General features: G+C 48.1%; 7 protein-coding genes across 7 annotated transcripts in view; 2 read left to right on the top strand and 5 right to left on the bottom strand.

Moving 5' to 3' along the window:
- The window catches only part of nrd1b (nardilysin b (N-arginine dibasic convertase)), a 22,115-nt gene extending 17,269 nt beyond the window's left edge, over positions 1-4,846 (bottom strand). The window contains exons 1-7 of the mRNA XM_084459188.1: positions 4,650-4,846; positions 3,659-3,923; positions 2,968-3,049; positions 2,161-2,314; positions 1,180-1,253; positions 889-984; positions 340-462 (exon numbers count right to left, since the gene is read on the bottom strand). Of these exons, the coding sequence (XP_084315314.1) occupies positions 340-462; positions 889-984; positions 1,180-1,253; positions 2,161-2,314; positions 2,968-3,049; positions 3,659-3,923; positions 4,650-4,840 (985 nt within the window). The 5' untranslated portion in view covers positions 4,841-4,846. The remainder of the gene's footprint in view (positions 1-339; positions 463-888; positions 985-1,179; positions 1,254-2,160; positions 2,315-2,967; positions 3,050-3,658; positions 3,924-4,649) is intronic.
- A 3,059-nt stretch (positions 4,847-7,905) lies between these two features.
- Positions 7,906-14,392, bottom strand: rab3b (RAB3B, member RAS oncogene family; the record flags this gene model as incomplete). Its single annotated transcript, XM_084459010.1, has 4 exons — positions 7,906-8,090; positions 9,397-9,521; positions 9,787-9,905; positions 14,168-14,392. 4 exons carry the CDS (start codon positions 14,390-14,392, stop codon positions 7,906-7,908), a joined length of 654 nt encoding a protein of 217 aa, XP_084315136.1.
- A 1,465-nt stretch (positions 14,393-15,857) lies between these two features.
- Positions 15,858-19,898, bottom strand: atpaf1 (ATP synthase mitochondrial F1 complex assembly factor 1; the record flags this gene model as incomplete). The annotated part of the gene is made up of 9 exons (XM_084459233.1): positions 15,858-16,566; positions 17,450-17,557; positions 17,885-17,980; positions 18,449-18,496; positions 18,613-18,663; positions 18,942-19,004; positions 19,199-19,252; positions 19,468-19,576; positions 19,678-19,898. 9 exons carry the CDS (start codon positions 19,896-19,898, stop codon positions 16,384-16,386), a joined length of 933 nt encoding a protein of 310 aa, XP_084315359.1. The 3' UTR covers positions 15,858-16,383.
- Positions 19,899-26,430: 6,532 nt separating this feature from the next.
- LOC311326365 (protein FAM78B) lies at positions 26,431-28,954 on the bottom strand (the record flags this gene model as incomplete). The annotated part of the gene is made up of 3 exons (XM_084459254.1): positions 26,431-26,674; positions 27,047-27,325; positions 28,692-28,954. 3 exons carry the CDS (start codon positions 28,952-28,954, stop codon positions 26,431-26,433), a joined length of 786 nt encoding a protein of 261 aa, XP_084315380.1.
- A 2,309-nt stretch (positions 28,955-31,263) lies between these two features.
- Positions 31,264-35,521, top strand: rex1bd (required for excision 1-B domain containing). The gene is made up of 5 exons (XM_084459025.1): positions 31,264-31,348; positions 31,785-31,867; positions 32,208-32,412; positions 34,304-34,392; positions 35,385-35,521. The coding sequence occupies exons 1-5, from the start codon at positions 31,295-31,297 to the stop codon at positions 35,455-35,457; spliced, it is 504 nt and encodes a 167-aa protein (XP_084315151.1). The 5' UTR covers positions 31,264-31,294; the 3' UTR covers positions 35,458-35,521.
- Positions 35,522-37,209: 1,688 nt separating this feature from the next.
- On the bottom strand, positions 37,210-54,535 carry crlf1b (cytokine receptor-like factor 1b; the record flags this gene model as incomplete). Its single annotated transcript, XM_084459130.1, has 8 exons — positions 37,210-37,233; positions 38,529-38,710; positions 41,532-41,700; positions 41,792-41,949; positions 45,034-45,203; positions 45,812-45,941; positions 50,352-50,630; positions 54,523-54,535. The coding sequence occupies 8 exons, from the start codon at positions 54,533-54,535 to the stop codon at positions 37,210-37,212; spliced, it is 1,125 nt and encodes a 374-aa protein (XP_084315256.1).
- Positions 54,536-56,781: 2,246 nt separating this feature from the next.
- tmem59l (transmembrane protein 59-like) overlaps positions 56,782-57,500 on the top strand; it is a gene marked incomplete at its 3' end in the record, with an annotated part of 4,726 nt that continues 4,007 nt past the window's right edge. The window contains exon 1 of the mRNA XM_084459129.1: positions 56,782-56,955. Coding sequence (XP_084315255.1) covers positions 56,788-56,955 — 168 coding nt within the window. The 5' untranslated portion in view covers positions 56,782-56,787. The remainder of the gene's footprint in view (positions 56,956-57,500) is intronic.

Genomic DNA, 57,500 nt, shown 5'->3' with positions numbered 1-57,500 from the left:
TCCTTGATAGAGCGATAAGAGAAGTCATCCTTGATAGAGTGATAAGTCATCCTTGATAGAGTGATAAGTCATCCTTGATAGAGTGATAAGTCATCCTTGATAGAGTGATAAGAGAAGTCATCCTTGATAGAGTGATAAGTCATCCTTGATAGAGTGATAAGTCATCCTTGATAGAGTGATAAGTCATCCTTGATAGAGTGAGTCCATAACTACAATACCCCTCCTTGCCAGTCACCTTGGACTAATCCCATTTCAGGACAAATGCCCCAACCACACCTCTCCTCTAATGACACAAGATACATGTGCTGCCTCTCCCCAGCTGGGAGCCGTGACCCTGACCTTTGGACTGCACGGTGAGGGTCATGTAGTGGGCGGAGTAGTATCTCTTCCAGAAGGCCCGGAGGCGAAGGTAGGTATTGATCTCCTTCTCTCTGGGCTCGTGTTTTAGGGTCTGGGCGTTACCTGGGGAGGGACACACAAGAACACGCGTGATACAGACTCTGCTCTGCTCCTCGGACCGCTGTACGGTCAGTCCTTCAAAACATGAACTCTACTGTAGACCCCTGACAGTCTACTTTCATTACAAGGTCAAGTATTGGTGGATGGACATTAGGGCTGCACGATTATAACAAAAGATAATAATTGCGATTATTTGCTTCAAAATGGTAATTGCGATTAATAATTGTTATTAATATTTAATATATAATATTAATATATAATAACCAAAAATGCTCCCAAATCACGGACGTTGATCCCTTTCATAATCGCGATTGATTAATTCACGATTAATTGTGCAGCCCTAATGGACATTCTGACCATCCCTGTGAGAAGGGGAACGCTGTGTTATAATAAGCAGGTTCTGAATCAGTATTCTGTGGACGTTCTCACCCCAGCAGAACTTGCCCATAGGGTGCTTGGGCTTGGCCAGGCTTCCGAACAGCATCTCCTTACGGTGGGAGTCAGACGGCCTGGCGAGCTGGTACTCTGCTCGTCGAAGGGCCAGGCGTCAGATCAATTACAGGTCCAAAGAGGGGGGTGGAGAGAGAGAGAGGGAGAGACCATCAGTGAGAGAGGGAGAGAGAGAGAGAGGGACAGAGAGGAAGTGTGAGAGAGAGAGAGAGAGAGGAAGTGTGAGAGAGAGAGACAGTAGGAGAGGTTGAATGTAATGGTCAGACTCACCGCTGTCGACCGCCTCCACCTCTCTGTCGATGGCGTCCTCGATCATGAGGGGACAGATGAAGAACTGCGCCCACCTGAGAGAAGAGGCAGTCACACCAGAGTTAGTTACGTCTCAGATTAGGGCTGCACAATTAATCGTGAATTAATCGAAATCGCAATTATGACCTCCACGATTAACTAATTGCAAAAGGCCGCAATTAATGTGATTAATAATTTTGCTTTGAATTGAGTGTGCTAGGACTACACGGACGAATCACAGGCGCTTATGCTGTCTGACCAATCACATGCGTTCCCGCTGAGTGTTTACGAAAAAGATGATGTCGCTCAAGCCCAGCAGGTCATATGCAAACTATGCAGAGCTAAAGCTATTACTTTGAAATATTAATCGCAATTATTAATCACAATTACCATTTTGAAGCAAATAATCACAATTATTATCTTTTGTCATAATCGTGCAGCCCTATCTCAGATGAATCTCATGACGTCCACTTATTGACATTATCGATTTTACCGACCTCTAGTTCGACCAGAAGACATTTTCATGCAAATGTTAATAGAATATTAACAGAGTAGAAAATTAGCATCACAGCTAAGTCCCGTCTGAATGATAGCTTGGTTTGACTAGTGTTAGCAAGCTAGCAAGATACTACTACAGGCTGGACAATAGAACGCACTCATTTGGGGCAAATCTGAGCAGGCCAAATAATTCTGGAGAAGCCAGCTGGAACGTTGGGGGCGGGGTTTTATTCGGAGTAGTTCTATTGGCTGGCTTGACTTGGGCGGTTTAGATATTTTTTGTGTGTAAATTATGTAAATTCTAAAAATAAAAAAGTAAATTAATTAATAATCCGGCCCTGTCATGGTCTGTCTGGGACCCCCTGCGGAAATCTGTGTCAAATATGAACTCTGTCATGCCGACGGTGTCGGAGGACAGCAGACGGACAGAGAGCAGCTGATTTCCGTGTTGGGCGTCCGCCTCACCTGTCCAGGGCCTCGCGGAAGAACTTCCTCTGGACGTCGAACTGGAAGATGGTCCTCTCGCAGTCCGTGGAGGCGTTGTCGCTGCCGCCGTGCTTCTTCAAGAAGGCGTCAAAGCCGTTTTCTGCCGGATACTTTTCACTACCCATGAACACCACTGAGAGAGGGGGGGGGGAGAGAGATAGAGAGGACAGAAGGAGGTGAGCGATGGGGGGGGAGAGAGAGAGAGACGGAGAGAGAAAGAGAGAGAGAAGGGACAGAACGTAGAAAGGAGGGGGGGGGGTGGAAGAGAGAGATAGAGAGGACAGAAGGAGGTGAGCGATGGGGGGAGAGAGAGAGAGAGAGAGACGGAGAGAGAAAGAGAGAGAGAAGGGACAGAACGTAGAAAGGAGGGGGGGGGGAGAGAGAGATAGAGAGGACAGAAGGAGGTGAGCGATGGGGGGGGAGAGAGAGAGAGAGACGGAGAGAGAGGGAGAGAGAGAAGGGACAGAACGTAGAAAGGAGGGGGGGGGGAGAGAGAGATAGAGAGGACAGAAGGAGGTGAGCGATGGGGGGGGAGGGAGAGAGAGACGGAGAGAGACGGAGAGAGAAAGAGAGAGAGAAGGGACAGAACGTAGAAAGGGGGGGGGGGTGGAAGAGAGATAGAGAGGACAGAAGGAGGTGAGCGATGGGGGGGAGAGAGAGAGACGGAGAGAGAGGGAGAGAGAAAGAGAGAGAGAGAAGGGACAGAACGTAGAAAGGATGGACAGACAGAAAGACCCAGTTTGGACACTGTGGACGGGTCTGCTGTGTCCTGGTGAAACCACTCACTGTGCTCCAGGAAGTGGGCGAGGCCAGGCAGGTCCTCTGGGTCGCTGAAGCTCCCAACGCTGATACACAGAGCAGCTGCAGACTGGGAGACACAGAAGGGAGAGAACCAGGATGTAATATTGATACACAGGCCGACACAGCAGTGGGACCCACACCTCCACACACTCCACACACAGAGCTGCATGTCACACACACACACACACACACACACACACACACACACACGAGACACACACGAGACACACACGAGACACACACGAGACACACACTAGACACACACTAGAGACACACTAGACACACTAGAGACACACTAGAGACACACGAGACACACACTAGATACACACTAGACACAAAGGAGACACACACAAGAGACACACTAGACACACACGAGACACACACTAGATACACACTAGACACAAAGGAGACACACACAAGAGACACTAGACACACACGAGACACACTAGACACACACTAGACACACACTAGACACACACTAGACACACTAGACACACACTAGACACACACTAGACACACACTAGACACACACACACGAGACACACACGAGACACACACGAGAGACACACGAGAGACACACGAGACACACACGAGACACACACGAGACACACACGAGACACACACGAGACACACACATCAGGTGTTGGGTATTCTGGGGCGTGACGACCTGCAGTACCTGCTTCTCAGAGCTGCACTTCTTCCTCCCTCCTTCCTGTTCCTCGTCCAGCTCCTCAAAGTCACTGTCGTGCTCCTGCTCCTCATCCTCCTCTTCCTCCTCGGTGCCCTCACCAGAGTCTCCCTCTTCTTCCCCGCACCCCCCGGCCTCCTCTTCCTCCTCATCCTCGTCATCATCCTCTTCCTCTCTAGGGCCTCCCTTGCCGTCCGCACCGCTGAAGTCAGAGATGAGCAGCGCTCGCAGGCCGTTGCTCAGCTCAATGTATCTGCAGAGTACAATGGAAAACTGTGTTAGATGGATATTGTTTACTTTAGATAAATACAGTTGGATTATTATTATTATTATTATTGAAGCAGAAACCTAACGGCACGGCTCCACCGCAGCTATCAGCGTCAACCGTCAGCCATTTGTCGTCATTCTGACATTCTTCCATCAACGATCAAGAAATGAACCTTGGTTCTTGGATGCTGGCATGGAACTTGATGCTATGGCTACAGTGGAGCCGCTGTTATTAATTACATTGGATTCGTTCCCTCAGTGTCCGATGGCTGATGGTTGACGCCGACGGCTAGAGTGGAGCCAAAGGCTAATGTGGAATATGCAAGCCGTCCTACTGAAGGATGACAGACTGCAGTAGCGTTCTTGTTGTGGCCTGCTGGAGGCCTAGGCTCTCTCCAAGCTAAATTCCATCACAAGCAAATCTAACAGATGTCAATGCAACGGTCGTCAGTATTGCCTTCAACTGTGAGATCCAACCCGGGTCCTCTGATTTACGAACGCACACGACCACCTCTCAAAAACACCGCTACCAGTTACGCCTCAGAAAAGTTGTCTCTGGAGTGAGTTTTCACCAATCCAACTTGGTTACACAGTCCTAAACACAACTAAAGTAGCACACCGACAATGATGCAGTGATAGGCTACGTGTGAGGAGTTGGAACAAACTTCAAAGCAACACTCAAGGTTGTGACCTTATTGCGTTTCAATTGTACCTGTACTTCTTGGGGTCACTGGGAGATTTGATGATATGAGGGTCTCCCTGGTCCTCCCCCGTCTCTCCCCCGCCGTCCCCCCCGGCCAGCTGGTCTCTCAGGTCACCTTGAGGTGGCGGCTCACCCTGATCGGGGGCAGACACCTGTCCGGGACCGCTAGCAGAAATGTTTGCCTTATTCGTCTGAGGCATTCTTGCAGGAGCTTTCGCACTGGAATGGAAAATGGTGAATTCCTCAGGGCGTGAGTCAAGCTAACCCAGCAAACACGCAACGTCAGGGAGACGTTCAGATCATGTCTTAATAACGTCCGTCGGTCCTGAACCCCGTTTGTACGTCTGCCGGACCCCTCAATATTCAAACGTCTGGCTTGGACCCCTCTAAGACGTCTGTGGACGTGCAGAACGGGTTCAATATCTGAACGTTAAAAAAAAACTTTCATTCTGGCTCCTAATTGGATGTCTTTGGACGTCCGAAAAAGACGAAAAAGACATCTCTTAGACGTGTCTTTGCTCAGTGGGAAGCTATAGCAGCATAATGTTGTTGGCATACTGTATCAAGGTGCACAAACAAGAAGATACACCTAATGTGCCAGTGGTGAAGTGTCTGGATGACTGTATGGATGACTGTATGGATGACTGTATGGATGACTGTAGCAAGAGTAAAGAGCTTCTTTCATGTATCATTATGGTTATTTGTTTATTTTTATTGTTGTTATTGTTACACATAGTCCTGTATGTTTGATTGTAATTCTGTCCTCTTGTTTGTAACTTAGTGTAACTGAATGATTGTGAACAGGTCACACTTGAAAATGAGTCCTCTGAACTCAACGTGTTTTTTTTTTTACCTGTATAAATAAAGGTTAAATAAAATAAATAAATAAAAATGATCATTTAGTAGTTACCTGGCCAGTTTAGTCACATTTTAGTTAGTAAACCCAGTGAAGGGCTGGATTAACTAACCTTAGTTGATTATCTAGCCAGCTGTTATATCCAATTACATGAATGCTGTCAACATAATTAATAATGATATTAATAATAATAGTGGTTAACGTTAGTTAGCTGATTTACTTAAGATATTTAGCTAAGTGACATCAGCGGGTAGATCATTATTAGACTATCTTGAGAGTAACTAGCATCACTGCTACAGTGTTAGCTTAGCATGCTAGGCTAGCTAACATTAGAATCCAATACTAGCTAGTGCTAGCTAGGCTAGCATGCTAAGGTTAGTTCTAACGCACTTGTTCCACTATCAAAATTGTGTGCAGCTAAATAATTAATACCAATTATTGCCAATTTTGAGCTTCTTGAACTCACCCTTTGTTCCTAGAATGATGAAAGTTAGCTTGTGGTTGCTTTCGGATTTGCTAGATAAACGACCCTACAAGACGAGGTGTGATTGGCAGAGAGTAATTGACAGGCCTAGAACGGAGCGTCTGATTGGCCCAAACGGACCAGTGAGGGATTGATTGGCCGGCGAATTACAATCCCGGATAAAAGACTAGCGAATGGGATTAACGTGCGTATTTTTATTATACCTGCATGGTTTTTTTACAGATTACGATTGGTTTACTGTCCATAGTGGGATTATCTGAACCATGAGGTTGATGAACATGAACATGAGGTTGATTAATGGGTCGCATTCATTTTTCATACTTACCATATATGTCCACAGCAACAGAAATACATTATTATTTGATAATTATGATTTTCAGAGGCGAAATGTCACTTCAAACCCTTTGTTTGACTGCACATTGATGTTGTAGTTAGGATACATTTTTGTTGACAGTTGCCTGGCAGGAAACCTCATTGTTTCATCATAAGTGACTGATGACGAATCACTGATCATCAGTGACACTAAACTGGCACTAGGGTGTCACTGGCCTACTGTTCATCTTTAACATAAAACATCCATTCAAGTAAAGATTGTGCTTTTATTATACTAAATTGATTCTATAATATACAAACATTCACAATATTTTGTACAATCACTTTGTGCTTCTCAAGTGATTTATAAATGACAACAAGTTTACATAATTTGTAGCTACATATATTTTCCATACAGCATAAAAATAAAGCAATACACAGCTAACACCATCATAAATTCTACCTATAATTTACAAATTCACTTAGCCTATAAAATAATCGATGTGAGGACATATTGACAATATTTTATATAATTCTTAATATAAACAGAAAATACACATGGTGGGAAGTTACTGTCAAAATGTTCTATCTGATACAATTTGGCAGAATATTCTCACTTTTTCTCATCATTACAGTCAATATTAAATAGTTTTTTTTGTTTTTACAATTTTCCAAACCTTTCTATCGCCTCCCATTATGTCTCCTGGCTCATGGCACGATCAACAGATAACACATCTGTTAAAGATTCTGCACATAATGTAACCATTGTACTCTAGTCTGCGTTGTGTTCAGTTCGACCCATGTTAAGGGCTTGCCCAGGGCGGCATTCGAACCCACGTTCAGTTGTGTCAATAAGGGACGTCCCTCTCGGAAGGACTGTCAGTGCTCTTTTGAGGACACTTTCACCAGCTACTCCACGTTTCACTCGGTTACACACACAAATATAAAACCCACAACACATTCAATGTCACACATAACAATAACGTCTTTGCTCTCTAGACACATCTTTGTGAAATAAACACTGTAACCATGACAACTACACAACCACATCACTGAACTCATTAGTCAGCCATGAGGGTCAAAACACCATGAACGTCAATTTCTTATTTTTTTTCAAGGGCAAACTTATGGGCCCCCGACATAAAAACATATTAGTTAGACTTTACATCACTACTCAAGAGGCAGCTGTTCCCTCAATACACACTGGACACAAGGCGTAAACAGCTCTGCGCTTCACAGATTACAGAATGCAGCTAACAAAGCTATCCTTCACCCCTGTAAACTTGCGATGTGAACAGTTGTTGCGTTGCGTGTCTTCTGTGCTTGTCAACAAACACTTTTTCATGTAGAGAGGCAGTGCTGTGCTTATCTGTATACCCTGCTGAACGCGCCCTGTCCCCTCAACCCCGAGCTGAAAGGACAGATACTAGGAGTGAAACGGATATATAGAAGTTAAATACTAGTAGTAGTCTTAGTTATAATAGTGTTAAGTGCTATCTTCCTTAAAGGCTGACTCAGAAGCATGTTTGTGTGGAATTACAAAAGCGTAAGACAGAGCGAAGGAAGAGAATGAGGGGACGGTCGAGGACTGAGAGAAGTATAGCGAGGGCCGATCAGCAGCACTTCTGAGGTAGCTGGGGGGGCTTGTCGGTGAGTCTGGTGGTCTTGGTGCCGGAGGCCATGGGTGTTTCCACGTCCACGCGCTCGGACATCTTCACGCAGATGATGTCGACCAGCCGCTCGAACACCTGCCGCACGTTAATGTTCTCCTTGGCGCTGGCCTCGAAGTACTCGAACCCTGCCGCCCGCACGCAGGGGAACACACACAGGAACACACAATGTTACACACAGGAACACACAGGGTTTGCAGTGCAAACACACACTTCATCCTACATGCGTTATCGTTACATCATCCAGCCCCAGGGGTCGAGTCCTCACAGCCGAGACCTGTCTAGCCGAGAGGTTATCACACGCAAGACGACTTGAGGTTTGCTCACCACCGTGACTCACTGTGTGACATCCATTACCTACAGTTCGCAGCAATGTACTGTAGCCATTCCAACTCGCTATGAGTCCCAAATGAGATAGAGAACCTTGTCCCAATCTAACAGGAAGCAGAACATGGCTGGTTCGGCCATCTTTAGTTGTTTGAAGTTAAATAAATTAATGTCACAATACAGCTCGGACCTGCGGGCTCTGGGATAGCCTTTTCCCCCGGGCTCTGGAACAATGTACACCTATGGCCTGTTGCCTGCCTGCCTGTGACACACACACACACACACACACACACTCAGACTGTGTTGTCTCAGACTGCGCACACACAAACCGCTCTGCGCCCCGCCCTCCCTCCAGGCCCTGCACGACTCCAGGGCGCTGAAACGGGCCAGGAAGATCATGGCCGACCCCTCCCACCCGGGCTATGGCCTCTCCACACCGCCCCCCTCTGGCAGGAGGCTGCCGTTGTGAGACTACAATGGCAATAAACATTCTGATTCTGAAACACACTGTTAGATGCAAACAATCCACACCTACACGTTACACACACCATACTCCACCATACTCTGTCCATACGTAGGTAGATGGAGGGAGGCTCCGCCCCCCCTGTCTCTATGCACTAACAAGCTCCCAGGCTCCGCCCCCCCTGTCTCTATTCACTAACGATCTCCCAGGCTCCGCCCCCCTGTCTCTATGCACTAACGAGCTCCCAGGCTCCGCCCCCCCTGTCTCTATGCACTAACGAGCTCCCAGGCTCCGCCCCCCCTGTCTCTATGCACTAACGAGCTCCCATGCTCCGCCCCCCCATCTCTATGCACTAACGAGCTCCAAGGCTCCGCCCCCCCTGTCTCTATGCACTAACGAGCTCCCATGCTCCGCCCCCCCGTCTCTATGCACTAACGATCTCCCAGGCTCCGCCCCCCCCCGTCTCTATGCACTAACGATCTCCCATGCTCCACCCCCCCTGTCTCTATGCCCTAACGAGCTCCCATGCTCCGCCCCCCTGTCTCTATGCACTAACGAGCTCCTAGGCTCCGCCCCCCCTGTCTCTATGCACTAACGAGCTCCCAGGCTCCGCCCCCCCCGTCTCTATGCACTAACGAGCTCACCTAGCTGCTCGGCCAGGTGTCTGCCCTTCTCCGGCGGCACCACCCGCTCCTCGTCCATGTCACACTTGTTCCCCACCATGATCACCTGGGCGTTGTCCCAGGAGTAGGTTTTAATCTGAGTGGCCCTGGAGACACACACACACACACACACACAGAAATAAATGATTATAATCATATCTATGCAGAAACGGAACTCACAGCAGTTCAAGTGAGGCATGAGTAAAATGAAACATCATCTGAACACGAGTCTAAATCCAGCGGGGGTGTCACGGTCTTCCTCCCCCCTCCTTCACTTCCACTGATCTGACAGGACATGACAGGCCAAAGACAAAAGGACGACCCCCATCTGGTCCTGGTTCAGTCTCCAGGCAGCCATGTCGGAGACCGTACCAGTCCTGCACGGCGTTGAAGGACTCCTCGTTAGTGATGTCGTACATGAGGATGAAGCCCATGGCTCCTCGGTAGTAGGCTGTGGTGATCGTCCTGTACCTCTCCTGCCCTGCTGTATCCTAGAGACATGAACACACACACACACACACACACACACACACACACACACACACAGTGTTAAAGTGAAGTGTGTTAGTGTTAGCGTGTGTACAATATATGTAGTTTAGAAAATGATGTTGCTATGTGGAAATGTCTACGAGAAGAGGTCTGATATGAGCTCTGCTAGCAGTGGTACAGGACAGGACAGTACTAGTACAGTATCACCTTGTCAATACAGTAACACATGGTGCATTGTACTGTACCTGTTATGCTCTTACTGAAATGTGAGAATACAACATATGACATTAGGACATTCAAAACCATTATTGACAAAGTAATACGTTCCCTCATAAACACATTCATAGAAACTATACAAAACCATCCTCCTTCTGGGTAGTGGGATGACAGGAAGAGTGTTTACTGGCAATGTGTGTGTGTGTGTGTGTGTGTGTGTGTAGGTATGGCAGTGAGTATTGTTTTTAGAGGATGATCAAGGAAATCCTGTAATTTGTATAATGACAATAACGCTTTTGAACTTGAACTTGAAGTTGAATGACATCACATTGCAGTCATGCGGGGCCAGGACAGAGAAGAGCCGTGACCGTGTCGATCGACCGCAGGGGCCTCGGAGTGACGGGGCAATCAATCACCCGTGGTATCAGAGCGTAGTGGTCGGGAGGGGGTGTAGGGTTTGACCATGGCCTGGAGGTAGGAGGGGGCTGTTCCTTTCACTGCCCTGGTAGGCTAGAACCAGAGTTTTAAACTGGATGCGAGCCGCTACAGGGAGCCAGTGTAGAGAACGGAGAAGGGAGGTTGTGTGGAAGAACCTTGGCAAAACGATCTGCAAAGTACCAGGAGAAACACATCATCAAGATCCACACCTCTCTCACCTCGCCCGACGGCATGTGTTGACGGCGCGACTTCACACCGACATTCAAAACGGGAACGTCTGCGGCTCCATTTCAACACATCAGTTTCCCTCCTATCTGTACCAGCCATCTAAACCGCAACTGGACTTTCAACCATCAGCATTTTATTGTGGGTTTCCCCATGGTAGCTTAGCATCATTCTAATGTAACCGTTACCTCAGACTGAGGCTGGCTGAGGGTGTTGTACTGTATTTCTATATTTAGAAGTGCAATATTCATATTAGCACTGATGATGATGTGTTGCTGTTCAGCTGCTTCTGTGTTCATTCATTTGGAAAATGCTCCCAGGCAGAGAACAGGACGGTGAAGCACTTTGTCTTTGCCCAATTACCAACAGGCGAAGGATTTTACATCCGACCCACCGCTAACCCTAACCCCACCCCTAACCCTAATCCCACCCCTAATCCTAACCCTAACCCCACCCCTAACCCTAACCCCACCCCTAACCCTAATCCCACCCCTAATCCTAACCCCAACCCCACCCCTAATCCTAACCCCACCTCCAAACCTAACCCCACCCCTAACCACAACCCCACTCCTAATCCTAACCCCACCCCTAGCCCCACCCCCACCCCTAATCCTAACCCCACCCCTAACCTCACCCCCACCTCTAATCCTAACCCCACCCCCAACCCTAACCCCACCCCTAATCCTAACCCCACCCCTAATCCTAACCCCACCTCCAAACCTTACCCCACCACCACCCCTAATCTTAACCCCACCCCTAACCCCAGCCCCACCCCTAATCCTAACCCCACCTCCAAACCTTACCCCACCACCACCCCTAATCCTAACCCCACCCCTAACCCCACCCCTAACCCCACCCCTAACCCCAGCCCCACCCCTAATCCTAACCCCACCCCCAACCCTAACCCCAACCCCACCCCTAATCCTAACCCCACCCCCAACCCTAACCCCAACCCCACCCCTAATCCTAACCCCACCCCTAACCCCAGCCCCACCCCTAATCCTAACCCCACCCCTAACCCCACCCCCACCCCTAATCCTAACCCCACCCCTAACCCCAACCCCACCCCTAATCCTAAAAAGAGATGAACTTGTGAGTTCTGGAAGTAGTAGTACACTCACTTTTCTTATGCTGAATGCAATTATTGTAAGTCTCTTTGGATAAAAGCGTCAGGCCGTCAGCTGAATGACTGTAATGTAAGGAGGCATTAGGTTGGTCGCCATTAAACCACAGTTAGAACGTCACCTCAAAGCTTCCTTAATGATCAGCAATTTGGGATCCGGAATAATCTCGGCTATTACCAGCCTCATTGTTATTGCTTCCAACAGCCATCAAAAGCTCCACAGCTGTTTTTGAGTGCGGGTCTGTGTGTGTGTGTGTGTGTGTGTGTGTGTGTGTGTGTGTGTGTGTGACTCCGTGTGTTTGTGTTGTGTATATTTATACCTCCATCATGTATTCAGACAGGATCAATAGGCCCTGATTGCCAGTCTCTAATATCACAAATTGCAATTATCTCTGGCAGTTCTGCCTCCTCCACCTTCTCGCCCCCGGGGGGCGCTCTCTGCCTCCTCTACCCCCTCTACCTCGTCCTCCCGGGGGGGTCGCGCTCTGACACCTCTGCCTCCTCGCCCCAGGGGGCCTCTTTAATTGCCCCTGAGGACATCGCAGTTTGGGAGTGTGGCGTGGAGAACTGCTGCCATGACAACCATCACTGCTGAAGAGGCTCGCCAGAAGCTTCTGTCCCCCCCCCCCCGCCCCCCCCCCGCCGCCCCCCCCCCGACTGAAGAAGCTCTTGGAATCTGAGATTACTGAGATTCAAAAGAGAGGAGGATATCAGTTTAATTTTGCTTCGGTTTCTGTATGTGTGTGAGCTGCATGCATCTGTGTGTGTGTGTGTGTGTGTGTATGCGTGTGTACAGTACATTGGTGTGAGTGTGTGTGAGCTGCATGCATCTGTGTGTGTGTGTGTGTATATGTGTATGCGTGTGTACAGTACATTGGTGTGAGTGTGTGTGTGCATACTTATGCATGTGTGTGTGTGTGTGTGTGTGTGTGTGTGTGTGTGTGTGTGCATGCATGCGTGTGTACAGTACATAAGTGTGAGCGTGTGTGCTTATGCATGTGTGTGTGCGCTTGTTTATGCATGTGTGTGTGTGCGCTTGTTTATGCATGTGTGTGTGTGCGCTTGTTTATGCATGTGTGTGTGTGTGTGTGTGTGTGTGTGTGTGTGTGTGTGTGTGTGCGCGCGTGTGAAATATGGTTGTCTGACCAAACAGATCTCAGATCAGGCCTGAATGTGCATGATTCTAATGCATGCTCATACTGTATATGATGGCTCATACTGTACGGTGAGAACACACTCCCAGTGCTTGCATGGCCATATACAGTACAGTGTGATCATGACGACGCAGCTGCTGCACTCGCTGAGCACACACACATGCATAAGCACACACGCTCACACTTATGTACTGTACACACACATGCATGCATGCACACACACACACACACACACACACACACACACACACACACACAAACATGCATAAGTAAGCCAGGGTCAACTGAAAACAGTTGAACAACAAGCATCATAGATTAGATAGATAGAGAGATAGATAGAGAGATAGATAGATAGATAGATAGATAGATAGATAGATAGATAGATAGATAGATAGATAGATAGATAGATAGATAGATAGATAGATAGATAGATAGATAGATAGATAGATAGATAGATAGATAGATAAAGGATTCACATCATCTGTGACTGTAAATGGTGGAAGAGTGAGACCAGTCCTAACTTACATGTAGTCAGGGTGGATGAATCACATGTAGTCAGGGTGGATGAATCACATGTAGTCAGGGTGGTTGAATCACATGTAGTCAGGGTGGATGAATCACATGTAGTCAGGGTGGATGAATCACATGTAGTCAGGGTGGATGAATCACATGTAGTCAGGGTGGATGAATCACATGTAGTCAGGGTGGATGAATCACATGTGATTCATGTGATGGGCCCCCTGGTGTGATGGGCCCCCTGGTGTGATGGGCCCCCTGGTGTGATGGGCCCCTGGTGTGATGGGCCCCCTGGTGTGATGGGGCCCCAGGTGTGATGGGCCCCCTGGTGTGATGGGCCCCTGGTGTGATGGGCCCCCTGGTGTGATGGGCCCCCTGGTGTGATGGGCCCCCTGGTGTGATGGGCCCCCAGGTGTGATGGGCCCCTGGTGTGATGGGGCCCCTGGTGTGATGGGCCCCCTGGTGTGATGGCCCCCTGGTGTGATGGCCCCCTGGTGTGATGGCCCCCTGGTGTGATGGGGCCCCTGGTGTGATGGCCCCCTGGTGTGATGCACACACTCGACCATGACAGAGGAAGGGGGGCAGCACTCACCCAGATCTGCAGCTTGACCCTCTTGTCGTTCCTGTAGATGGTCTTGACCTTGAAGTCGATGCCCACCGTGCTCACGAACGAATTGCTGAAGGAGTCGTCGGCGTAGCGGAACAGGAAGCTGGTCTTTCCCACGCTGCTGTTGCCGATGATGAGGAGCTTGAACATGTAGTCGAAGTTCTGGTCGGAGCCGTCTCTCTGTCCGAAGCGCTGGTCAGCTTTCGCCATCTGGGGACCGGGTGTAGAGAGGTGGTGGAGAGATGAGTCAGAGGGCTTGAGAGAATATGAACATTCATCTCGTGTTCATCGCAATACTGGTCCGGGCTCTGGCAACGTACCCTAACCCGGGTAGAGATGTGGTAGAAAGGCAGATAACCAGATTAATTAAGATGTTTCTAATGTCTGTAATGTGTTGATGCTATTTATGGGTTTGGGGGGCGTCTCCTAATCAAAATGACTGTTGGTTCATAGACTGCAAAACCCAGTCAGAGTACAACCATGTCTAAGCATTAGGAAAACTACTGATATGCTGTAGGCTATTCAACTCACGAATAACTGGTTGCTTTCGTTGTCTAGTCCTAGAATACACATTTGACACATATCTAAGTCAACAGATATGGGTTTAACTGATGCGATGTAGGCTGGTCGTGAAATTAATTGATGCAAAGCTATTTTTCAATATGAAATGGGTTTGCGTCGATGCAAATGATCAAAGCAAACAGGTTTGCAACCCTTCCCCTTATTATCATAGCAAACATTGCAAGTGTGCTTCATCAAAATGCGTTTTCAAGGCTGGTTGTTCAGAATAGGTACTGCGGCCACGCAAGAACACCATGATAATGGTTTATTACCGTGGTTATGCGGAGATACAGGTGTAATAATTTAATTGCGCAACACAGGCGCGTCTCGTTACCGTGCGTATTGATGGATAGTCAATGTAAACCGCTTATTACAAAGGGAATACAAGACGTAAATGTGACGCTTACCTCTGTCCTGTCTTGTACACTTCGCCGGTTTAGCAGATGGAATATATATATATATATATATATATATATACTGTCTACCTGGTGAAGAACTCGCTACGAGGTTTCTGGATATGCGCCCGTCTGTTCTCCGGTCATAAACGTTGCTATTATAGCCTATACTATTAAGTTGCCTATCCAAATAGAACACAAATGTTAATCGTAAATTAATCGAGTTAAAAATGAAAAGGAGATTAATTGCTGTTCTCAGTGCACAGCTCACGGCATCCGACTGACACCCCGCAGTCAGGGAGGAGCGTACCGAGGTGTCTGCTACCTCCTCCCACCGAGAAAGCACCTAAAAATAACAACTACGCTATGAATGAACCCATTTGGTAACCAGACGATGTTCCTGCAGAGACGGGGCCTGGATACCCGGGGCCACAGCGGAATCATCCTTTTATCATCCATGACTCATGAGAGTCAGTCAGCTAATCCCCTTCTCAAATTAATGCAATATGTATATATGCATTATAATATATATATACAGCCTATGTTATAAACACATTGACAGTATTGCTGTAGTCTCCAGGGGTGAATTACATCTTTTGATCACAATGATTGAGCAGAGAACACTGCACCAGCAAACCATGAAAATGTGCATAAATTCAGTTATTCTAGAACATTTCGCCAAACTGAACGTTACATTTAATCTCGTTTTTACACAGGTCTACATGTCACACGAAACGGGTTAAGTCTTATCAGACTCACTCTCATAATAAACTAGGTTACAAAATGCAAATGACACATGACCTTCCATCAACTCTGTATTACATATCCATAGTCACCAACATGTATACAATCTCCTTGTACAGCCAGCCAATTTGAATATGGTACAATTATTTTACAGAGAATAATTATGGGATGTAGCCAGTCTGAGACCACCGCTGGTTCAGAGTTCTGACCGCACCAAGTCCTCAGAGTGACCAGTGGCAAAGTTCATGATGAACATAAAAACAAGAAAGCACACCCTCAATAAAACTAAATACATGTTGTAGTTCATTCATTCATTATTTGTGCCAAATCATTTAGCTGAAGTACAGTATGATGACGTTGAGCGCGGGATGACATGCTTCCCAACACACACGTGGTTTCCACGGGGATGGTAACAGCATTCCTGAGCGATTCCTTATGCCGCGGTACATCTTGAGTACAACACGGTATATCTGTGTAGAATGTCACAGTCCAGCCTCTGTTCTAGGTTTGACCCGGCGTGACCCTGTGACCGATGCCGCTCTGCTCCAACTCAGCGATCACCATCATGTGTTTAAAGTCTGCCGGCTTGTGGTTGAAGGTCTCCACCAATCGGAAGGTCTCCTGTCGCTGGGTTCCGTAGAACAGTTGGACCTGATTGGCCAGACACTGGGCTTGATGTACAGTCTGGAGAAAAGAGGGGGGACACTTTTTTTTTTTTTACTGGATTAAATTAGAAGACAGGACAACTTTTATTACAAATAAAGACAAATATAAACACCACAGTAAACAATAAGCAGTGACATGAGCGGCTTCACTCATCTAGCATCACACAACCATCCACTAACTACCCCAACCATCCACTAACTACCCCAGCTAGCCTATCACACACCCATCCACTAACTACCCCAGCTAGCCTATCACAACCATCCACTAACTACCCCAGCTAGCCTATCACACACCCATCCACTAACTACCCCAGCTAGCCTATCACACACCCATCCACTAACTACCCCAGCTAGCCTATCACACAACCATCCACTAACTACCCCAGCTAGCCTATCACACACCCATCCACTAACTACCCCAGCTAGCCTATCACAACCATCCACTAACTACCCCAGCTAGCCTATCACAACCATCCACTAACTACCCCAGCTAGCCTATCACACAACCATCCACTAACTACCCCAGCTAGCCTATCACACAACCATCCACTAACTACCCCAGCTAGCCTATCACAACCATCCACTAACTACCCCAACCATCCACTAACTACCCCAGCTAGCCTATCACAACCATCCACTAACTACCCCAGCCATCCACTAACTACCCCAGCTAGCCTATCACACACAACCATCCACTAACTACCCCAGCTAGCCTATCACACACAACCATCCACTAACTACCCCAGCTAGCCTATCACACACAACCATCCACTAACTACCCCAGCTAGCCTCACTAACTACCCCAGCTAGCCTATCACACAACCATCCACTAACTACCCCAGCATGAGAGCAGATGTAGAGAAAGACAGAATGGAAGAGAGAGAAAGACAGAACTGACTTACCATGAACTTGGGGTCCATCTCAGCGGTCATGAGCACCACACCCTTGTCTTCCTGAAGGTCGGAGTAGTGATAGAGGATCAGCTGACTGGGAGCATCTTGTCCCCTGGTCTGAGGAGGGGGAACCCACAGTTACCCTCAACACCAACCATCACAACAGAGGTGACACATTAACACCCACAGCATTAATAACACCCATTAACACTCGATGTATTACGACTGGGAACATGGAGGGGTCAGGGAAGAATTTTTTACAGCTCACTTATCTGACCCCCGGGTGATTACTGTTTTTTTGCTTCCCTCTGGAATATGTAGGGGTGGGACGTCTGCCCTCCTCCCTTGTTCTCTGTGAAGCGCATTGTGTTGCCTCTGGGTATGAAATGCGCCATACAAATAAAGCTTTGATTGATTGATTGATTGATTGAATATAAGGACTACCTGGATGTTGATGAGTGAGGTGAAGTGGAGCTGCTGTCCAGCCCACTGACCCATGAAGAACTCGTAGCCTTCCTGCTGGGGCAGAGCGTACAGGAACTGGCAAGAGGGGATCTTAGTTACACACTTCATCTGAACAACAATCCCCTTCATCCAGATAGCAAGTGGATGTGTAATGATTCTGGGCCATATATGGGCCGGAACTAAGCCACAAGGGCCAGATCTGGCCTGTATATGGCCCAGATCTGCTTGCTATCCGGGGATCCGTTTAATGATTCATTTTATAAGGTTGTTGCTTACAAATATGTCGTGAAAACTGATGAAAATATTTAGCTACAGAATTCACTACGAACCTCAGCTAACCTCGGGAGGAAAACATTATTTCACTGCTAGAAACTAAAAGGTGGGGTTCTGTCATATCTATAGACTTATTCTGACAGTCATCATTAGCTCTGGGTAAGGAGGCATCGTGGTACAACAGCGCCACCCAATGGCCATTTCTGATATAAATGAATGTCCTTGGCAAGCAAATAAAAAGGGATTTTCATACTGAAGATCGAAGCTTACCATGGGGCACGACTTGGCTCTGTTCAACATCACCTCAAAAATCGGTCCCTAAAGTCACGTAAAGACACATTTTTGATCTGAATTGTTGTTTGGTTAAATTCATTGGCATACACAGCTTTGATATCAAAATCATTCTCGGGGCGCTTTTCACTGATCATACTTACAGGAATGACAGCGCTAACCGTGTCCTGGGTGGCATGGAACGTCATCCAGAGCTGAGGACAACGAGACAGTGCTTTGACCCACTTGTGTCATATGTCACAGAAAATAATGCAACTCTTTCATCTCAAATCTGCTGTAAACACGATGCACACTTAGATTCAGATTTTGAGATTGAGGTTTTAGTGTCTCATGTATAAGGTATATTATAAGGTATATTATAAGGTACAGTATAAGGTACAGTATAAGGTACAATATACAATACACAGTGAAAAGCTGCTGTCGGCTCTGTGATGTGCTCTAAAAGATTAGAAATAATTACAACTACACTCACCTCGCCAATCTCTTTTCCTGATTTCTCCTGGATCAGATCCAGATTGAGGATGGATCCGAGGGTCTGAAAACAAACACATGGGAACCATAACGTCTTGAAGTAAATTCAGTTGGTGCGCTGTGTGCAATTCCCCCTCCAGTGATCAATCAAGCACCTACTGCTAGTACCATCCCTGTACTGGCTTGTTCACGGAGCTAAGATTGATGGCTTGGTTGGACCACTTTGGAAAGTTGATGTGGTAGAAGGTGAAACTTTACCTTGTCTTTAGTGAATCCACCAGAGCCAGTTTCTTGCTTGTCACGATTTTCAAACTGCAAATAAAATAATCATGCCAAGGCTCATTTCACTTCAAAGTCATACTATAGCAAGAAGGCTCTCAAAATACATGTTTGCAATCACAGGGGGGCACGCCAACACTGCTGCCCCAGACAATCACTGCTGGAGATGTAGGTTGTGAAAGTGATGCACTGCTCAAAGTGCAGACTGAAGTCTAGCCTTAATAAACAACATCCAAATAACTCTCTACCTGCTGCTCCATGACCTTAATGAACTCTGCCTGTCTGGAGTGTCCCAGCGGTTCCCTTCCGACTTCATCTCGTTTTTCTAGTCGTGCGTAAAACTCCTGCGGTTTCGCACTGAAAATGAAAAGGCAAATGTCACCATTATAAATCACACCAAATGACAGTATGCTATTAACATGGAGCCTATATTTGATGATTTGATTTTCTTTGCTCACCTACGCAGCTTCCGGATCTTTTCCTGATATTTATTGTAATATGGATTCTCCTCCAGATCTGGTTCTGGTTCTTTCTTAACTGAGAATACTCTAAACTGGGACGGAACCAGGCCTGGGATGAACGGCCTGATCCCCGTTGCCCTGATCGCTAACCTCCCACGGTACCACCATGACATCTGGACCAAGGCCGCAGACATCTTTCCATCGCTCTTGTCGCACATTTATAATGTTCCGGGTAGAAAAAGAAACGCGTTAAAGGTTCCGAGCACATCCTTTGACGCGAGTAGCCTGCCTCATGGAGATGTAGGCATAGACATAATTATGTCTATGGGTATAGGTATACCTCCGTTGAGTTTGAGTGCGTTTTCACCAGCAGGGGTGCCCAATACGTCGATGTTATGTTATGTTATTTTTATTTATAATGCGCCCCCCAACCAACTGTTACATCAGCCCGGGGCGCAGCCCGGGTACAAAAAGAGACAAACAAAAACAAAGGACTGCAGAGACACAAAATGAAACTACATTTAAGACACAAGACAAGGACATAAATTATAGATCGTCTGTGACAAAGAGGTGAGTTTTAAGCTGTGCTCTAAAAGAGTCCAGGGTGGTGGCGGACTGGGGCTTGAACCCCTAACCTTCCACATGGGAATCAGACATTTTATCCACTACACTACCGAGGAACTTGAAAGTGCATGATGTCACAGTGTATTTATTTTGGTGTGCTGAGACCACTGCCTCTTGTGGTGGCAACATAGAAATGCAGGTCAACAACGGGATGGAGGGAGGGAGGGAGGGAGGGAGGGAGGGAGGGAGGGAGGGAGGGAGGGAGGGAGGGAGGGAGGGAGGGAGGGAGGGACAACCAGACAAATGCTATCTACTGTACAGTATGGTGCGCTGGCTTACAGCCACGCAGAAAAAAGCAATGGAAGAGGGTTACAGTTAAAGGATTTATTGAATACATACACATTGAAAAGTACACTATTCATTAAAATATGACATTGAAAAAGTACCCTTGAGGTGACTTTTTAAAAATAACTTCAATTATATATTTTCAAGGGCACCAAATTATAAAGTCAATTTGTAACAAACAAACTGTTAATCCCATGAATGTTCATAAATCATTGGTTTCGCCTCCTTTCTCATGAGAAGGCTTGATCATTGGTTGAAGTTGTGTCTATAGTCTGTGTGAATGTCTCCAAACCCCAGGGCCTCGGGTCCAGGCCTGGTCGGCTGGTCCCCTGGGGGCAGGAGGGCTGACCATCCCCCAGGGGCAGAAAAAAATCTTCACGGCACAGCTGGAGGCGTGAGGAAGAAGACACACACTACGCACGTCCGTCTCGAGGCTGAAGAACCAGAGAAGGAGGTCGCGGAAGAAGCCCGGAGGAGGAAGATGAGGAAGGCGAGGAGCTCCTCGAAGGAGAGGATGGTCTGGTTCTCTGTTGAAAGGGGGGGTTAGGTTAGGGTTTAGGGATTCTCTTAAGCATGGATTCAGTATTAGATCACTTGTCTCTGGATGTCTTTTTTGTTGTGGTGTTTTGTTGTCTGGGAGTCAAGCTGCTATATTTTGATGAACCTGGTTTTATCGGGTTTGTTTTTTTCTCTGTTGGCTCTTGTAGCTTCGGGGTCCCTCTTCAAAATACAGTGCCTGATGATATCCCTCCAGCATTTTCAGATATATTAACCACTTTATGCCCAAAATCTCCGAAAAATTGAGATTTAAGAGATTCCGTGCAAAATGAATGAAATTTGCAATGTTTACTCGACCGACAACGACCAAAACAAACGACGTTACCTTCACGCTATCAACCGTCCACATAGCAGAGCCCACCCACGGCTACCCGAGTGTCTTGGAGACATTTCCACGGCCGGTCTCTCTCAGCGGGAGTGGTGAGGGTTATTTCTCGCGAGCGCTGGTGCTACTGTTAAGTGGACACCTGCTGGGGGTCGGGGGGACCGAGGATGAAGAGGGGTCCGTGTCCGGAGATCTTCAGAACCTGCTCACCGGTCCAGCCGGGGTGAGGGGGAGGGTCAGGGATGAACACGACCCGCGAGCCCTGGACACACTGGGACACACACACGCACATGCGCACACACACACACACAAACACACACACACACACACGTGCACACACACACACACACACACACACACACACGCGCATACACCCACACACACACGCGCACACACACACACGAGATATGAGAGGGCCCGGAGGGGTCTGGGAGCATGGAAAATAAGCAGTCATTAATTTACACGCATTCACACACACACACACACACACACACACACACACGCACACGCACACTAACAGAGTGACAGTGAACGCTCAAGCTACCTTTCCCAGTCTTGCGGTGGCCTGTATCTATACCTACCTTGAGGTACGTGATGGTGAACCTCTGACCTGGTCGTCTGTGGAGCCGTCCACTGAACACACAGGCCAGCCGACTCTCCATCTCCTGGGCCCCCCAGGAGGGGCTGATGGTCAGCCTGGCGGTGAGGCCCTGCTCCCTCCCCAGGAGCACGCCGGCCCCCTGGCCCCGGAGGTGACCGCTGGGCAGGCAGACCACGTCCTTCACCACCAGACCCCCCCGCTCGGCCGTCGGCCTCCTCCACACCAGCCCGGAGTCTCTAATCCGGGGGGGCACTGGCACGTCTTTACCCCGGGGGGGGACTGGCACGTCCCTACCCTGGGGGGCCACTGGCACATCTCTACCCCGGGGGGCCACTGGCAGGGCCGGTTCGGGGGTCTGGATAGAGAGAGGGAGACAACGACATGCCAGGTGATATGGTTTCTGCTTTAAGACAAGGTAACGGTTCACTGTCCTGCCCAGACTCTCGGCCGCACCAGAGAATGTTAAAACAACGCTCCACCAACGCCGTTAAAACAACGCTCCACCAACGTTCCCACTCTCACCCGTGACCGCAAAGAAATAGAACAACATTTTATTCTTCGTGAGGGGAGAGTGAACACTTGCGCGCGTTCTGGAAGACGGACGCCGATGAGCGAGGATGAGGTTCTTACGGAGGACGTGGAGACCGAGGTGTCATCCGGAGGCGGAAACATCTCCATCTCTATGACCTCCGTCGTCGTCATCACCACAGGGGGTCTGGGCACGGCTCTCTTCGTTAGGGGAGGGGGAGGAGCTTCAGCGGTCGTTGTCGGCTGCTTCCGCGGCTGATGGACAGGCTCCGCCTCCGACTCCTCCTCCGTCAGAGGGACCAGAGGGTGTTCAAGAGGGCTCTGTGGTTGAGCACACACACACACACACACACACACACACACACACACACACACACACACACACACTAACTGAAATGAAATAATGTTCTTTTGACCCACTATGGGCCACACAAACCCTGCCCACACGAAGGACAAACTTAAAAATGTCACCTCTCCATGCAACTAACACAACGCAAGTTCGAATGCTGTTCGTTACCTGTTGTTCAGGGACTGGTTCGTCTAACTGAGACTCCTGAAATTGGACCAATGGGGACGAGGCCACAGAGACGAACACCTCCATCTCAATGTGCTCCTTGAAGACCATGACAGCTGCGCTCTTCTCTGGCCTCTGTGTTTCACTTCTAAAACCCAGTCAATCCACCGCTGGATTCGAGGTATCTCTCTCCACAACTTGAACTGTATGGGTCTCTCTCGTCTGCGAACTGTTATCTCTAGATCCCCTCTCTCTCTCTCCTCTGCGTCCAGGGTGTGGTCTCGGGATCCGCTGCCCAAGGGCCACGGATTTCTTCTGGATGGATCCCTCCAGATCACTCTCCTATTTGAGTGGCCCTCTTCCAGGTCGGTGATTGGCCCAGGCAGTGAGGTGAGTCACATGACTGGAACAGACAATGGATAGAGCTTTCTGATTAGTCTCACTGCAATATCCCACTTTGCAGGATTATTTGTCCGTCTTGGTCCGTCTGATTGATCACTGATTACATTTCTCTTCAGGCAGGTATGGAAGCAGGGAATAGACGGAAGGGAGACGCACGTCAAAACAGGGCAGCGATCCGATTGACGAGTTAAATACAAGCTTCAGTTCAATCAGAAAAGATAGCGCCCTGTTCAAAGCCTACCGGATTGGACAGAAGAGACAAACGACTGAGTTACTAGATTTAAAAAAACTGCATGCACACACGCGTTGATAGAATTAAAAAGCTCGGTAGAATTAAAATCTACGTTGAATACCTTCCTAAAGTAATCCTAAAGGAGTTTCACTGCGCGCGCACTACGTTAATCTACAACAGGTGCGTAATCGTCTGTGCGTAAAGTCTGGATGCGTGGGCGTGGCCACTCCGCGGGGGTCACTGAGATGATGGAGCATTACGCGCTACCTGACAGTGGGATTTAGTTGGATAACTGCACCAATTTTCTAATTAATTTGCAGTTTCTCAGGTTAGCCAATAGCCATGACTGTGAGTATAACCCTCCACACCGGCACGGTTTAGTTGCAGGCAATGTGACTTTGGAAGGGCTCAGGTCGAAGGTGTCCGTCCAGGATGTCCGGGCGGGCTTGCCGTCGCAGTGAATGAATGAATGAATTCTTTATTTTTAAGACAGGGAAAGTCAAATAACATTAACGTTGTAAAACAAGCAACCATATAGACATTATAGACACATTAAAATGTCCTAAAAATACTATGGTTGCAAAACAACAAATGAATAACACTAAAAGAGTACATCCATCATACATTACACTGTGCATCAATAATCATCAATTGAAGACATGGACCTGTGCCGATTCACATAGAAAATATTGTTTATTAAGAGGATTTACCGAGCTGTACCGTTGGTGTAATTCCCGCCAGCACCCCTGGGTGGACCAACTACCTCCAGTCCAGGGACCTGAGCTGTGTGCATAACCCTGCCCCCGCTCGCTGAAACCTCAACCGTCTCAGATCGAGTGTATTCTGTAAACTTAGTGTAACGGGAGGGACAGAATCCACATAGCCTCTCGGGTTTTGATAATAGTTCACTTTTAGTACTGAGTTTCTCTCAGTACTGGAAATAAACCCTTTAACGGCGCCGCGCCCCGACACGCGTGGGGTGCGAGGGCCCGCTCACTGCTGCTCGCAGCCCTAGTTTAGTTTATACTTTAACGTCACTTTGTGAGTTAGGAACATTCCAGAGTTCCGGACAACCCTCATTCCTCATGTGTTGGGTTCTCCGAGGTTCTACTGTATATAGAGCATGGTTCTACTGTATAGAGCATGGTTCTACTGTATAGATCATGTCAGAGCAACAAATATTCAGAGATATCCATAGAAACCAGATATGGTTTATTTGATTTGTTGTATTGGATTAAAAACACTGCTTGCATGCAAACCTGGTGGAGTCAGCCTGCAGCTGTCCATCAATGTGTCCAGTCTGCTGGACCAGCTGTACCAGCACCCCCCCAGACCTGGTTCTGATGAACCAGCTGTACCACCACCACCCCACACCTGGTTCTGATGGACCAGCTGTACCACCACCACCCCACACCTGGTTCTGATGGACCAGCTGTACCAGCACCACCCCACACCTGGTTCTGATGAACCAGCTGTACCACCACCCCAGTCCTGGGTCAGCTGGTCCACCCAGACCTTAGTCCAAACACTATATGAAGTTTTTTCCAATGATTTCAGTTTGCTTCAGGCTGCCGTGTGTATGTGTGTGTGTGTGTGTGTGTGTGTGTGTGTGTGTGTGTGCGTGTGTGTGTGTGTGTGTAAAAGGCTGGTATGGTGTACACCTCAGTGATGAGCAGCATGGGGAGATACCACATGGTTACATTCACAGTTCCACCTTTACCATCCCAGCACCGTCATTGGTCCTCCTGCTCAGTCCCTCTATATATGGCTGGATTTGATTGGCTGATGTCCGCAGAGTCACCCTCCCTCCTGACTCCCAACACCACCTCTACATCTCCGTCTGAAATACATACATTCAGTACCGCGTTCTGAACAGAAAGGCTCATTGTGTGTTTTTACAGATTAATAACAGTCACACCTGTACATAACACCAACTCAGACACACAGTTCTGCGTTCTCTGGATCCACACACCCATACAGTGTTTGTGAGACGCTGTAGTCCCTGCATCTCTGATTACAGCACAAGATGGCCGCCTCGGGTCAGCAGGCAAGATGGCCGCCCGGGTGAATCAACCGGCCAGCGCAAGACGGCAGGTTCGGCTTCTCGGCCTGAGAACCGACCCGGAACAAGGTGGGGTAGAACAGTCAGTGTCCTGAACATGTCTAGCTCCACGCTGCAGGCGTCCCTCTGGGGGCGTGGCCTGAGTGAGCCCACGGTTCTGTGGGTGTGGTCTGTGACACTGAGCCCAAAGAAACGCCCTCTCTTCCCGTGAAGGCAGTGGTGGGGATTTAAGGCAACTGTCTGTCCCCCAAGTTTCTTTCTTTCTTTCTTTCTTTCTTTCTTTCTTTCTTTCTTTCTTTCTTTCTTTCTTTCTTTCTTTCCTGCTGTCTATCTTTCCATCTCGCTGACCCTCCCTGACTCCTCCTCCTCCTCCTCGTTTCCCAGAATCCCCTCCTCCTCCTGTTTCCTCCTCTTCCTCTCCTCACTCCTCCATATCCACCTTCTCCTCACCCTCCTGTCTCCTCTTCCTCTCCTAGGGTCTATTATCACCAGGGACACTCCTCCTCCTCCTCTCCTCAATGCCCTACTTAGGGGGTATTAACACAAGGGGTAGTCCTCTCCAGAGCCTGTTATCTGCCACCAGCCCTCCTCCTCTCCTCCTCCTCCTCCTCCTCCTCCTCTACTTGGGCGGTATGACCACCAGGGGCGGTCCTCGGCGCGGCCGCCACATCAGGACCTGCGCGTCGTTGGCGTTGGGCCGGCCCAGGGCGTTGGGCGGTATGGGCTCCATGCGGGTCAGGACCCGCGGCTGGTCCTGGTGAGACCGGCCCGCCAGCCTGGCTCGGGAGCCCAGCGACTGGGAAGGGTCCACCACGATGTCCACCCTCATCCGCCACTTCACCGTCTGCAGCAGAATCTTCTCCCTGGAGCCAGGGGGAGGGGAGGGAGGGGGGGACACAGACAGACCATGGATGCGTTGGAAAGAACTGGACACGGCATTTAAAGATGGCAGCCCAATTTTTTTTATTCCGGCCCGAGCACTGGTGGTGTAAGGCCCTATTGAAATTGTAAGGATTATTATTCTCCTACCTTCTCCTACCTTCTTCTTCTACCCAAACAAACCTTTTTGGTGTACCTGGAGGAGGTGCTAGTGTGGAGGTGTGTAGTGTACCTGGAGTGGGTGCTAGTGTGGAGGGGTGTGCAGGAGGTGCTAGTGTGGAGGTGTGTGGAGGAGGTGCTAGTGTGGAGGGGTGTAGTGTACCTGGAGGAGGTGCTAGTGTGGACCTGTAGTGTACCTGGAGTGGGTGTTCAGAGCCACCAGCCATGTCGTGAAGCTCTGGTCCCTGTGGATGGAGGTGAGGAGCGGCAGGTTGCTGTCGCTGACGGGCACCGCCCAGGTGACGCTGGGGTAGAAGTTGTCATTCATGCTGACGGTGAAGCGCGAGGGTTTGGCGGTGGGTCCGGCGAGGGTCACCGTCTCCATGGTGTTCCCGTACCACGGGTAGCTCACGCCGTCCGAGTCGCTGATGGCTCTGACCAGACACTCCCGGAGCTCCGGTAGCTCCCAACTCGACCTGCAGGGGGCGGCGAAGGGTGAAGACTAATTTGTGATTGGTGAGACGAGGGCTGCGTTCCGAATCGCATACTACCCTACTATATAGTATGCCAAAACAGGATGTAGTATGTCCCAATACATAGTATGCCACATGCGGTATGGCAAAAATACCAGGATGTCCTACTACATCCGGTCGTATTTTGCAGTATGTACAGGAAGTAGAGCGGGTCGTACTGTATGATCGCAGGGTCATCGGTTCGAATCCCGGCTCCTCCTGTCCACATGTCGAAGTGTCTTTCGGCGAGACACTGAACCCCAAATAGCTCCCAATGAGCAAGCTAGCACCTTGCATGGCAGCTGCCGCCACTGTTTTGTGTGAATGTGTGTGAATGGGTGAACGAGAGGCCATTGTAATGTGCTTTGGATAAAAGCGCTATATAAGTGCAGTTCATTCACCATTTACATTCACAAGAGTGGCTTTGATTCCTCTGATGGCCTAGTCCTCATAGAGTGTTAGCTGGCTGGCAGAGACATAGAGAGAGGGGGGGGGGGGGGGGGGCAGAGAGAGAGAGAGAGGGAGAGAGAGAGAGAGAGAGAGAGACAGAGAGAGATAGAGAGAGAGAGAGACAGAGAGAGAGAGACAGAGAGAGATAGAGATAGAGAGGGGGGGCAGAGAAAGAGAGAGAGAGATAGAGAGGGGGGGGGCAGAGAGAGAGAGAGAGAGAGAGAGAGAGAACAAGCTTGATAATTAGCAGTCAGGAACGACACTCGTTTCCTCAGACAGGCAGGATCAGGCAGACTGGGTGTGATAGATGTGGTTCAGTGTGCCAGTGGATAGCATCTCTGTGTCTGTCTACTGTCATGACCCGCATGGCGTCTCCCCTCTCTCTCCCTCCCCTCTCTCCTTCCTCCCTCCCTCCCTCCTTCCCTCCGCCCTCCCCTCACCCCCACCTCTGTCTGAGCTGTGTTTGTCTTCCCCTCCAGACCCACCAGACAGTATCTCTTATCCCTCTCATATATGCCTCCACCTACAAACCACTCCCAGGAGTGTATCAGTATCAATACATCCCTCTTTAACCTCCTGTCTTTCTCCACCTCTTCACCGGTCTCTCTCTTCCTCTCTCTCTCTCTCTCTCTCTCCACCCCTCCTCGTCTTCCTCCCTCCTGTGAAAGCAGTGGTTTTCCAGCAGCTCTGATGCCGCCCTTAATGGTCTTACACACACACACACACACACACACACACACACACACACACACACACACACGCACACACACACACTGATCTGTCTCCAGCTCCCAGGATATGACAACATCAGATCAGAGGAGGAAACGGTCATCAGTCGGCTCGGTCCGGCTCAGCTGCCCTCTGATAGGTGGAGACTCACATTCCGACGTCGCCGTACGTGTTGTAGAACTCCATGCGCGTGCAGGCCTGGATCCAGCCCACCACCCAGGTCTCGTGGCGCGGGATCGGCGGCATCACCACGCGCGCCGACGCTTTGAAGTAGGGCGTCTTGTAGCGCAGCACTATAGGCGAGGTCTCCTCGATGACCGTCGGGCAGTGGTCGATGGTGGCGGACATGTCGTAGACCACGATGTTCTCGCGTTTGACGCGCGACTTGCAGGTGATGCTCTGGAGACAGCCCATGGCGCCGGGGCTTATGGGGCAGCGGTGGTTCTACTTTAAGTGTCAGACTGTGAACAGCAGCCTGTCAATCACGTCGGTTCCATGTATCGAGATAGTGTGAAATCCCACGCTTGAATCAGTGTCTTTGGTCTGTTTATAAACTGGTCAGCTCCTGAAATACCGTGGGCTGCAAGTGATTAGTAAGATATTATCGGGAAATGGGGGATATTTGCGTTTCCGTTACGCCGGTCAGATAACGGGCAGCCTCGCCGCGTCTGCGCGCCACTGCCCTTTTGCGCAACCCGCGGTTCCCTCGTCTCCAACCTCCCCGCCGCTGACCGCGCGTCCGGTCGATTCCACGTGTCCGTTTGGGCCCTTTGATCCGCTTCTTTCTCCCCCGTGATGCTGTCATGTCACTTACCGGGTGGCGCGGGAGAGAGCGGTGGAGTCACGGGCGACGCGCCGCCGCTCCTGCTCCCGCGCCGGGCGATGCGGTACTGACCTGAAGCGCGCTCTCACGGAACCACAAACCGGTCCGTCGCCGGTCATCCTTCCTTCACCGCGAGAGAGACACTTGATCGCAACGGATGGAGCGATAAGGCGGCATTTGGTTCTTATTTTTTATATATATATTTTTTTGCAGTTAAGGGCGGATGCCAAATGTCTTACGATGCACATTGAACAGAGAGGGAGAGAATTTAGACAAGCCTACAAAGAGCCCCGCATCGGAACACACCCGCCCCAGCAAACACGCAACGTCAGGGAAACGTTCAGATCAAGTCTTAATAACGTCCGTCGGTCCTGAACCCCGTGTGTTCGTCTGCTGGACCCCTCAATAACACGTCTGGCTTGGACCCCTCTAAGACGACTGTGGACGTGCAGAACGGGTTCAATATCTGAACGTTAAAAAAAACATTCATTCTGGCTCCTAATTGGATGTCTTTGGACGTCCGAAAAATACAAAAAAGACGTCTAAAAGACGTCTTTTAGACGTGTCTTTGCTCAGTGGGGCGTGTCTGCAATTCCATGTGGAAAACCATCACTGCATAGTTTTCCAGTTTAAGAGAAGACAGTCTGTTGCAGCCGGAAAAGGATGCTTTTTCTCTCCTCCTCCCTGCTGTATCCCACGGCCGGAAAAGGATGCTTTTTTCTCTCCTCCTCCCTGTATCCCACGGCCAGGCATCCTCCTCTCTCTCCGCTGATGCTCCGTTTCCCCGGTGCTCGAGATGCTGGCTGAGCCAATCACCGGCGGGGGAGGCTGAGCGCGTGGGAGTACCGGAGGTCCGTTAATTGCCCCAATCTGGAGCGACGGTAACGTTTCTGTCCATGGCAGCCGGACAGTGCGGGTCTCCCTGGTAACACGCATGTGAGCAGGGAGGTCTGGACCAGTGCAGATATGAATAGACCGGCCCAGATCCTAGATCAGTTTCAGACAGTTTATGAGGAACGAATCATATGAGCTGCCTGAGAAATAAACTCGATTCAGCACCGTGGAAACGGACAGCGCCGGACTTCAACACCCTGGAGAGTGACCGGTGTCCATCATCCATCCACAAGTAGCCTAATGACCATTGACGCCTTACTCATTGAATAGGCCTGCCTGCAGACAGACACGCCTTTTCTGCAAATACGGATAGAGGGGAGGGTCATAAAGCCGGTTCTGTGTTTCAGTTCAACGGTGATTGGCTAGCGTCTTTCTGTCCCTGCGTTCGACATGCAGCAAGCGCATCTACAGACATGTTTTTCTCTCTGTCTCCTGCTCCTCCCTGTCTCCTGCTCCTCCCTGTCTCCTGCTCCTCTCTGTCTCCTGCTCCTCCCTGTCTCCTGCTCCTCCCTGTCTCCTGCTCCTCTCTGTCTCCTGCTCCTCCCTGTCTCCTGCTCCTCCCTGTCTCCTGCTCCTCCCTGTCTCCTGCTCTCCCTGTCTCCTGCTCCTCCCTGTCTCCTGCTCCTCCCTGTCTCCTGCTCTCCCTGTCTCCTGCTCCTCCCTGTCTCCTGCTCCTCCCTGTCTCCTGCTCTCCCTGTCTCCTGCTCCTCTCTGTCTCCTGCTCCTTTGTCTCCTGCTCCTCCCTGTCTCCTGCTCCTCCCTGTCTCCTGCTCCTCTCTGTCTCCTGTCTCCTGCTCCTCACTAATAACGATAATAATAATCATAATCATAATCATAATATATAAATTGGTCAGCGGTTCTTGAAAGACTCTCACTATGTCAAAAATAATTACAATATACAGAAATATGTCTGATAGTGTGGTGCACGAAGGACTTTTATTTTGGTAAAACAATCTACCGGCTGCTTGTGCTTCCGGGTGAGAGTGCGTCTGAATCATGATGACAAGCTACTGCTGCTCCTGCTAGCCTTGGGAAGGATGCCAGAGCTGCGAGGTCCAAACAAAGCAGGTATTTGCGGAGAAATGGCCATGGTAAGATAATATTTATCATAACATAAATAGACAGACTATATTTTTGAGGCATAACGATTAGCTGCTCATACTGGCTAGCCAGCTAAGTGACAGATAGCTTGTGTTACAGTGGCTGCCAGTCATAGACATTATATACGAATATAACATTCAGTATTCAGTCTGTCCGTCTCTCTCCTACGGAAGAGCATTAGGGTCAATAACTGAGTTTATTACTTTTTTAAGATTCTGAGATTAAAGTCAGAATTTCTGAGATTAAAGTCAGAATTTCTGAGATTAAAGTCAGAATTTCTGAGAAAAAAAGTCTGAATTTCTGAGAAAAAAAGTCAGAAATAACTTCTGAGAAAAATGTCAGAATTTCTGACTTTTTTAAACAGAAGTTAAAAAAAAAAAAAAAAAACCTCTGCTGTTGTCCCTAATGCTCTTCCGTACTCTCCAGGTCCCAACAGATTTCAAAGCGTTGGTCCAGAGATTTTACGCCTTGCAGGGTGAACGCGTGGAGGCTTACAGACTCTTCGAGGAGTAAGTTGAGCCCAAATCAACTGGTACTGTAACGTTTATCTCTCAACTGTTTAGCAACATTATCACCTCCTTGTTTACTTGGACCCCTCTCTGTGTTTACTATGCACTGTTGTTGTTGTCCTATGGTGAAAGAACAACATGACTTTTACAAGCAACATCTGGTGAGATGCGTGTTCAGCCTTAACATTGAGTTGTTGTTGTTGTTGTTGATTGATTGATTGATTGATTGATTGATTTATTGGGTAAAAGTACAAAGAAACAGTACATCCCAGAGGATAGCATGATAAAAGCATACTTAGACACTTGTTTCCAACATGTTGTTGTTGTTGTTTACCCTCAGAGGCCACGAGGCGTATCTACGGACGGGGCCTCACTATGACTTCGATCACTACCGCCAGCTGGTGCACGAGATCACGCAGGCGTTCAGCGGGATGTCCCGGGAGGTTCTGCAGATCAAGGAGAACCTGAACCAGGACCACGACCGACCGGACCTGTCGGAACACATCGACAAGCTGCAGGAACAGGAGAGACACAAGCTGACACTGGTGGGCGGCGTCTCTCTCTTTCTCCCTCTCTCTCTCTGCCTGTGTGAGTGTGGGTGTAGAGTCTCTTTCTTCACCTGTCTGTCTGTCTGTCTGTCTGTCTGTTTGTTTGTGTGTGGATGTAGTGTCTCTCTCTCTGCCTGTCTGTCTGTGGGCACAATATCTCTCTCTGCCTGTCAGTGCGTGTAGTGTCTCTCTGCCTGTCTGTCCGTAGATACGTCTCTCTCTTCGCCTGTCTGTCTGTGGGCACAACGACTCTCTCTCTCTCTCTCTCTCTCTCTCTCTCTCTCTGTCTGTCTGTCTGTCTGTGGGCACAGCGTCTCTCTCTCTCTCTCTCTCTGTCTCTGGGCACAGCGTCTCTCTCTCTCTCTCTCTCTCTCTCTCTGTCTGTGGGCACAACGTCTCTCTCTCTCTCTGTCTCTCTCTGTCTCTGGACACAACGTCTCTCTCTCTCTCTCTCTCTGTCTGTCTGTCTGTCTATGGGGCAGTCTCTCTATCTGTCTGTCTGTCTGTGGGCACAACCACTCTCTCTCTCTCTCTGCCTGTATCTCTTTGTGCGTTCCAGTTATCTGGGAAGTATGAATTTCCAGCTGGGAAAGACGTCCCTCCTGAGGTCACGGCGTTCCAGAAACAACAAGGCGGGAAAAATCCCTTTAGCCTGATGTGTGTTAGTGAAGCTCCAGCCACGTTAGCCATGGTTAGCATTAGCATTACCAGTTTATAACAACGCTCCAGCCACGTTAGCCATGGTTAGCATTAGCATTACCAGTTTATAACAACGCACTACGCGGTATTTTGCGCATACGAACCCCGTAGCAGTAGGTCCACAGATATCAGTTGGACAGTACTGTGTGTGTGACTGATTTCATGAGACACAAACAAGAGAAGAGCTCATAGACAGTCTTACTACAGCTTCTTATTGTTGATGTGCGGAGTAGCCATCTTGTTTTTGAGGTCAGGGTAGTGAGGTTCCCCAGAGTTTCCAAGGTGGAAATCCCAGATGCACACACTGTCTTTCAGTCAGCTGGTCTCTTCCTCTCTCCTCTCTCTCTCTCTCTCTCTCAGCGTATGCAACCTCTGAAGTTGATATTCTGGATGTACTTGCACTATTCAGCCACAAGGTGGCAGGGTTCGTTTCTAGTTGTTTTTTTTGTTTTCTTATACTGTATTAATCCTCTGTGGAAATGGCTCTTCTGTCTTCTAGCGCCGGTTGAGTCGAGCACAGGGTCAGACAGCGTGACCTGGGCGCCCGGGGTGATGGGAGCTAGCGTTGGGGTTAACCCTTCGTTCACTGCTCTGAAGCCTCACTAGGCTACCTAAACGTCTTTAATGTTCAAGTGATCATAAACGATCATTTCCATTACACTACTATGAAAGAGTTAAAAAATTGGCCTATTGTGTTTGTTTCTTCTTCTTCACACAGTAATGTGAAGCTGAGAATGTCAGACAACCGGCTGAAGAATTTCATAGTTCAAACGATAAGCTTTCATAGTCTGTCAGTTTAAGTGGAGTTGATGCCTGCAGGTCAGATATCTGGCCACACATCCCCTTCTGCTAGCCCGCCTGGCTGGCTGGTGCTAAAATGTTATTGCTGTAGCTCTCTAGGTGATGGATGGCTTTCATATGTGTGTGTGTGTGCGTGTGTGTGTGTGCGTGTGTGTGTGGAGAGGGGCGGGGGGCGTTGTTGTAGTAATACACGTTTCATTATAACCTAATAAATACACATTTCTTCTTTAAGTTATGTGTTTAAGGTAGTGATCGTGTCCTGTGTGATACCCACCCGGAGTGAGACCACAACCGGACCGATCTGGCTCAAACGCCGTTACCAAAAATACAGACCCAAAAAAACAACACAAGGTGTGCATTTGATTTAGTGCCCTTGTCGTCCCCACAGACGGCCAGGCTGCAGCTGGCCAAGCAGCGGGCGCGGGATCAGCCGGAGGACGAGGGCTGCGAGGAGCAGATCCGGGAGATCAAGCAGGAGTAAGAATGCTCTTTCTCTCCTCGTTCTCTCCTCTGTCTGGTTTAAACTACTGATGCTCTGAACGGCCACACACACATGCCCTCAGCCTTGCCCAGCTGCCCCCCTGACCTGGCCGGACAGCGGATGTGATTATAGAAAGAAGTGGACATCCAGGCACGCATGTAGGATATTATTATTATTATTATTATTTATTTTTTTTAAGATATTTTTTTAGGGCTTTTCAGCTTTAATGGGACAGGACAGTTTGAGAGAGACAGGAAACGTGGGAGAGAGAGAGGGGAGGACATGCGGCACAGGACCCGAGCCGGGAATCGAACCCAGGTCCGCCACGCGAAGGACTAGCCTTCATATGAGGGCGCGCCTTACCCGAGCTACCGGGGCGCCCCATGTAGAATTTTTAAATATTAAATTGGCCTTCATGGATGGTGCTGAATCATGTTTAAAAACCACCGACGTATATTGTCCTCCAATAGGCGTTGATCAGGGTGGCGAACTAATGCGTTTTTTAGGTCGACGCCCTGATGAAGGCCTGTCGGAAGCCGACGCGTTGGTGTTTAAAAAAAAAAAAGATGTGATTCATTTTAAACTTCAAAAAGTCCTGCATGCGTGCCTGGAAAGTCACTTCTTTCGACAAGATTTATCCCCCTTCCGGAGATTTATCCCCCTTCCCGAGCACCTGTGGATTTTTTATTCTACCCACTTGAACTCCAGCTTCTCTCTTGTCTAAAGAATTGCCTTTGTACTCTGAGTACCCTGGTGTTGGTGTTCTGGGGTAGGAGCGCTTGCAGAAGCCCATCTGATCACAGTATTATCAGCAGAAGCTACTAACTTTACACTAGCGCCCACTGCTTCACTGACACAAAAGGGTGACGCATCATTGTACAGTTCTTGCATACTAATGTGTCGACAAATGTCAGATGTGAATCTTTTACCCCCCCCCCCCCCCGTCTGCTGTCCGTTCCCTGCCCTGTACCCCCCCCCCCCCCCACAGCATCATCAGGAACACGCAGGTGCTGAGTGAGATCATGCAGGACTTCAAATACGACTCGGAGGAGACAGAGTGATGGGAGCTCCAGAGACACCTGTCCTCTCCTCTCCTCTCCTCTCCTCTCCTCTCCTCTCCTCTCCTCTCCTCTCCTCTCCTCTCCTCTCCTCTCCTCTCCTCTCCTCTCCTCTCCTCTCCTCTCCTCTCCCCTCCTCTCCTCTCCTCTCCCCTCCTCACCTCTCCTCTCCTCTCCCCTCCAGCCCGACTCCCTCCTCCTCCTGCACCTCCTACCACTGTTAATGATCTTTATCTGGCTCACCCTGAAAACTGCATCTTTATGTGTGTGTGCGTGTGTTCGTGTGTGTGTGTGTGTGTGTGTGTGTGTTCACATAGCACTGTGAGCACATTTGTGCTGCCTAAGCGAAAAGCCTTTTTTGTGATGTTGAGATGAAATGTGTAAATATTTCTACATTTGTAATACAAAATAATAACATTGCAAGCCGATATATAATTTTTGTCATTTGTTGTTTGCGTTTAAAATAATAATAAAAAAAAACATTCCAAGGCAGGTGTTCCTTTACAGTTTTTTATAGATAATTATTGACAAGTGTTAAACATTCTCAGATTTATTCATAATTGAACATAACTTAAGAGGGAAAAATATTTCAGACTTCTTAAATATACCAATACAAAAATATATAAGCAATATACAAATGTCTTCATCTGCACAGTCAAATCTGACGGTTTATCAAACAAACTATATACAGTTAGACATGGAAATGGAGACATGGAGACCTTCTGGATACAGTAGAGACTGCAGGTCTCCTCCATACCACCACAAACTCATCATCAGGACTGCTTCTATCACACACACACACACACACACACACACACTAACATACACACACACACACACACTAACATGCACACACACACACACACACTAACATACACACACACACGCACACACACACTAACATGCATACACACACACTAACATGCATACACACACGCACACACACACTAACATGCATACACACACACAGACACACACACACACACACACACACACACTAGCATGCACACACACACACACTAACATGCAGAATGTTATAATAGCTATGAGGAAATCCTCTGCTAATGTTTCTGATGCACAGACGTTTTCATCGTGGTGGTAAATTAAAATGGCCTCATCGTGGTGGTAAATTAAAATGGCCTCATTGTTGTAGTAAATTCAGGATCTCATGTGAGTGTGTTTATTGGTTTGTTTGTAAGCAAAGTCTGGAAAGACAGTTATTGGTCTCTGAGTAAAGAAGCATTTCACTCTAACTCTCCCTCCTCTCCTCTCTTCTTCTCTCCCCTCCTCTCCTCTCCTCTCTCCTCTCCCCTCCTCTTCCCTCCTCTCCCCTCCTCTCCCCTCCTCTCTTCCTCTCTCATCCCATCTTCCTCTCCCCTCCTCTCCTCCTCTCTCATCCCGTCTTCCTCTCCCCTCCTCTCCTCTCTGCCCGTCCTCTTTTCTTTTCTCCTTGTCCCCCTCCTCTCCTCTCTCTCCTCCTCTCCCTGTCATCTCTCCTCTACCTCTCCTCTCCCCCTCTCCTCTCTCTCCTCTCCCCCTCTCCTCTCTCTCCTCCTCTCCCTGTCATCTCTCCTCCTCTCCCTGTCCTCTCTCCTCCACCTCCCTCTCTTCTTGTCCACCAGTTGGTCCCACAGCGTCATGGTCATAGGTCACCACAAACTCACGATCCCGTCCCACTCACTGCACCAGTCCCACAGCTGTTGTTGTTTGTTGTTGTTGATGTTGATAATTAACTCTGGCGATGACTAGGATGTGCTATGAATTATCTCCTTGGAGAATCTGAAAGGAGAGAAGCAGATGTTAGTTGTTGTGATGATTGAGTCAACAAAGGCGTGTCGTAGCCATTCATTAGCCGCCATGACACTAATTGCGCCGGGTTCGAGGCTGGTCGGGGGCCGTCTCCTCCGCTTTAGGCTGATCAATAGGAGGCTGCCAGAGCCGATGAGGTCACACGTCACTCAGAGAGCCCGACCAATCAGGGGTCCGGGCCTCAGGAGCAGAACAAAGATACGGTTCAGGGGCCGAGCAGAGGATGTGGCTTTAAGAGTTCTGAGCTCTGCTCTCACGCGCACGCACACACACATGCACACACGCACACACATACACGCACACACACACACACACACACAACTGCCATTTGGCCTGAGTTACGCTGTGAAAGGCCCTCTTCTCATCACAGTCTAACCAGACACAACAGGAACACATTAGCCTGCTTGTTAATTGCATATATTCGCTCTCCAGGCTTTTGTTGTGGTCATCGGCCGAGCATCGGAAGTCTGCGCTATTAAAATACGCAATAAAAACGAGGAGACGCGGCTCGGGGAAGTACGCGCATATCGAGTTGATGGCGTTCCAGGGGCCAGTAAAAATGGAAACCACATACCTGATCATAAAACTGCCTTCGGAGTCAGAGCAGATACACAGCCAGGGTTCTGAGAACCGAGGCGGAACTTTCTAGAACATAGACCGTATCTCAAATGCAGGAACCGCCGGCCGCGGCGCAAAGACGTCTGTTTGAGGGTCGGAGTGTGCGCAGAGGTCAGGGTACTGGACACTAGGGCTGCACAATTAATCGTGAATTAATCGAAATCGCGATTATGACCTCCGTGATTAACTAATCGCAAAAGGCCGCAATTAATGTGATGAATAATGATCTAAGCGACAGGAAATCCAAGAAAAAGGCAGTTCACAGGACCGATCATGATTGTGGGAGGCGACTGGATGTGTTAAGAGGCTATGTTTGGATGGATGAGTGAGTGAGTGAGTGAGTGAGTGAGTGAGTGAGTGAGTGAGTGAGTGAGTGAGTGAGTGAGTGAGTGAGTGAGTGAATGGGTGAGTGAGTGAGTGAGTGAGTGAGTGTCTGAGTGAGTGAGTGAGTGAATGAGTGAGTAGTGAGTAGTGAGTAGTGAGTGAGTGAGTGAGTGGGTGAGTGAGTGAATGAGTGAGTAGTGAGTGAGTGAGTGAGTGAGTGAGTGAGTGAGTGAGTGAGTGAGTGGGTGAATGAGTGAGTAGTGAGTGAATAACTGTGTGTCGGATGCAGAGGATGGGAATAGTAGGCGGGTCTCCTTACCTACCTGGTTGCGCGTTTTATGCGACTTCTGAAGCCACACCCTCCACTGGTCGTAGAGTTTGATGGACATGCCGCTGCAGCCGTACGCGTGTTTACGGACCCAGCCGAAGAACTGCTTGAGCTCGCGGCGCAGGGTGGAGTTCTGCTCGCTGGACTTGGGTTCGCAGGAGCCACTCTGCAGACGCTCTGAGGGGGGGGGGGGGTGAGGACATGTGTGTGTCGGGATGGGGGTGGGGGGGGGGGGGAGCATTGTCAAGGTTAGTCAGGACTAAGTGCAGCTGTGCGGAGCCGTACTGTATGTACACATGGTAGCTAGCATGGGATCCTGAGAGCTGTGTGTGTGTGTGTGTGTGTGTGTGTGTGTGTGTGTGTGTGAGGGCATTAGGCAACCGAATGACCGCTGGCTATGGTCATAATATAGTCCATATTCTGTAGGCTACATGATGATTACAATCACATGAAATCTCTCACACACGCACGCACACTGTACTGGCAGCGTGTGCGTTTAGTTACAAATAGACATATTCCATTTGGTCATTACAGGGACCGATTCACAGAACGGATCGGTATTCGTCAGTGTAGCAGCCAACCCGCTGCTCCCTGCCACAACCAATCCCAGGTCCCGTTCCATTCAGCAGACCCAGATAACGACCCCCCCCATCGGGCCCTTCAGGAAGCCCCGAGTCAGCCATTATCTGCTGCTGCGTGCCTGTCGGACCTCCGGACCTGGATCCACTCAAGCCCCGCGGTCCCCTAGGGCGCTGACAGACGACCCGGCGGAGGGTAAACACGATCAACCTCCCAAAACGACAAGACTTAAACGACGACTTAAAAGTCGCAGAGAAACGGGACGTTTGAGATCGTCTGACTTCCGTAGTTTGATGTATTTCCGAGGCGAACGAGCTATGAGGGTGGGACATATGTTTAGAGGAATTTGATTGACAAGTGGACGGGTTTTAAGAACTTAAGACAGATTCGATAGAAGGATAGCGTTGATTGACGGGTGAATGTCGTGAGATTAATGGCCTAAAATCTAAGGTACCTGTTGTCGTCATTGCACGTGACCTACCGTTTTCCAGGAAGTAAGAAATGATATACTTTGATATAAGATTACAACAAAAGTAGAATTTTGTAATTTTTTTGGCATACATCGTTGAATAGGTGAACACTATGACCAATTATGTGAATTATGTGAACCAAAATGGGACAGAATGCTTTTTTCATTTCTGTGCGACTTTAAGAGTCGCATGTCACTCCGGCTCTTTCATCGTCCAATGAGAGATCTCTATCTAGCCCTTTGATGTTTGGGTCTCTGCGGCCACATGCGGTTTGAATCTCTCTCTCCCTCTCTCTCTCTCCCTCTCATTCTCTTGCTCTCTCTCTCACTCTCCCTCTCTCTCTCCCTCTCTCTCTCCCTCTCTTGCTCTCTCTCCCTCTCATTCTCTTGCTCTCTCTCTCACTCTCCCTCTCTCACTCTCTCTCTCTCTCCCTCTCTCACTTTCTCTCTCTCTCTCTCTCCCTCTCACTCTCTCGCTCTCACTCTCTCTCTCCCTCTCTCTCTCACTCTCTCCCTCTCTCTCTCTTGCTCTCTCTCTCACTCTCCCTCTTTCTCTCCCTCTCTCTCTCACTCTCTCTCTCCCTCTCTCTCCCTCTCACTCTCTCTCTCACTCTCTCTCCCTCTCTCTCTCACTCTCTCTCGCTCTCTCTTTCTCTCTCTCTCTTTCGTCCAGGCTACGCAGGTCTAATCTACTAAAAGGCCATCTTTGCAGTATTGTTTTAATAGCCAATGAAAGGTGGATTAGGGCGGGAGAGAGAAATGTCTCATGTCTGCAGCGCTATTATAAACCCTTTGATCTTGTGTGGAACCATGAGAGGTATTAAGGTCAAGAAAACATGACATTGTCCTTAATGACTCCTTCAGCCGGTCATACCCACAGGAACATGACATTCAGAAATGGATACAGCGAGTGCTGGGGAAAGTCCCGAACGCTCTGCCTTCTAGTGGAGGATGGGAGGCTAGGAGACTAGGAGGCTAGGAGACTAGGGGGCAAGGAGACTAGGGGGCAGGGAGACTAGGGGGCAGGGAGACTAGGGGGCAGGGAGACTAGGTGATACGAGACTAGGGGGTAGGAGACTAGGAGCTAGGAGACTAGGGGGCTAGGAGACTAGGTGATATGAGGCTAGGGGCTAGGAGCCTAGGGGGCTAGGAGACTAGGGGGCAAGGAGACTAGGGGGCAAGGAGACTAGGGGGCAGGGAGACTAGGTGATACGAGACTAGGGGCTAGGAGACTAGGAGCTAGGAGACTAGTGGGCAAGGAGAGTAGGGGGCAGGGAGACTAGGAGCTAGGAGACTAGGGGTCAAGGAGAGTAGGGGGCAAGGAGACTAGGGGGCAAGGAGACTAGGGGGCTAGGAGACTAGGGGCTAGGAGACTAGGTGATATGAGACTAGGGGCTAGGAGACTAGGAGCTAGGAGACTAGGGGGCAAGGAGACTAGGGGGCAGGGAGACTAGGTGATACGAGACTAGGGGCTAAGAGACTAGGAGCTAGGAGAATACGGGGCAAGGAGACTAGGGGGCAGGGAGACTAGGTTATACGAGACTAGGGGCTAGGAGACTAGGAGCTAGGAGACTAGGGGGCAAGGAGACTGGGGACAGGGAGACTAGGTGATAAGAGACTAGGGGCTAGGAGACTAGGGGGCTAGGAAATTAGGGGCTAGGAGACTAGGGGGCAACGAGACTAGGGGGCTAGGAGCCTAGGGGGCTAGGAGACTACGAGGCTAGGAGATGAGGTGCCTAGGGGGCTAGGAGACTACGAGGCTAGGAGATGAGGCGCCTAGGGGGCTAGGAGACTACGAGGCTAGGAGATGAGGTGTCTAGGGGGCTAGGAGATGAGGTGCCTAGGGGGCTAGGAGTGGAAGAGGTTTTCGGGGCTTGCTCACCGCTGTGTGGCGTGGAGGCGGCGGTGGGGGTTAGGGTTAGGGTCAGGGTTAGGGTTAGGGTTGCTCACCGCTGTGTGGCGTGGAGGCGGCGGTGGGATGACTCCAGTCGCTCCAGATCCCCGGCTTCCTGGATCCGTAGATGCCCACGGGGTTACAGCGCACCTGGACGAAGTACACGGTCCCCGGCCTCAGCCCGGCCAGACGACACGACGTCTGGTTCCCCACGTCGTCCACCACCTGGGGAGGGAGGGAGGGAGGGGTGGGTGTGTGGCCGTGCGTGTGTGTGTGTGTGTACTGTATGTGTGTGTGTACAGTAATGTGTGTGTACCTTCCAGTCCTGGCTGTCCTCCAGTCTGTAGCGTATCTGGTACTTGGCCTGGAACAGGAAGTCCTTGAGTGCGGGGGGGCTGCCCCAGCGCACGGTCAGCTGGTCATCCAGATCCCCCACCCTGCTGACCTGCACCTGACTGGGGGGGTCGGTGGTCACTGGGGGGGTCAAAACAACAACAGAGACACACAGAGAGAGAGAGACAGGACATGAGCCTTTTATTATGTTTTATTATAAGGAGCAGATGACAGGTAAGTCAACCACCTGGAGGAGGAGGATGAGAGGAGCAGGAGGAGGATGAGAGGAGGAGGAGGAGGATGAGAGGAGGAGGATGAGAGGAGCAGGAGGAGGATGAGAGGAGGAGGATGAGAGGAGCAGGAGGAGGATGAGAGGAGCAGGAGGAGGATGAGAGGGGCAGGAGGAGGATGAGAGGAGCAGGAGGAGGATGAGAGGAGCAGGAGGAGGATGAGAGGAGCAGGAGGAGGATGAGATCAGCAGGAGGAGGATGAGAGGAGCAGGAGGAGGGTGAGAGGAGGAGGATGAGAGGAGCAGGAGGAGGATGAGAGGAGCAGGAGGAGGATGAGAGGAGGATGAGAGGAGCAGGAGGAGGATGAGAGGAGCAGGAGGAGGATGAGAGGAGCAGGAGGAGGATGAGAGGAGCAGGAGGAGGATGAGAGGGGCAGGAGGAGGATGAGAGGAGGAGGAGGATGAGAGGAGCAGGAGGAGGATGAGAGGAGCAGGAGGAGGATGAGAGGAGCAGGAGGAGGATGAGAGGAGCAGGAGGAGGATGAGAGGAGCAGGAGGAGGATGAGAGGAGGAGGATGAGAGGAGCAGGAGGAGGATGAGAGGAGCAGGAGGGGGATGAGAGGAGCAGGAGGGGGATGAGAGGAGCAGGAGGAGGATGAGAGGAGCAGGAGGGGGATGAGAGGAGCAGGAGGGGGATGAGAGGAGCAGGAGGAGGATGAGAGGAGGATGAGAGGAGCAGGAGGAGGATGAGAGGAGCAGGATGGGAGGAGCAGTCAATCACTGGATCACTGGTCACTATTCTACTGTATACAACGGGTAGTTCCGGCCTCGCAATCTGATTGGTTGAGCTGTTGTATGTTCACGATATACCACGGGAAAAGCCTCTTTACCGTTCTCTGTGAAATATTACTGCGCCAATTATTACTGCCTGTAAAAACGTTAGTTCCAGTGCGTTAAGGTCTGTTAGTTGCATTACTGTTTCTCCTCAAGAAAAAAGGAAACATTCAATGTCAATTTTGAGTTGTTCTATCCGTCCTGTAGCCGACCGCTCTGGTTTATCATCACCACTTTTGCAACTCGCAGTTTTGTTTTGAATTCGTTCATGGCTAGCTAGTTTGGTCGGGGGTATTAGTTTTGGTTGCTAGGGCTCATTGTTCATCGCTTTGAAACTCCATAGCAACGTGATAGTTTTAGCAACTACCTTTCTTGGCGGAGTTCAGTAAAATGTATATTAAGATACTGGAATAGACGGTATTTATCCCATGAATGTTTCCTGATGATGTAACTGTTGTATAAAAGCGCTAAGTCACTGGAGGGTTGTGGTATGTGGCCTATATGCCGATGACCGCAGCACAACCCATGGTATATTGGCCATATATCACACTCTCTCATGAGTTACTGCTTCAATGATGCCCAGACAGACAGACAGACAGACAGACAGACAGTCAGACAGACAGACAGACAGACAGACAGACAGACAAACAGACAGTCAGACAGACAGTCAGACAGACAGACAGACAGACAGACAGACAGTCAGTCAGACAGACAGACAGACAGACAGACAGTCAGTCAGTCAGTCAGTCAGTCAGTCAGTCAGTCAGTCAGTCAAACAAACCACCCCCTCCCCTCCTCCTCTCTCTCCTTCCCTCCCTCCATCTGTTCTTCTTCCTCTCCTTTTCTCTCCTCCTCCTCTCCCTCACTTCTCCCCTTCCAGTCACTTGATTTATCCCTTCAACAAACATGTTTTCCAACTGCCATAAGCCCCTCAAAGACATCGAGCTCGACCGAGAGAGAGAGAGAGAGGGGAGAAACCCAAACGCTCTAGTAAAACTGTCATGGCCGTCCCCTGTGTGATGTTGTGCCCGTGTCTCTGCTGCCTGGTGTGAGTGAGTGTGTGCTGATGCTCTGGCCTCGACAGGCCTGCCCCAGGAACCAAACATTCCTCCTGTTATTGTTTCCACCGAGGAGAGGGGGAAGGAATTAGGAGGGATGCATCATGTGCCAGACATCACATCTACCGTCCCAGGAGAGAGGAGACAGGAGGGGACCCGGGAGGGGGAGGAGAGGTGAAGGGAGTCACGCTATATCGGGCGCAACACACATTACACCATTAGATCTGAAGTCTAATGTTTTTTGGGGGGGAAATACAAAATAATTTCGTATAAAATAAAAAGTCCCGGTTTTATATTCCCGTTCTGTAAATCCCGTCTCTAACACGATCACCTACGCTGCGGCAGAGAGAGCTTTAGCTGGGCGTCTGAAGTGGGGTGAGGATTTTACAACGACTCGCTAGATATTTGAGAGCCACAGCCAGAACTCATTACATAGTTATAGGCATGGATGGAGAACACATAAAGCCTCTCTCTCATGGCCGTATGTTAGCCATATGCAAGAGATGAGACTGTGAAAACACCAGAGAGAGAGAGGAGGGGAGAGGAGAGAGGGGAGGAGTGGAGAGAGGAGAGGAGAGGAGGGGAGAAAGGAGAGGAGAGAGGAGATGAGAGGAGGGGAGAGAGGAGAGGAGAGAGAGGATAGGCGATGAGACAGGAGAGGAAGGGAGAGAGGAGAGGAGAGAGGAGATGAGAGGAAGGGGAGAGAGGAGATGAGAGAGGAGAGGAGGGGAGAGAGGAGATGAGAGAGGAGAGGAGGGGAGAGAGGAGATGAGAGAGGAGAGGAGAGAGGAGATGAGAGGGGGGGGGAGAGGAGTTGAGAGATGAGAGGAGGGGAGAGAGGAGAGGAGAGGAGAGGAGAGGAGAGGAGAGGAGAGGAGAGGAGAGGAGAGGAGAGGAGAGGAGAGGAGAGGAGAGGAGAGAGGAGATGAGAGAGGAGAGGAGGGGAGAGAGTAGAGGAGGGGAGAGGAGTTGAGTGGAGAGGAGAGGAAAGGAGAAGAGAGGAAAGGAGAGAAGGTCGAGCGTTGAGGAGATGAGAAGAGGAGGAGCGGGGGAGAAAAAGACAGGAGGAGGAGAGGAGGAGAGGAGGAGAGCGGTCTAACTCACCCACGTCTAGGATGTCTAGGGTGATGACATCAGAGGCCGCTGAGCCCAGCTGATTGGACGCCTCCACCCAGATCTCGTAGGGGGTGAAGAGCGCCAGGTCTCGGGGGATGTAGCAGGTGTAGTGCTGGTCTGTGGTGTAGTCCTCACACTCCCTCTCCCTGCCATACCACCTACACACACACACACACACACACACACACACGCACACACACATATACACACACACACACACATATACACACACACACACACACACACACATACACGCACGCACACACACACACACACACACACACACATACACGCACGCACACACACATAAACACATGCACACACACACGCACACACACATACACACACACACACACACACACATATACACACACACACACACACACACATATACACACACACACATATACACACACACACACACGCACACACACATAAACACACACGCACACACACACGCACGCACACACACACACACACACACACACACATATATATACACACACACACACACACACACGCATATACACACACACACACACACACACACGCATACACGCACGCACACACACATAAACACACACACACACATACACGCACGCACGCACGCACGCACACACACACACACACACACATACACACACGCACACACACACACAAACACACTCAGTCACAGCTCACAGAAAAGTGTTTAACATTATGCTGACAGGCAGATGGTGTTGGTGATCACCTGTCTGGAGGTTGCAGGCCTGCAGGGGGCGCTCACCTCAATTTATACTTGAGGGTGTATTTGGTTCGGATGTAGTTCTCGCCCCGGCCACCGGGGGCCCACTTGCAGCTCAGGTCCTTGGTGTTCCGGGACCAGCAGGTCAGGTTGACCGGCTTCTCTGGAGGCACTGCGGAGGTCGGAGGAGACCAGGGCTGAGTTTCCCAGAGGCGTCGTAGCGCTACGATGAACGCCGTAGCTTACGATGAACGTAGCGCTACGATGCCTCTGGGAAACTCAGCCCAGACCTGGTTATATTCTACCCTGGGTCAGACTATTCTGGTGTGTTGTAGGGGATGCTAACGGATGCTAACGGAGTGGGCAGAAGAGGATGGGCGATGGTCAGTTGAACTGGGAGGGGTGAACTCTGACAAGGACTGACTGGTTCGGACCGTGGGAGAGCTTTTTAACAGCGCCTTCAGGATGGCTGGATAAACCCAGAAGCCATGTGAGGTGAAACATTACTGATCAAGCAGCTGCTGCCTCATTAGTGGAAGAGAGAGGGAGAGAGAGAGAGGGGGGGCAGAGAGAGAGAGGGAGAGCGACAGAGAGAGAGAGGGAGAGCGACAGAGAGAGAGGGAGAGCGACAGAGAGAGTGAGAGAGAGAGAGAGAGAGACGCCTACACTGTATCTGGAACATTGGACGACTCAAACCAAAGCACAAAACAAACTTAATTGCTATTGGATGACTCAAATCAAAGCACAAAACATTATGATATTTAGTTTTTGCGCAATTCTAGGTGAAATGGAAACGTGACTAGAGATGCACTTCCTCCTACACTGTAATAAATTCAATGAAATAAGGAGCATCTACTTTAAAAAGTTCAACTCTGTAATTCCAGACTTCAAAGAGATTAATGACCTCTCAAAACTAAAAAAAAAATACAGACAGAGTGAGAGAGAGAGAGAGAGAGAGAGAGAGACAGAGAGACAGATATATATATCATGTACTGTACATACAGTAAGTATTCACTCCCTTTGCTATGACACTCAAACTTGACTACTGTAATGGTGTGTTTACAGGTCTCTCTAAAAAAGAGATCAGACAGCTGCAGCTTCTGCACGAGTCCTCACTAAGACTAAGAAAGTGGATCGCATCACTCCAGTTCTGAGGTCTTTACACTGGCTTCCTGTCTGTCAAAGAACTGACTTTAAAATACCGCTGTTGGTTTATAAAGCACTGAATGGTTCATGGCCAACATACTGATCTGCTCTGATCTGAAAAACCGATCTGCTGCTACGTTATGAACCATCGCGACCTCTCAGGTCATCTGGCACAGGCCTGCTTCCGTTCCCCAGAGTTAAAACAAAACATGGAGAAGCAGCGTTCGGTTTTTACGCTCCACCTATCTGGAACAAACTTCCAGAAAAATGCACGTCTGCTGCAACTCTCAGTTCTTTGAAAATCTGTCTGATGAAACCAAGGTTGAACTATTTTGGCCTGAATGCCAAGCGTCACGTCTGGAGGAAACCAGTCAAAGCTCATCACCTGGCCACCATCCCTACGGTGAAGCATGGAGGTGGCAGCATCACGCTGTGGGGATGTTTTTCAGCAGGAGGAACTAGGCGACTAGCCCTGATAAAGGGAAAGATGAATGCAGCGACGTGCAGAGAGATCCTTGATGAAAACCTGCTCCAGAGCGCTCTGGAACTCAGACTGGGGTGAAGGTTGAACACCTTCTATGGCTGGCTATGACTGCTCTACGAAGCCTTATAAAAAGTAGAACCAGGGCTAGCGTCTCTCATTGGCTGCTACGACCTGTCACTCTCTCAATTATGACCCGTCGACACGCCCTCAGAACACCAGCATGGGTGGGGAAGTGGCACAGACTCTATTATGTAGTATACAGACTCTATTATGTAGTATACAGACTCTATTATGTAGTATATAGACTCTATTATGTAGTATACAGACTCTATTATGTAGTATAATATACAGACTCTATTATGTAGTATAGTATACAGACTCTATTATGTAGTATAGTATACAGACTCTATTATGTAGTATACAGACTCTATTATGTAGTATACAGACTCTATTATGTAGTATACAACTCTATTATGTAGTATACAGACTCTATTATGTAGTATACAGACTCTATTATGTAGTATACAGACTCTATTATGTAGTATACAGACTCTATTATGTAGTATACACACTCTATTATGTAGTATACAGACTCTATTATGTAGTATACAGACTCTATTATGTAGTATACAGACTCTATTATGTAGTATACAGACTCTATTATGTAGTATATAGACTCTATTATGTAGTATACAGACTCTATTATGTAGTATACAGACTCTATTATGTAGTATACAGACTCTATTATGTAGTATACAGACTCTATTATGTAGTATACAGACTCTATTATGAAGTATACAGACTCTATTATGTAGTATACAGACTCTATTATGTAGTCTACACACTCTATTATGTAGTCTACACACTCTATTATGTTGTATACAGACTCTATTATGTAGTATACAGACTCTATTATGTAGTATACAGACTATATTATGTAGTATACAGACTCTATTATGTAGTATACAGACTCTATTATGTAGTATACACTCTATTATGTAGTATACAGACTCTATTATGTAGTATACAGACTCTATTATGTAGTATACAGACTCTATTATGTAGTATACAGACTCTATTATGTAGTATACAGACTCTATTATATAGTATACAGACTCTATTATGTAGTATACAGACTATATTATGTAGTATACAGACTCTACTATGTAGTATACAGACTCTATTATGTAGTATACAGACTCTATTATGTAGTATACACTCTATTATGTAGTATACAGACTCTATTATGTAATATACAGACTCTTTTATGTAGTATACAGACTCTATTATGTAGTATACAGACTCTATTCTGTAGTATACAGACTCTATTCTGTAGTATACAGACTCTATTATGTAGTATACAGACTCTTTTATGTAGTATACAGACTCTATTATGTAGTATACAGACTCTATTATGTAGTATACAGACTCTATTATGTAGTATATAGACTCTATTATGTAGTATACAGACTCTATTATGTGGTATACAGACTCTATTATGTAGTATACAGACTCTATTATGTAGTATACAGACTCTATTATGTGGTATACAGACTCTATTATGTAGTATACAGACTCTATTATGTAGTATACAGACTCTACTATGTAGTATACAGACTCTATTATGTAGTATACAGACTCTATTATGTACAGACTCTATTATGTAGTAAACAGACTCTATTATGTAGTATTCAGACTCTATTATGTAGTATACAGACTCTATTATGTAGTATACAGACTCTATTATGTAGTATATAGACTCTATTATGTAGTATACAGACTCTATTATGTAGTATACAGACTCTATTATGTAGTATACAGACTCTATTATGTAGTATACAGACTCTATTATGTAGTATACAGACTCTATTATGAAGTATACAGACTCTATTATGTAGTATACAGACTCTATTATGTAGTCTACACACTCTATTATGTAGTCTACACACTCTATTATGTTGTATACAGACTCTATTATGTAGTATACAGACTCTATTATGTAGTATACAGACTATATTATGTAGTATACAGACTCTATTATGTAGTATACAGACTCTATTATGTAGTATACACTCTATTATGTAGTATACAGACTCTATTATGTAGTATACAGACTCTATTATGTAGTATACAGACTCTATTATGTAGTATACAGACTCTATTATGTAGTATACAGACTCTATTATATAGTATACAGACTCTATTATGTAGTATACAGACTATATTATGTAGTATACAGACTCTACTATGTAGTATACAGACTCTATTATGTAGTATACAGACTCTATTATGTAGTATACACTCTATTATGTAGTATACAGACTCTATTATGTAATATACAGACTCTTTTATGTAGTATACAGACTCTATTATGTAGTATACAGACTCTATTCTGTAGTATACAGACTCTATTCTGTAGTATACAGACTCTATTATGTAGTATACAGACTCTTTTATGTAGTATACAGACTCTATTATGTAGTATACAGACTCTATTATGTAGTATACAGACTCTATTATGTAGTATATAGACTCTATTATGTAGTATACAGACTCTATTATGTGGTATACAGACTCTATTATGTAGTATACAGACTCTATTATGTAGTATACAGACTCTATTATGTGGTATACAGACTCTATTATGTAGTATACAGACTCTATTATGTAGTATACAGACTCTACTATGTAGTATACAGACTCTATTATGTAGTATACAGACTCTATTATGTACAGACTCTATTATGTAGTAAACAGACTCTATTATGTAGTATTCAGACTCTATTATGTAGTATACAGACTCTATTATGTAGTATACAGACTCTATTATGTGGTATACAGACTCTATTATGTAGTATACACTCTATTATGTAGTATACGGACTCTATTATGTAGTATGTGGAGTGCGGCGATTCAACGTGATATCTGAGCGTGGAGAGACGTGCTACTCACTGCCCACGTAGAGACAGGAGCCGGCGAGGACGCGTCCGTCCCCGGCGTGGCAGACCAGGTTGTCCCCGGACTGCTGCTGGGACCCGTTGAGGCGGTGCAGGGTGAGGCTGAGGGCGTTGGGGCCCAGGACGCCGTAGGCGCTACCGGGGAGACGGCGCCCGTTGAGGGTCCAGTAGAGGGAGGCGGCCGGGAGCCCGGCGTCGGGGCCCAATGTGCATGTGGCTGTTAGACTGGAGCCCACGAGCAGGGCGGGGTCCTGGGGCAAGATGGCCGCCACCTCTGGAGCACACACACACACAAACACAGAAACACACACACACACACACACAGAGGACACTCACACACACAGAAACACACACACACACAGAAACACACACACACAGAAACACACACACACACACACACACACACACAGAAACACACACACACACACAGAAACACACACACACACAGAAACACACACACACACACACACAGAAACACACACACACACAGAAAGAAACACACACACACACACACAGAAACACACCCACACACAGAGGACACTCACACACATACATACAAAGGACACACACAGAGGACACACTCACAAACACACACACACACACACAGAGAACACACACATATGTAGACACACAAACACACACACAGAAACACACACACACACACACACACACACAGAGGACACTCACAGAGGACACACTCACAAACACACAAACCCACACACAGAGAACACACACATATGTAGACACACAAACACACACACAGGCGTAGACAAACACAAACATGCAGAAGTAAACACACACACACACGCACCCACACACATACACACATTTCACTTTCAACACACAGTACAGTCCAGACAGAAAGTCTGCACACACGTTCACCTTCTCCACGTTTTATAATGTTACAGACTTATTCTACTATAGATTTAGTTTATTGTTTTATTATGTTACAGACTTATTCTACTATAGATTTAGTTTATTGTTTTAATATGTTACAGACTTATTCTACTATAGATTTAGTTTATTGTTTTATTATGTTACAGACTTATTCTACTATAGATTGAGTTTATTGTTTTATCATGTTACAGACTTATTCTACTATAGATTTTGTTTATTGTTTTATTATGTTACAGACTTATTCTACAATAGATTTAGTTTATTGTTGTCTCAGATTTCTACATCAAATAGCTCTTAATGCCAAAGTGAAAACAGGTTACCAGGCTATTCTATTAGTTTCTATTATATGATGTTTTGCTATTCTATGTTATTATTATCATTATAATAATTATAATAATAATTGTTTATTATTATTATTATTATTATTATTATTATATGACTGTTATTCTAATCTCTTTTCTATATGCAGTAGGTCTCTATGCCTGCAGTCAACAGGCTAGTCCTAGGTCTCGTTCTGAATGTTATTTATTTATGTTATACCCAGATTATGGACAGCAATCCTTGTGCCCAGTGAGTTAAACTGTCTGGCGAGGGACTAAAATGCTTTAGGGGATCCAGATGTGGTTCCGGGCTTTTTAAACGGGTCTCTTTTGGGGTGAGTTACCTTGCGTAAAGCACAGTGTTGAAACTGTAGGCCTAGGCTATATTCAGAAACATATGAGAAAGGCCTCATAGGCCTACCTCATACAGACACACACAATCATATGATGTTGCTTTCTGTAACATTAAAAACAATCATGAATCATGCAAAGTTGAAGGGCACTGGATTAGATGCTCCATAGTTATTACAGCTGTTAGGCCTAGCTGTAAAATTGACCCACATGATTAGAGACCAATCTTTTTTGTCACTAGATTAATTGGCCAAATATTTCGTTTGTCCTCCTTTTATTTGTATTATCTAGGCCTATAGTTATTTGTTTTCTTTCATGATCTAGCTACACTGTGAGCAGTAGCCTAAAGTAGGCAATCCCTCATATTCTTCTAGCCTATTTGCTCATGTCTATTAGGCTAGGCATGAAGTGGGTGGATTTTTTGCCTAGTCTGTAACGTAATAAACATGGAGAAGGTTAAAGGAGTGTGCAGACCTTCCGGCTTGTAGGCTAGTAGGCTACTTGAAGTAGGCTAGTACACCACCCCCCCCTCATAGCTTCTTCAACAGAAAACTAAAAAACATCCCCATCCTAGTCTGTTTTTACGCGTGGACCAGCCAGGCAGCACCATGGAGACACAGAGCAAGGCGTGCAACACATATGACCCTGGAGTAAATTAACTGGATTTATGGTTCCAGGGATAGGATCCTTTAAAAGGTCACACAAGGTTGTTGGTCAAACCCCTGAATGTTTTACCATGCTACCGTCCCTTTCTACTCCCGCTTATGATTGATGCTGGGTAGGGAGCCGCCAGCCCAGATGAGCCAGGCCGTTTGAGAGTGTTACCGCTGGGCTTTCCACTGGGAGACGCAGGGTTAACGCGCGGAGGTTTATTAAGACCCTCTTGGCAGTGGGCGGTGGAGGATGTTGGTCAAGCTGTCTAACATCTGGGCCGACAGGCCGCTGTTCCCTCGGGCGGTGTGGCTCCACCAGACCGGACCAGAAGGCAGGAGGAGAGTGGAGCAGGACGCAATCAGGGTTGACTCACTGGAGAGCAGGTTTGTCTCACAGTCAAAAAATAAAAAATCATCCTGCCATGGATTAGGTAGGGCTAATTTATATAATTGTTTTGGACATTTATGAATGGTGTTTAACATTTATGAATCACTGCAAGTTAATATTATTTGCCGATAGTTCAAGTGGAGAGGGATATAGGCCTATATACGCTGTAACGTGTGGCTCCTCCACAAGACAGGACCTTATGGACACAAATGTTCATCATCACCCTTCTGAGGCTTAATTCCCTCTCTTTTTATGTCTTATTCTACAAGTAGCCTAGGCTACAATCTGACCATGTATAGTCTACCTGTGAGAACCCGGGTCCTGCATGTGTAAACGTGGTGTAAGTGCCTTATAAACTAGGTCACACACTGCGCGCACACGGTTCACTACAGGCTATCATAATCACCATGTATTAACGTGGTATATCAAAAGAGGAAATATGATCATAAAGTTTGTTGACTTAAGGAGCCCCTCCCCTTCGGCTGCACTCCGTCTCTGCAAAGACCCAGAACTGGACACGGACGGTAAACCTCGCTGTCTCGCTTCTCACTCACACCAAACTCTCCAGAGCTCCTACTGTAGGCCTACTGTACGGGCTACTTACGCGTCGACGAGGTTACGACACTTGGAATGAGCAGGAGACCCAGAAGGATGATCATGATTCAATATAGCCGTTGCGCGTATTTTTTTCTTGACTTTCTTTCTGTCTCCTTCTCTCTTGTCTCCCTTCCTCTTGTCCTTCAAACTATGGTCGGACTCCAGTCACACTTCTGGGGAGAAAACGCAGTAGGCTACGGGACTAGGATAACGGTAAGCTACGCGTAATAAACGCAAAGCTTGATGAAGCGTCTGATGAACCGAAGCGCCGTCACTGTGCGGTTCTCTGGGGTCGATGGTTCGAGCGCGGTGTGCGTCTGGAGGAGCTGACGGACTGGGTGGTGGAGTGGAGGTAACTCGGGGTTTTGCCTCCAGTGAGCTGCGGGTTTGCTGTCGTGCACGCCTCAAACAGCCAGAACTATTCAAGTTGATACTTTTCAAGCTCCTCCCAATATTGTCTTTCCTCACATTCATAACTTGTCAGCGTCCTCTCCTCTCTGGATAACTAATGATTGGAATATGCGTGTTATTATTGGCCTGCTCCAATGCCATTTAAATGGGCACTTTAACTTTAAAATGACTTTTTTTTCTCCTTTATTTAAAAAAAAAGTTCTATCAATAATCATTAAATTACAGAATACTTTGTGCGGCTGTAATAAGTGCTAGTAGGCCTGATGTTTTATTATTTTTTTTAATAACATACAGGTATGTTGCTCTGTGAACCGGCATTCAGTTCCTGTTCCGACTATTGCGTTCAGGTCTCACATCTACCAGACAAATCCCTCCATAACCTCCAGCTGGTTCATAATTCTGCTGCCTGCGTCATCACAAGAACCCCCTCCATCTGTCTCATAACACCTGTCCTGCAGAAACTGGCTCCCCATCAAATAACGCATCATCTACCAGATCCTCCTCCTCGCACTTAAGACCATCAACAACCTTGTGCCCTCAGTATCTCACCGAGCTCCTCCATACTAGACACCCACCCGTTCTCTCAGCTCCTCCACCTCCATTCAGCTCATCCTCCCGCCTGCTGACCTATGACCCCTACCATGGGGTCAAGAGCACTCAGCTCATCCTCCCGCCTGCTGACCTATGACCCCTACCATGGGGTCAAGAGCACTCAGCTCATCCTCCCGCCTGCTGACCTATGACCCCTACCATGGGGTCAAGAGCACTCGGCTCATCCTCCCGCCTGCTGACCTATGACCCCTACCATGGGGTCAAGAGCACTCAGCTCATCCTCCCGCCTGCTGACCTATGACCCCTACCATGGGGTCAAGAGCACTCGGCTCATCCTCCCGCCTGCTGACCTATGACCCCTACCATGGGGTCAAGAGCACTCAGCTCATCCTCCCGCCTGCTGACCTATGACCCCTACCATGGGGTCAAGAGCACTCAGCTCATGATTGTTTTTATTGCCTTGCTTTGTACGGTGACCTTGAGTGTTCAGAAAGGCGCCTATAAATAAAATGAATTATTATTATTATTATTATTATTATTATTATTATTATTATATATTTATAGGCCTACTCTCCAGGTGGGGTCCCTAAGAAGTGTGGATTATGATGATGATGATGATAATGATGATGAAGAGTGTGGATGATGAGGATGATGATGATTATGATGATGATATCCTATTTTAGGTTAGTTAGGACAATGTAGTGATATTGTTTAGTGTAGGGATTAGCTACTGTAGGTATGTATCTGTGGAGTGGTTTCGGGGAAGAGTTAGGTCACATGATGTATGAAGGGGCGTGTCTAGGAGCTCATCTAGAGATCATTGAGTCCAGCTGGAGAGGCCAGAGATGAGCTTGAGGACACGTTGTGGTGAGCGCTGAAGAAGCTTCTAGAAACCTCAGGACGCAGACGGCCGTCTACGGACCGTTCCCCACGCCCTTGTTGAATCATCGTCTGTTTTTAACCTGAACGGACCGAGCTGAGATCTGGGCCAGACGCCTGCAAGGAACCGCGCCTCAAGACGTATTCCTGCAGGGCCAGGCCAGGCCTCATAGCAACGGTGCTCCGGTGAGCGCTTCCAAACACGGCCCCCTGGTCAGGGTCAGCTGACCACACGGCAGGAGCCGGACCACGGTCCCCTGGTCAGGGTCAGCTGACCACACGGCAGGAGCCGGACCACGGTCCCCTAGCCAGGGTCAGCTGACCACATGGCAGGAGCCGGACCACCACGGTCCCCTGACCAGGGCTAGCTGACCACACGGCAGGAGCCAGGTAGGGTTCCACTTCTACAGTCTACTAGTCTACAGGGTAATAGTTAGCGAAGTATAATGTTACCACTCCACTAGGCCTTAGATAGAGTAGGTTGAGACATAGTGTAATGATGATGATGATGATGATGAAGACTGTGGATGATGATGATGATGAAGACTGTGGATGATGATGATGATGATGATGAAGAGTGTGAATGATAGTGATGATGGTGATGATGATGATGAAGAGTGTGAATGATAGTGATGATGATGATGATGATGAAGAGTGTGGATGATAGTGATGATGATGATGATGATGATGATGATGATGATGATGAGTGTGGATGGTGATGATGATGATGATGAAGAGTGTCAATGATAGTGATGATGGTGATGATGATGATGGTAAAGAGTGTGGATGATGATGGTGATGATGATGATGATGAGTGGATGATTCCAGTAGACTGGCTTCATTGTAGAATGATGATGTTTGGTTGTTCTGCTGGATGGAGGTTTGTATAGGATGCTTGTTCTGCCTGTAATTGGCTGCATTTCATGGCCAGATCTTCACTGGAAAATATATCTCAAAAGGACTTCGGCTACCTAGTGAAGTATAAATACAATTCCTAGTCATGAAGTTAGTCCATTATCTTATTAGGATATCTAAATTATTCCAGACTACATGAATACACCTAGCAGCTTTAAAAAACACAGTATTAAAAGGGCGTCTTACTCACATTAAATCACGTTTTATTAATGTCGTTGCATTGCTGCATTGCTGTGTGTGCGCGCGTGTGTGCGAGCGTGCGAGCGCGCGTGTGTGTGCGTGGGGGGGCGTGATGATACCGGGTGACGTCACCACGAACAGAACACAGCCCCCAGATCACCAAAGCAAGATAGAGAACCTGCTCCGAGGCACCATCCGGCGGAGTGGCCTACCGTACCTACCCACGGAACACCCCATCCAACAGTGCTTGTCGAGGCCGTCTGTGCTGATCAACGATCCGGGTTCAAGATGCTCCGGTGCGGCGGCAGGCTTTGCCGCTTCTCCGCGGTGGTCGCGTTGGTCCTGGCGGGTCTGGCTGCGGCTGCATCCTCCGATCTGTTCGACGATCAACTAGGAGACATTAATTACTGCAAAAAGCAATGCCAGGTCACCATCAAAAACAAAAGCCCTGCTAAAGTAAGTGGTTCATTTAGACTTTATAGCCATTATCTCTCTTGCCATTATCTGTTACATAACCTCACGATTATAGCCTAGCGGACACATCAGCCTGACCATATCCACAAATCGAATAGGATAGGCAATAAAGGATAATTGTTCTGTCGAATATCGAACAAGCAGACGTGAATACAAGGCTACCGTGTTATGGCGGCCCTGTCTGGACCGCATGTCTGGAGCGCATCATCCATCCGAGGCTGAAGAACTAATTGCTCTGGAATGGACATTATCCACACAATTAGGCCGAGAATAGGGCTGTCATGGCGCACTCTATTCCCGTCGGTTTAACAACCCACACACACGTAATAATTGACATCAATGCGTATTTAGCAGTAGGCCTACTGTAGCATAATATCTTGATTTTCGGATTAAATCAATCAGGGTTTATAGTTTCAGTACATGTAGCCTACTTGCCTGTATGTCACGATATCAGGCCACTATACAGTAGGATGGCATCCTATAATCAAGGTTACTTATTTCAAGATATGTAAATAAAGTATGTCATC

Source organism: Borostomias antarcticus (assembly GCF_949987555.1).
Source record: "Borostomias antarcticus genome assembly, chromosome: 26".
Taxonomy (NCBI): Eukaryota; Metazoa; Chordata; class Actinopteri; order Stomiiformes; family Stomiidae; genus Borostomias; species Borostomias antarcticus.
Note: the sequence above shows the minus strand (reverse complement) of the source record. Positions and strands in the feature narration are given on the sequence as shown.

Bases quoted from the DNA above. Each gene is read 5' to 3' on its own strand.
- rex1bd (XM_084459025.1), top strand. From the start codon at position 31,295: ATGCCAGAGCTGCGAGGTCCAAACAAAGCAGGTATTTGCGGAGAAATG. The intron at 31,868-32,207 runs GTAAGTTGAGCC...GTTTACCCTCAG, and splicing joins GCTTACAGACTCTTCGAGGA to AGGCCACGAGGCGTATCTAC. The intron at 34,393-35,384 runs GTAAGAATGCTC...CCCCCCCCACAG, and splicing joins ATCCGGGAGATCAAGCAGGA to CATCATCAGGAACACGCAGG.